The sequence below is a fragment of the Hypomesus transpacificus genome, chromosome 5 (assembly GCF_021917145.1).
Source record: "Hypomesus transpacificus isolate Combined female chromosome 5, fHypTra1, whole genome shotgun sequence".
NCBI classification, from domain to species: Eukaryota; Metazoa; Chordata; class Actinopteri; order Osmeriformes; family Osmeridae; genus Hypomesus; species Hypomesus transpacificus.
In genome coordinates this window covers 6775291-6847379 of record NC_061064.1, presented here as the reverse complement: position 1 = coordinate 6847379, position 72089 = coordinate 6775291, and the positions used below count along the sequence as shown (strand labels likewise).

The following is a 72089-nucleotide window of genomic DNA, read 5'->3' as shown; positions in this document are numbered from 1 at the left end:
ACTTGCTCTCAATAGTTGGTTTTGAAGTTAATAGTTTGTCCGGTGACTCTGGGGGGAACCAATGCTGAATGGATGATCAAAGAATAATACGATTCCATAACTCATCATTCATCAGCTGTCTTCCCCACTCTCAAACACAAACCGAGTTATTAAATCCAGCTTTGCATGTAACAGTAGGAGTGATACTGACAGTTGATACACACAAATGTATGTCTGCGTGTGTGTGTTGCAGGGTGTGTGTGTGGCACTGTGTGTTGCATCCACCTCCCCATGATGGATTGCACCCAGCTGAGAAGCTGCAGTCAAGTAGGCCATTAGACAAGCTTTATTAAGAATGTAAATAATGATCAGTAACCTTCTTCACAAGGTCCCCATGCATTACTCGCAAAGCGGAAAATGAGACTGTAACATGCTTTATGGTTAATGTATAGAATCTATTTCGTTTTTTGCGGCTCCACACCACTGTTTGTCGATGGCTGTAGGGCCACAGCTAGTTTGCATAGATTACAGTTGGCAAATTTAAATGAATTCAGATTAAAAAAAAAGAACAAATTCAGATTCTAGAACTGCTCAACTGTTGTTAGTAACTGTCAACTGTTAATTACATTTACATTTAGTCATTTCTAGCAAATGGGTAATTGAATTAATTTGTGCAAGTTCCAGCTACATAGGAACACATACGATTACACACGTTATCTGAATGGCTTTTAAAAACAAATCTTTCCAGAAATGCGCCGAAACAGGACCTGTTTCATTGTCCCAGTCCACATCGTTTGGAAACAGCAACCTGAATCGAGGATGCTTTTGCACTATTTGTGATGAGATACCATGTGACCGTTCCCCAGGTACTGTTGTGAGCGGACCGCTTGCTGATGCTCTGGTCTGGAACCTCAGGGCTGCTTCGTCCTTCCCCCTCAGCCTGGATCTGGCTCAGCCCAGGCGATCAGGCCCCCAAGTCATCGCCTAATGCAGTCCACATCTCATCACCTGTTCCTGGCCTTTGAGTCAGACCATCTATGTCAGGTCCCAAGGGGAAGATGCCATGCAGACTTTGAACTGTACTAACAATAAGCTAACTCTACAGAGTTAGGGGAACGTCCAATTATTTTGTATACTGGAGGTTGAGTTTAAGGGTACTTTACCTGTCGGCATTCAGAGGATGGCTCACATAGCTGGGTCACGCTTATTTTTTTTTTCAAGAAACGATGACAGTTTCTAATCAAAGTCGTGGCAGTCCATACTCTCAGGTCTGTCGACTGTGCAGTACTACGTATTTGAAATCGAACATTTCAATTCTCCAAGGACCTTAATCATGAACGAGCAGCATTTGTATACTTCATTAACTTGGTGGCCCCCAATTGTCCCGAAGAAAAAAGATCTATGTACAGCACAGACACATTCCCTTGAGAAACTATCCATCCTTGTAGATAGATCACACAGCAGGGTCAATTTCATTTCTATTCAAGCAGGTGAAATGGATATCATAAATATTCAATTTTGATGAGGTGAGGCCAGAGGAGAAATATGCATTGGTTTTGAACGAAGAGTTCAAGAAATAGGGCTTGGTAGCCTGGCCTCAACATCTTCCTTGTTCCATCTAAATGCATTGGTGCACTCTGATGAAGTTCTAGTCCCAGAAACAGTGAAATGATATGAATTCTGGATTAAACAAATAGTAAATAAAACACACAAATTTGTAAGAAAAGGACTATGATCTGAAACTGCAGATAACTTATCGAAACGTCATATTTCGCCTTGAGATTGAACAGAACAGAGGGTTTCCTGGAGTTACTGCACATGTGCGGTAGTGTGACCATCCAAACCTCAAAAGATCTAGATTCGGCAAAGCCTCGTGAATTGAAAGGGTTTAACCTTGGTATGATAACCCATTCCATAAATAATAAAAACATGGCATTGTCATTTCTCAGAATCAAGTTTAAGCTGGGAATTACATAAAGGTAATGTAATTCTAAGCGGTATTTGGGACAAATTTAACATTTGTCCCAAATACCATGTAATTGTTCTTCAGGATAAACAATACATTTCAAGTCACGCTAAAAGTCTAGTTTTTATTCCACTGACACGCAGAGAACTCAAGGTTGTGGTGGTTTGACTTTGATTTCTTTGTTTGGAGTATATTGAGGAAGGTACACAAGGTTGAGCATTTATACAACTCAAAACAAACCAATCACGCGATCCCTGACCTAAACCTTTGTATGGAACCACCTGGTTTTCATCATGGAGATTGAGTATTGTGTATCTTACATTTACATTACATTTACATGTACTCATTTAGCAGACGCTCTTATCCAGAGCAACTTACAGTAAGTACAGGGACATTCCCCCGAGGCAAGTAGGGTGAAGTGCCTTGACACAACATTATTTTGCACGGCTGGGAATCGAACCAGCAACCCTCTCATTTATAGCCCGATTCCCTAACCGCTCAGCCATCTGACCCCCCTTTTGTATGGTATGGTTTTAAATGTAATGTGCTGTTTGGAAATTTAGCAAATTGGACTGTTTTAATTGTTTATAGGGACAGCAGATCAGCTAGCTTTTGACAACACGCAACATGTTTTACTGTATCTCAAACGTGACTTTTCTCTTCAGGTTGTCCAGTTTTGTAATTTTCATTCTAACCCATCCCTAAACTCAACCATTATTCATGACTCAACCAACTGTTCTCTATAGAATTGGTAAATACCCTATTTTCAAATCCTAGCTAAACCCTAAACCTAACCATTGGGCGTTCATGGAAAAAATTTACATTTACATAACTTAAAGTATCCTGTACATTTGGTACTGAGAACATTAGCTTCACCTGGCCTTTTTGCTACTGTCTTTCATTTAGAGTATTGTTGATCTGCTCTAGAACAATAATGGGAGTGAATGTCAACCGGTTTCTGCAAATCTGCTGCTTCACAACATTAACAGGAAACATTGGACTGCAACTCAAACAGTGAACTGAACCTTTCAATCAACTGTTCCACTTCATTTTCAGACATGAGATTAGGATGAAGCAGAGACTCAAGTATCCTGTTGGATTGCACGTGTGTTTTCATTTTGATCTTTCTGAGAGGAAGCTAGCTTTGCCTCTGGGGCCCTTTCAATATTTCATGACTGTGCAATGTATCTTTTGACTCTGAGAAATACTGTAAATTAAACATGAGTGACTGCATAATCAAAGGGTTTTAATTCATGTAGATGGGTATGCATCTTTGCACTCGCCTTTAATTAAAGAATAAACATGACATGGATGAATTTAACGTGGGATTGATTTGCTGCAGATACTGCACAGGACAGTACTATAGGGCACCTCTCTTTGAAAGGTGACCCTTTGCTTTCACTTTCCAAATTATTCATAGATGTTTTTATTTACTTGTCTAACATACCCACTGTTGCTGGGAGATGTAGACAACAATGAAAAATAAAATGTGTTTTACAGTACTTAAATGTTTAGGGCACCTCAAAAAAACATTTATATCGTATGCTTCTATTTTGTGCTCCATTATGTATGCAGTCATGGCATACGAAGCAGTAAAATCCAACAGAAGTAAGGGTTAAGGTCGTTTACATCCTATTCATCTGCTCAGGAAAGGCATACCCATTTGTTGACACATCATCATTATAATATGATTTTCAGGTCTAAAATGTGCTAATATTTTCACTGTAATTACAAGAAAAACACAAACAACTTGACACTTCACTAGGTATAACAGGTATAACAAACTACAAGCAAATTCAGGTGAGCATGAACTGAATACCCCATCTTAGTGAGATGAAATAGGTCACCTCTTCATCAACTACCTTGTAAACCCTTTCTAACCCTCTATGTTGGGCATAGTACTTATGTAAAATGTCTGCAGTGCAGTGTACAAAGCTAGTATCTGCAACTGATTGAATATTACTATTCATTGCTAGGAGCAACAGACAAAGCACTAATATGGATGAAAGAGAAGTCCCGATGTGTCGTGTCTTCAGAGTGTGTGGTGGTGCTTTTTTCTTCAGAGAGGACACACTACAGATACCCATATGAACGATGCTGAATAATTCAACACCATTTTTAAAAAAACCCAAAAGCCTTTAAACACTTGAATGATTTTTAAAGACATCCCTCAGTCAAATGTATATATCTATATATATAGATATATATTTTGCCTATTTTCATATGAACAAATCTCCCAGGCCTCTCTCTCCCTCTGTTTCTAGTGTGAGCACGCGTTTCTCCGTTTGATGTGCACACTTGTGAAGACGAGAAGTCAGACACAGGAAAAGTGGCCCAAACGAAGAATATTGAATACAAAACATCAGCATATTGCTGTGCTATACAAAACCATGGACCACCTGTAAGATTAGGTCAATACTGTACACTGGCTGGTTAAACTCTGTCCCATTGAAGCTGTGTACAATCTTTACCGTGTCCTTTCATCTATAATTAAAATAGCAATCCTCTAATTACTTCTGAATCATGTCAGACAGTCGGGCAGGTTATGCAACCTCCGTTTATAATTAATGGCACCCAACATTTTAAGCAGGCTTTGCCTGCGCGATGCAGACTTGGTCTGAATTCCCAAGCAGCAGTTTTAAACACGAGGAGAAGTTGTATGACAGCTTTGCTAGTCTTGAAATGCCTATTCTAGTCATGTCTCAGATAAGAATAGGGTACTGCGTGACGTGGCTTCTGGAGTTTCCTCAGGCTAAAAAGTAATAATAGCGAGAGCCGTGATGAGGCAATCAAGGTCTCCTCCATTGCTCCACTGAGAAGTTGAAACTGGATATTGTTGAGGAGGAATTAATGAGCATTCTGGGAATGACAGCAATAAAGTTGTTATTATTTATCATCTGGTGTAGTGAAGGGATACTGTAGAGGAGTTGCATAAATAGACTCCTCTGAATTGTTTTGGAACCATGATGAAGGGCTCGACTGGAGCTTAATGGTGTGTAGCTCTGTTGCAGACTGGGACGATATGTGGGCACATGACTACAACTCTGGAACAGATTTTAATGGTCATTTCCTTCTCTCCTTCTCTCTCCCTCTCTGTTATTCTCTCTCTCTCTCTCTCTCTCTCTCTCTCTCTCTCTCTCTCTCTCTCTCTCTCTCTCTCTCTCTCTCTCTCTCTCTCTCTCTCTCTGTCTCTCTCTTTCCATCCCTTTAAGGAGAAGACATTTCCCTCTGGACCTGCTCTGCTCAAACACCCTCTTTCCTTAACGTTGCAGCGTGCAAATTGGATACACCAGTGATTCTACACAGTACTCAACCAACTGGGTGCTGAACCTTCAGGGTTTAAAACCCTCTTCATACTAAAGTAGGAAAACACCAAGGATCCACTACTTAGTGACCCACAGTATTCTACTGTACATTCTGTAGCATGGTATAGCCTAACATGATTTGAAAGCAAGACAACTCACCACATAACACTAATAGCGCATGTCTATTCTCAAAAATAGACTGCCCCATATTTTGCTTTCATTCTTTCAAACAATGCAGCACGGTAGAATTTCAAGCACTGGGCCCTAAGAATAAGGGAGACCTCCAGTGTAAAGCCATGTCAGGAAAGGCAATTTATCAGCTAATATTACCTCTGTGTAGACGGGGGTCCCCTGACTCTACCCTGGCAAGCGTAGGCTATTGGGTTTTACCCATGACACTGAGCTAGAAAAAGAAAAGAAGAGAGGGAGAGAGAGAGAGGGAGAGAGAGAGATCAGGGAGGTCTCTTAACTGATCTCTGGTCAGCGACCATCAATCTCACGGAGATTCCCAAAGCTCTCTGATTGACCAAGAACGCTCGCAAGAAAATTGAGGCCTCGCGCCTCACAACGTCAGGTGATCCTATGGAGTCGGGGCTCTTCCCAGTTGGAATAGGAGGCATGCTCTGAAAAGGCAGAAGCCACAAGCTGCGAGAAGCTGTTAACAAGCTGACGCTAAATACAGCCTCTCTTTCAAACAGCTTCACCGTATCCCCTGCTTGCCTCTGATGATGACTTCAGCTGTGCCAATGAAATCCAGGTGACCCTGTCATGTCAGATGCCTCACAGCTCCATGAGCTAAGAGGAAGTAACTGGTGCGTGAAGTGCTCTCATTGGGCGGCTGTGGAACAGATTCTTTGAATGTCACAGCATCGGACGTCGACTTGGACTCAGTCACAGCTTAATTGGTCCAATCTGTTGATAGCGGGTCTTTAATGGCTCTCTGTCTGAGGATACTGGACAGGTGCGTTAGACATTTTAATATGCCGTCTCGCAGTTCCTGTCTTGGCTGGTTTGTGTTTGTGTTCATTTGATTCCTCCGAACAGGAACCAAATTGCTCTCTCCGACATCTACCACATACTAGATCCATTAGATAACAGCTTTTTTGCTTTGATTCTTGCGGTATTAATATTGATGAATCTCTTTTGATGAATCTCTCTTTGGTGTAAATGTTATTAGCATTGCTTCATACTCGTGTCTTGAAAAACACAGCGGCCATATTTGGTCTCAGTTCACTTTCACAAGTTCTGCTGTGTCATCTAACCTCCTCGGTTTGGAGCTGACTGTCAGCAGGTCTCCTCAGGGAGGTTGCAATGCTAACTTCAAAGTCGCTGGCCCCACTAACTGACCGTCAGAACCTCATTATCCACACTTTTAATGGTCAGAATGGACAGGAAACGTAACAAGACCTTATTTTCCAGAGTTTGCACCCTCTGCTCAACAGACTGTCCAAGCCCATTAGACCGCAGTGACATATGAAAATGAGGTCACGTATCCTCCATGGGTTTTTCACATCTCTGGGTGTTTCGATGGTTTGAGAGAGAGGGGGCAGGAGAGGGACTTGTCCAGGTCCCAGTGTGGATCATTAAAAAGTGAAATCTCGGCCTTTCAGCCCTTTGCGTCATGACAAATGTTCCGGAAAAAAATAGATCCAAGGGAGCTTTTGTTCCTTTAAAAGATGATCAGTCTAAAACATAGTCTCCTGTCTTTTCCTTTATTGTGCAGAGAATTCCCTTTTGAGTGTAATTTACATTAGGGCCATTTGGTGTGAATTAAATGATTGAAATGAAATGTAACATCATCGAGAGAGATGACACGTTTGACTTTGGTCCTTGAGGCAATATCTGTTCGACAAGAGAACTGATTGATGATAGGGATGGGAGCCCGCCGTAAAGAATAGTTCTACTCGCGATGATGACTTGGCAGACAATAAGGACATGCAGTATTCCACCCATTTCTCTCTGGTCCAATACATCTTCCTTAAGTACAAAAAATGAAATATTACCTGCTGCTAAAAGAAATGTAGCAACTAACGTTTACAGGTAATCTGATTGTTTGCAAGAAACCTTGGACTTTGGAGCCTGAAGACACTCCAGACAATGTGTCTGTTCAAAGGGGATGAAGATGCTTTCAACTCGGTTAACCTCGTTCACTAATTCACAAGAGAATCGGAAGAACAGATTAGAACGTGTTAAAACTTCACCATGAAAAAAGCAGAAGATAATCAGGCTATGCTTCAGTGGCTCGAACTAACTGAAGCTCACAGGCATTGCCACGGTTACAATTTAAAATATAAGTTATGTGTGAAAAATCCATCTCACATAAATAACCATGAGTTTTAACCACTTTGCTTTTCTTGTGCTGTGCCTAGAAAGTAACTTTAACAGCAACTGATGACTAACAGCTTCTGATTCCTCGCTGGCGAGCAAGGTGAGTTACTTTAATTAATCAGTAATGTACTCAATGTACGTATAAGGAGCACTTAACAATGGCCAGGTCAAGAGGTAAGTGGCCCAGTGAGACTGGGAGCTGTGGAGCTCCCGTAATGTAGTGGTCTGGAGTGTCTGCTAGTGTTCTGACACTAAACAAGCTGTGATAACTATCACGCAGACTGTACCTCTGCCAGTGTGAGCAGCCAGTCTCAGAGGACAATGAGTCACAGCCAGTTTAGCACCACGCACTGGCTGTTAATGACTGAACATGCAGGGGTTAACGGTCTGGAGTTAATTACGCTGCCTGACCAAGACTGTCCGACAGACAACGTCTTTCTCTAGACACATGTAGACAAACACGAAACGATGCACAGATAAACATGCACATCCAAATACACACCCACATCGACACACACACACACACACACACACACAAACACATTCGCAAAGACATACACAAACTAGTGATCTCATTCTCTTCAGTAAGCAATTGAAAAAGGGAATTACCACAAAACACATTTCCCATCGGGAACACCTATTGCAAGACAACAGAGATGACCTACAATTGCATGTTTCCTCAGTGACACACAGACACAAAGACACACATACACACACCTTCACACACACACACACACACACACACACAAATGGCCTTCCCGTGGGAAACTACCCAACGATTTCTCCTCAACTCCTCAGACTAAAGACACGGCAGGGAGTCAATCCTCCCCACTGCTGTGTCAACCTGGACGCTTTGTCTGAAATAATTAGAGGCTTCATTAGCATCCAGGGGCACAGCACCATCCGTTACCTGCTTAGCCAAGGTTTCCCATAATTGGCGACTCTAGCATGAAAGCTCGCCTCCCCTGACACCGCTCCAGAGAGTCGCTGTCTTAGATGTCGCGGTTCTCAGGCCCTCCGACACGCCGTGTGGCAAACACACAGCCTTTATTTCCTCCCTGTCGCCCTCTCCGCTCCGTCCTTTCTCTCGATAATGTATTTGTCACAACAACGACAGGCCTCAACCGGACACCAGGCAGACGCCACGCTGTCTGTCTCAAACGCTGACGGAAAGCACACATCGCCACGGAGACTTTCTTCTTCTGCACACTGCTGCAGACAAGGACGTTTCAGAAACCTTTTTGTTTTGGTGTGAAGAAATGCATAAATGTTTTATTTTTTTTCGCTTAATGTGGTTGATTATGGGAGAATAGTTCTACATTCAAGAGGTTTATTTATATATTTGAAATGATGTATTGTTAGCTGAGCGTGATCTCGATTTAATGAATTCAGTCATCCTGACAAAAATAGAGATGGAATATACATTTGAAAGTAAGAGTAAGAGTGTTTCTTGATTATGCCTGTAACAGGGAATTAGAGAGCTGTTGAATAATGTATCATTTATGTAAAGTTGTGTTCTCCAAGAGCTTCACAGTTTCAGTGAAGAAAAAAGATAAGTTCCGATTGTGATGCATTAAATGTGGATGGTTTGAATATGTTCTGAAAGTGTGCTTGTGAGTATGTGTCCTATAAGTAAATACTTTTTTACAAGAGTTGCTAACAGTAAAAAAAATTATTGCTGTAAAATAAAACCAGTCAAACGTTTACTGAAAATAAACTGGGGTTTTTTTCCTATAACTAACTCTGTCAAGAAGCCCCTCATGGAGCTCCTCAAGGTTTATTCCTGCTGCCACTAGAGGCACTCTTGCTCAGCACACAGTCGCCTGAGTTCACCATCTCTAAAGCCACATGAGCCCAAGCACATTGGGAGGCCTGAGAACCAATGAAACATAGGCCACGGGCACCTCAAGAATATGAGGTCCTAGTTCATGCTGTATTTTCTGTTAGCCCTGAGACAATCCCACAGGGAAATAGTTTCAAAAATATGGCTCTGCATGATTCATGGTGAGTCGACGGGATATGGCCACCTTGAGACAGTGCCCCGGCTTAGTTTCAGTCTAAAATGACTGTACTGCTCCGAAAGCCCCTTTATATTCTACTCCATCACTCTTGCTGGCGGGGAATGCTCTCTTTTATGGCACGTTAGAAATCTCAGCATGATTCATAGAGCACGTTTTAGTGTGACGCAGGCAAAGCAGAACTCTTGCGCTATTGTGGTGTGCCCGAGCAGTCGGGGAAATGTTCCTGGTGTAATGGCAAGACGTCTGAGATCTCTGTGCGAGTCTTCGTGAGGGATAGCACTTCTGGAGTGTTGATCAAACTGCCATCGTTCATGGAGGAGGATTCGGTACTGGAGGCAAAGGGGGGAGGGACAGCAACTACATACCACCATCACAGTCATGATATAAACATTACAGCATCTTGCCGTGTTTTACCAGCGGGGGACACTGGTGCTGTCAGCCAAAATGTTCTATTCCGATTGGCTGGTGGAGCACTTGACTTGCATGAATGTTATTGCCGCTGAAAAGGACATCAGGGGACCCTTTACTTATTTGTGACATCATCTAATTTACATGAATTTTGCAAATCAACCATCTTAACTTTGATTCAAATTGTCTTGAGATTGCGTAATCACTGTTTGGGACTAAATTCTGCAACAGGACACTATTCAGTGTACATTTTTGACTGCATATGTCTGTGCTCGGATCCACATCAAGGCTTGTTGCAATGATTCGTGTGTTTGTCAGTAAACAGGCAGAGATTGCCCAGGATCTGCTTCCTTGTTTGACTGACGGGCCTTGATAGCTATTAGCCCCCTCTCAGAATGGTGCTTACTCTCTAGAGGGCAGCATCTCAGAGAGGGTCTGGTGGACAGATACCCATTAGCCAGTCAGACAGAGAGGACGATACCTACTTCAGAGCATGTTAATCTATTCTAGATTCTAGCTCTACACCCTGAATCCCTTTGTCTTCATGCCCCCCGGCACACTGTATAGGGTGTGGGATTAGATAGGTTTAACTAACATTCCTTCTGAATACATTCCTTCTCTGTTAGACTGGAGAGACACAGTGGCTTTTTAGGATCTTTGTCTAGTATGTGATGTGATTTATATGACACTCACAGCTAACAGTAGCCCATGGAGACTGGAGGACCTCATCTGAGTTAAATTGTCACCTCTACTTTTCACGTGGAAGCACAGACTCTTTCACCCTCATCCTGCTCATATCCTTATTGGATGTTCACAGGCCTTTTGTCGCAGAACACACTGTTCTGTATGCATGAGATATAGTGTATGAGTTCAGTTCACATTTGTGGCTTTGTCTAGTTTCCATCCCTAAAAAAATACAGATCATTATACAAGTTTCCACAAACTCTAGTTATTTCTTTTGTGGTAGTTAATTGTAGCCCCAAATTTAAAAATTGTAATCTGTTTTTCTAATATTGAGTATTAGACAGTTGTCAGTACACTGCTGTTTCTTAAATGGTGTCCCTGTCTGGTCCAGATGATGTTTCTCTGATGATGACAGCCAATTATGTAATAATAAAAGGCAAACTAGTCAAGGTAAGTTTATCCATTCACACAAGTGTACGTGGACTTTAATTATAAACATTGAATAAAAAGGATACAAAAAGGATTTGCTTTGGATCACTGAATTTTTGCACCCAGAAACTAAATATGTGCAAGCTCACATAAAGACCTTTAAAAGTAATGTCGGAGCCTTGTCGAGTTTTTCTTGGCAGAAAGTAAACCCCCTGAACCCAGAGGAATAGATTTTAAAGGACATTCCGACCATTGACTTAGCAGAAAGTATCCTCTTTTTCTTCTTTGCTATGTCACTCAGAAAAATACAATGCTGCACAACAAATGCAATAAACGTTTCTAAGCCCCAGTGAATAAACTGGCCTAGAGGCCAATCCTGTGTTCAATAGTGTCCCCTCTGTTGATATCAGATACGGCCCACAGTACTCGTGGAGAGTTGGAGCCCCCCCCCCCTCACTCTTATTAATTATTCAATGTTTATCTGATCCTTTCCCAAATCAATGGCCATTTGTGTAATATGAAAACAGTTCAATTATTTGGGCGTGTGGTTAGGGAATACAAGCCCTTTCTCGCTAACGGAACATGAGTTACAAGTCCATAGATCGGTTGAATCTGATAGAGAATTTCCATCGAATCAGAGTGGTTTTGCTCCATCCGGTGTAAAATGTACAAGCTGTTCATACACAGTACAGAATATCTGCTGCTATTATTTCAAGACGTGTATGAGAAGACATACTTATATAATTATTTGGTCTTTATTTTGAGAATTAATGAATAGTAAGGTGACAGTGATCAAAACAGACCCCAAAAAAATCCTTTATGCAAATGATAGAACTGAAGGATGAATATGGCCTGAAACATTTCATTTCAGCTATTGTTTATTTGGCACATCAAAATCCCCTAATCACATTTTGGGATGTCAAACTGTTACTTGTTATTGCATTTCCATCCATTTAATTAATTTTGCATTACATGCTCTATTAATGATATGACTCCACATGCAAATGAAGTTTCAGGGTTCTGAAAACAGTCTCCTCAGAGGCAACTTGAAAACTGGGGCACGTTACCCTTGTCTGTTGTGGTTTGGAGACGCTAAAAGTCAATTGCTTGTGATATTGAGACGCCATAGCTGAATGCACCGTTAGCTCCACCATTGATGTCCTGTTTGCTAACATGCCTGCCCTCTGGTCCAGGATAGATAAATAAGGCCATCTATCTTGGCCACGAGGAACTTTTAGCTAGGTCAGCAGTGGAAGCAGCCGGCAGCTCGTTAACGGGGCCCATCTTTGATCTCTGGGACGGGATTGAACTTCCCCTCTGTTCTTCCTGCCCGGCGGGTAAACCCACCTACCCATCTGTAGGGCGGAGCGCGGATCCCATCACTCCCACTGAAGACAGCCTTGCTTTGCTTCCACCCGGCTGTGGGCCAAGACTTGTGCATTCCACTGGTCCTTAGCCTGCTTTCGGTTTTGAAAGTGCTCAATGGAAGCACTTCAAATGCAGGCGTTGTGTAACATGCATGTCAAACGAAAAAGTGTACCTTTGGAGTCGATGTCATGAAGTGTGTGCAATGGGAAATGTACACTGGGTGTGGAGGACTGTGTAAGCATGCTCACGTTTGATATTGCCATGAAGCGTAAAACATTTTCGCCGTAGTAATGCTTGTAGTTGGAGGAAACCTAACCTACGTTATCACCATCCCTAAGCATACAAGTGTAGCACCAAACCGTAACCCTAAACACACAAGTATAACGCAGAACCCTAAGCATGCAAATGTAATTTTTGAATGTGTGTGCTTGCAGTACTGTAGTTACACCCTACAGTACCTCATGTCAGGCCAGTGTTCTCATGCTGAAACCCTTTTTGTACAAAAGAGGTATCAGAGAAGCAGTCTCTCTGAGGTGGTGAATAGTTCAGTACCAACACCCTGGGATGATGACAGTGTTGGCTTGTTGAATTTCCTTGGTGTTGTTCATGTTCATGATGTACAGAAAAGTGATGACGTTCCTAGCTTTGCCACCTACATAATAAAGCTGATTATGGTTAGAAATCCAGATTCAGGAAGCTTAGCCTTGTAACAGGATCCTTCATGTGGTCCACCGTCTATAAAACATTGTCCTTCTGTGTGAAAACCATCCAAACAGACATGCTTGAATGTTCTGGCAGAGCCCTTTTAAATGATTCCCTCACCCTCTTTGAGTTGGCAGAGTGAGACTTTTCCTGGAGAATTGTTATTCAGCACAACATGCAAAGGGGCCCGACTGCTCGGCGGCGAGGCATTTCAGAAGAAGAATCTATAAACAAGCATGTAGAGCCAATGAGATGTTTTGTTTCTCCTCGACTCGTATTAATAGCGGCCCCCTCTTCCTTCTTGGATCGTCAGAATCTGACGATGGCTGACCTTGGCTAATTATCATTCTTCTGGTTGCACATCTTTCCTCTGGGCATACGACACAGGCTGAATTATGAAGCGCTCTGCTGCTACCTAGCTCCCACGTATTAGCAGCTGGACGCCACTCTGACAGTCAAGCAAACAAATTAGTATTCAGATAGGCTAGCGTTATCCGCCGCTATCGGGGTCAGCTGACAGTCCCACAGGGTGACTAGCCCTAGCTACAAGGCTGAAGGTGAATACACCTTCCTATTTCACATCGCTTCTCTGAACTGCAGCCAAGGTATCAGACAGAGACACAGAATAAAACCAGATGTAACTAAATATAAAAAAGCAAAAGGGCTAAATGAGGACAATATATGTAGAACAGGTGAGGACTATATAATGAGAAGAACTGGAGAAGAACATGGATGAAAGATGGAGGGAAAATAGGTCTGAATCAATAATGCTGCCAGATGCTCAGTAGGCCTATGCTAGGCAGCCAACCTGCAGTAGCCTGAACACATTTAGTTAATCTTAGGCTTAATTAGGCATAAACCATATTGAAGACAAAGGTGATGTAGTGTGTATTTTTTTATTGCAGACCTTAGATTACTGAGATAACAAACTGAGTCAGTGTAGGTTAAACACCAACCTGGATGGTTCATCAGCTGCTGGAGAACGTCGCAAATCAATTAGAGGCAGCCATCTTAGTATTCACCACAGGGAGAGACCTTCACACTCACTTACACACAAACTTAATGGAGCATCTCATGTTGTTTGTTTTTCAAAGGAGTGAGAAAATAACTAAACAATTTAGTATTCCTCTCTGTCCCTATGTAACTGAATGCACATCATCAAAATAAAGTTCTGAAGAGGGAAGGAGAGAGAGAGAGAGAGCAAGACATAGAGAGAAGAAGGAGTCCATAGTTCTTTAATCACTGTCTGGCTTTCTTAGACATCAATCACGCTCCCACTGCAGACAGAGGCTTCTGGGATTTGTCTAAGGAAACAAAACCGGTCACCCATCTCCTTCTTCTCCCCATTCACCTTCTACTTAATAACTTCAAGGCTGGAATTGGGTAAAATGAGGAGGATCAAGTGCATCTTAACATTTACGCAACGGGCACGAATGGCTTAGATGCTAAGATTTGAAGGTTTAGAGAAAACAGGCATAGTTGTCTCTGTCTCAGAGCTGTTCTGTTCTGCTGAATATCCAAGAAATATTCTCGGATATTCTTCTCCACGACTATTGATAAAATGCTCAAATGTGCGGAGCCAGGGACACACTCATACAAGTGCATCCAGCCAAATGTCCTCACGATAACCCACCGGAAGAGAATACATCTACTAAGCTTTGAGCTGATCCTGTTTTGTCACGGAAGACAGAAAGGACAGCTGCAAAGATACGACCTTGCAGACTGCAAGAAACGTTAACATACTCAACAAAAAAAGGAGAGAACAAAAATCCATTCCTTTTAGACTCACAGAGAGAGGTTAAGTGGACCAGACAAAGGCGCGGGACAATGCGGAGAAGATTAAAATGTGCTCTTCACTCCTCGGTGTCTATCAGCCCGCACCCGAGGGCCAGGGGAAAGGCATGAGAAAGCAGCAGCACATGCTCATGGGAAGAAGAAAACAACGGAAGTAGAGGGAGAGAGAGAAAGAGAGCGTTAAAGAGAGCGAAATGAGATGGGGAAAGAATGTGAGGAATACGAGAGAGAGAAAGAGAGAGGGGGAGGGAGCGAGAGAGAGAGCGAGAGAGTGAGAGATAGTGAGAGAAGCACAGGCCAAGAGAGGGGGTGAGGGGTGAGAGAGTGAAAGAGGGGGAGAAACAGACAGAAAAAGAAGCACCTTAACGCTCCAGTAAGCTTTCCATCATAGTGGTGTCATGGCCAAGGTTCTTTCACCGCTCCCAAATAAGATCACAAACACAGTATATAGATCTCACTGCCCTTACCTCATGATGTCGAACAAGAAGATAAAGCAAGCAGACACACAAACTAGTAAACTAAGTAAGTCATGTTGGACCTGATATTGTGGTGCACTGCCAAAGGTTAATTACCTTTACGTTTATACCTGCATTTGCAGGTGGTACAAAGGGAATGGCATATGACCTTTCAAAAGGAAGGTTCACCTTTGAACTACTGTGCAGAAAGCCTTGTTTGTATATTACAATCCAAAAACATCAAGCTTACAATCTGTTGACTAAAATATGTAGTGTGTCAGTTGTGCTTTGCAATGCAAATTTGAGTTGCAAAAGGGTGTTGCTGTTGAGTTGTGAGTGACTAAACTGTGCATGAACAGCTGGCTCGCTAAAATTTCCATCACTCTCTTCTTCCACTGTGGTTTATGTCTGTGAAGAAGAAGAAACAACATTTTTTGTACCTTTATTTCATCGTTTGGGTGAAGGTTTACTTGTCTTGGCCTTTGTGAGTGGGTAGCCCATAAAAACAGATCTAAAGGTTCACGTCTGGAGGGGTAAAGGTGGCATCAAACATTTATACATCAAGCTGTATCATGTTGAATTACTATTACTTCCGTCCACTGTCGGGTGTCTGAGTACATCTGCATTAAACTCCACAGCCGTGCAGACATCCCTGAGCGTCAAGCAGCTGGAAGCAATCATTGGTCCGAATCAGACAGAGATGCAGTGTGAATGAGACAGCTGTGCAGATAGGTCAGGACACACAGCGTCAACCGCTTGGTTTTGTTTATGTGCTCCAGTCAATCCATCCCATTTCACTGGGACCATAAACAGAAAAAAGGCAGTGCTCCGATGCAAGTAACTGTGTTACGACGTCTCACAGTCAACTGTTTGAAATTGGCTTTGTTTCGTATATTTTGAAACTGGCAGTGGTTCATTTCTTTTTTTCGAGGTTGATGTTTGAAACGTACACTTCGAACATGGTTTGACATTCAGTGTAAAGTTATCAAGTGAAAACATGATGCAACTTTAGTTGCGTTTTGGTGTAATGCTTACATGTTTTCTGTAAGGACACTTCGAAGGTCGCTGTCTTTTCAGCTTGGATCATCAAGTGCCGAATCAAAGGAAATCAAATCAAAGGAGGATAAGGATGTCAACACAGGAGAGGAGAGAATCAATGTCAATGTCAACACAATGAAGGTTGATTCAATAAATATGAACCTCACATCATCGAGTGGGATGTTATTTGATCAGAAGTGACGTGAACAGAATACATGTGTCTTGACACCAATGACCTTTGGTCGATGGAATACATTTCTCTTTCGACATCCCTTAACGTCATTCCAATGATGTGTTCCTATGATTGAGCTCGACAATATCTAATGTTAATGGAAAATTAACATCCCCATCACTCATCTATGTTTACTGTTATACAATGGTTTTGCGTCATATCACTTGGGAGACACAACTCATGACCTGCTTAGCTTCCTTCGTGACAAAAAGCTCAGGTCACAGGCACACACACACAAATACATCCCTCCCTCACGCACACACGCACACACGCACACATGAATGCACCATACTGTGCGCACACATTTAATAAAGCAAGCTAATCATTACCTAGGAAAACAAAACAGTGACATCCAATCTGAAGTACTACTCACAGATTGTCTGTTTGTCTTCCAGGACTGAGCCAGTCTGGTATTTGCCCTGACAAAGACAGAGAAGGGGGATACATCTGGAAGAACGGGCTTGCATAAGTGCCAGCCAGCAGTCCCATCCTACCCCCACTGCTGTAAGAAACACTTAGTCACTTTCATTCTCCAGGAAACACAGAGGTTCAGGAACACAACCCACTGGAGCTACTGTGGACCGTTGCTTATATACTGTAGGTTTCAGGGAGTAAATGAGGTGAAAATTGATGTAGAGTACCAAAGAAAGATTTTTATTGGGTGCAGGAATATTGGTGTCACACACACATGCACCACACACGCACACACACACACACACACACACACAACACACGCACACACAGAAAGACCCCTCCCTTCCTCAGAGACCATTTACACCCTGCAGAAGTGACTCAGCTGTCAGCTGGATGACTCAGGGGGCCCAGGGCGTGTGTATATATATGTGTGACTATGTGTGTGTGTGCATGCATGTGTCTGTGAGTGTGTGGTGGTGGGGGTGAGGGTTGTGGACGGGCAGTGGAGGAGACACACAAGCACCCAACCATGGGCCCTATCCCCAGGGGAGAGTTTCAGCCCGGCACAACCAAACAGACTTGACGCTTGAGTGACAAGGCCTGTGGGGGCCTTCAGCGGTGCAGGTTAGCATCCAGGGCAGCGGCCAGAACTGTGGACAGCCGGCACATTTGAACAACGATGCTACTCCCTGGAGGACTGTCGCAGGAAACTCTGAGCGTTATGTCCGTACACTTTGGAGCCACGCCAAGTCCAGACCCCTCTGTTCGGAGGTACTGTAGCCCGACGCTGTGACAGGACTGGGGTGTGAGCAGCCTATTGGTCAGCTAGGAGTTCCACAACCAGGGTTTGGACCCGTTCACTCTGACTGACAGATTGGGGTGGTCACCAGCCCGAGGTGGGGTGTGGTAGGACAGAGTGTGGGTATGTGTGTAGTTGCTTGTGTGTTGTTTGTGTGTGCAAGATGGAAATGACAAAAAATTCTGGAATAGAGAAGAGTAAAGTATAATAGAGGACTGTATAGTGCACTCCCATGCAGTTATGTATAGTAGTGCAGTCAAATAGTACTTTATTAATCCTCGGGGGAAATTGCACCATAAACGAATATGTGGAATTTCTTCTGGTTTCTTGAATTATGAGTCACCCGCATTGAAGATGACCGTGCATTAAAGAGTTCTGTCATCCACTCAGATGAAATTTCCTTGGGTGAATTACTCATCCTGTGACACTGACCCATGTCTGGTATGTTTTATCTAAAACAAATGTCAATATTTGAAATAATAATTGCTTTCATGTGATCAACACCGTATATTATCAAATATAGTAGCATATAATATAGTAATATTATTGTACATAGTACTTGCCTCATTCAAATGGACAAATTGCTTGGCAAAAATGTAAACACTTCGGGGCACACTAGTTGATTTGAATCTCACAGTCTGTCTCCTCACCCTACACATTATGAGTTAGTGAAGGATCAAAGATAAAAGAGAGTGACGGTTGCTCGGAGTGAGGACAACCCAGTGGCTTCTCACCCTCAACCAATTCAACACCATCAAAGTACAGTATCACAAACCTTTCATCTTATTTACCTCAATGAATAAAACAAACATTTGCACGCTCGCATTTACGAATGTTTTGACATTCCAAGAAAAGCGAGAGACCCAATTTCACGGTGTTCAATTTCAAAATGACAACTTCTATACACCTTGTGACATTCAGAAGTTTGACTCGTGTCGGAAAACTCCATCTGTGACATTTTATAAGACGGTTATAATCCGTGCTGTCTATTTCTGTTCACAGGTTTATAAAACATAAATGAAGTTTATACTCTAGATGCCATCATTGTGTACAAAACATCATATCTATTGTTCCATACTATACTATCAGCTAAGAATAACTATCAAGTACATCTGTTGTTCGACCTGTGTTTGCTTTGTTTTCTACACAGTGCTTTTGATCATTTACCGTAGCTGCTTAGCATACAGTATACTTACTATGAGTGACTTTCCTATTGTATTGATCTGCTTATAATGACACTGGCAACACCAGGCCTAGAACCTTAAGAAAGCTTAGGATTCCCAGTGCATGGCTATGAGTACGCCATGGTATTGCCTGATGTCACACGCTGTCAATTTGATTTCCCTTTATGCTGCGTGGCCATGTCATGTCTGCCTTGCTTGAAGGTATAAAGTACTCTGTCAGTCCAGGCCTCACGCTTCATCAATCTTCCCAAAGCTCGTTGCTGCAGTTCCTCTGGAAGCCAAACCTGTGAATGGGTCGGTATTTGTGTCGGCTTACCTTATCAAACCTTGTGATTATCTTTAACAGTCATCCTAAGCCAAGCGTAAAATGATATCAGGGACCAGACCCTTGTTGTGAGATTCTGATTTCATAAGTAATAAATAACAGGAACACGAGTTGTCCCACGCAGACAGGAAAAGACCAGAGAGTGAGGCCCATGCCTGACTGTGTAGCACCAGGGAAGACGTACAGGCTGAGGCCCATGCCTGAGTGTGTAGCACCAGGGATGACATACAGGCTGAGGCCCATGCCTGACTGTGTAGCACCAGGGAAGATGTACAGGCTGAGGCCCATGCCTGAGTGTGTAGCACCAGGGAAGACATACAGGCTGAGGCCCATGCCTGAGTGTGTAGCACCAGGGAAGACGTACAGGCTGAGGCCCATGCCTGAGTGTGTAGCACCAGGGAAGACATACAGGCTGAGGCCCATGCCTGACTGTGTAGCACCAGGGAAGACGTACAGGCTGAGGTTCATGCCTGAGTGTGTAGCACCAGGGAAGACGTACAGGTTGGCTTTTTACAAGCTTCACTATACTCTCACCAACTCTGCCTGACCTCAAACTTGTCTTTTTAAAAATGTCATCGGTTTAGTCATGCTTTAGGAACATACAACAGTCTGTCTGAGAGATTAAATATGAAATCATTTGCATACCCGGGGCCATCCTTGCGGGGGTAGCATACTAATCACACGACAGATCAAATGCATCACAGCCACTCCACGTCAGGGGCGACGACAAGATCAGATTATCTGCCCTGAGGAAGTTCTGGCACCATCAGACTTTCAAAGGTAAACCATAACCTCTGAAACTACCCTTGTGAGAATGTGCCTTACTTACGGTTGTGCCATCTAATAATAGATAGCGCAACCCATGTCCTATATGGTTTCAGACATTGACTGGGTGTTTTTGGTTGTTATGTGACTTTAGATCCCACAGAGTTGAGAGAGACTTTGATCGTCAGCACAGCAGATGGACGAGCGATTGAAGCTCCAATGCGTCATAACAAGTCAACATTACAACAATTCTCTGAGCCCCACCTTGACTTATGTAATTATCCAAATGTTCACGTGTGGCATCCCAACTGCAAACCAAGCGAGGTGGAAAGTCTGCCTGCCTGCCTGCCCGCCTCTCAGGCTCTCCCCTGTGTCTCTCCATAACAAGCTACACCTGATGCTTGGTAGGCAGGGCTTTGGTTGACCTCTCCATGCGTTCAGTCTAAGGACAAAATCCTCATCAGTTGTTCCTGTTCAAATGACGAATGTCCCTCTTCCCAAAACAACGCACCAAACATTTGAAAGGCAGGCAGATCAACAGAAGTAGATTATGCCGACGCTGACAGCCAGCTCAATCGAGTCGTGCACATTTCTCACAGCTAAGTGCTAGCCATGTAATAGCCCAGATTTATCTCTTCTGACTCAAGGTGACTAACTCGAGATCAGGAAAATTATTCTGCCATGGGGGGAGGGACAGATAGTTTTAGCTGTCACCCTTTGAACAAACGTTGAGAAATAAGACTTGACTCCATGCCATCAATACCAACAAGATTGTTCCTGCGTCCTCTGTAGCAGATCATATATTGATGTTGCCAGGGAAACTACCGGACTGGTGAGAGCACTGGATACAGATTAAGCAGGACTTCACCAGACTATCAATCGAGGCTCTCCTTCTGCTGGCAGGGAAGAAGAGGGGGCTAATCTAGGTCAGAAGCAGAGGCAGTCATGTGGTATTTAAATCAGAGCGGAGCGTATGCAGCATTTCTTTAAAGCTGCTTTAAGGGCCATTAACACGTCAAATGTTGTCTGCATCCGCTTGCATCTCTATACTTTGTCTTTAACACAAGCTTGAGTGTAAAACCTATCCGATCGTTCTGAAGCGGTACCACACTCCCTGGACGAAGATCAATATGGATAAAGTACAGTGAAATTATTTAAAAATGAGTGGTGAAAGACATGTTAACAAGAACCCGTTCTGAAATAAGACGGTATTCACTGGGCACTGACAAGGTCAGAGAAGAGTGAGAAAGTGAATTCACCGAAACACCCAAAGGAACATACAAGATTTATTGAACCGTTGCAGGCCCATTGGGTGTTATGTTGAAGGCTGAGAACCGTATCTTGCTGGAGAGGTATAACATGAAGGCTGGACCATTAGAAGAGAATTCTACTGTGTGGATTTGGGTCAGACTAAAAATACATCAATGTTAAAAGCACTACAGATGTTGATGGCTCTGACGCTGTATGACACATCCCAGGTGCCCATCCCCCCACCACAAACATGCTCCACACACACACACACACACACACACATTGCATCCATAATGCGTGTTAGATAAGATCTCCCACCGAAGTCATCGTGGCGTATTGACTGCAAGTTGAGCTAGTGCACCGGCCTTATCTCCAACATCGACACATTTTGTTTTTCCTAAACCTGAAACTCGCCAGAGGTTCAATTAGGATCTGAAAAATGAAAGCCTTTTAAACTGGAGTGCACCACAGGGTTTCTCTTTGAACTCCCAAATTTGTTTGCTGACACAAAAATGCTAATTTAGGCGAAGAAACCGAAGGGGCATGTGGCGAGTGCTCCACGGTTTGCGATGTAAAGGTGGGGTGGATTCCTCAGAGAAGCAGAGGTCTGATCAAAACTTTGTCGCCAGAAGACAACTCCTCCGTGCATCACAGACTGACTAACTTTAACAGTGATGCATCACAGCAAGTCAACTGTGCGAGAATACCCATCCATCATCACCACATAGAAAACGTTTGATGTATGGATGTGTAATTTTGCCATTTATCAACTGGATCGTTAATCAGCCAAGAGAAATTAAAGCTTATACGAATGAAGGAGACTAAGTAAGGAGTAAGAGAAAAGCCTGATGCCAAATTCACAGCTTTTAATGGTGATCTCCAGAGGCTTTTAGTCCTGGCTAATTACTCAAGTCAAAACTTAAATCTCTCCTAAATTGACCTTGCCTCTCTTCAATCCCACTATTTGTTCACGCTGGCCTTTTGAAGGCTTGGAAATTAAAGGTCATTATGAGTTTTGGTTGATGTGTGTGTGTGTGCGATGGTTGGGGTGGTGTGGATGTGGAACATGAATGCATGAAAGATTCACTAAAGTAATACAGGAAAACTGAAGTAGTATGCTAAAGCTAAAGTAGAGCACTGATTAAAATGATAAAATGACCAAACATGTGCGTGTTCATGGATGTCGTGAGGGCTTGTGTGTGTGTGTGTGTGTGTGAGTAAGCCAGGAATTTAGTTGTGCTCTCCTTAGATATTGTAAACGATGAAAAACAATAAGATAAAAAGAGATTCTCTGTCATACAGTATGCTAGGCCACTTTTATTTTTGGGTTGGGACCAAATTCCTAATGGACAATTGGCTCAAGTATTACGTACTTGTATTCAAAGAGAGTTCTCCTACTCCCAACTCACTCACCTTATGTTGGATGCACATGACATGATTCCGACTGGAGTGATTTCTATGATAGTACTTGCGGAGTGCAGTTACAGCATAAACAGTAGGAGCTGGATGATGTATGAGGGGTCCTGAGACCGTGGCTCCATGGTCCTTTAGCAGAACAGAGGGTACGGCTACTTTAATGGCTCATTCATTGTGTAATAACCAGGGGATTGAGTGCCATCTCCAAGCAGCTGTGACTTCACCCAGGGGAGGGCCAGGTGCCAGGCCAGGGGTTCATGTCAGACAGCCCTGTTTTTTGGAACATATCAAACACTACCCTGTCCTCATCACTGACCAATCAACTACACCACACAGAGCGACCTCACATGACACACAATATGCTGTGTCATCTGTTGTTTGTTTGTCAAAGTTCTGGTAGACTTGGAGCAAACCCCAATTCAGATTTGGTTTCCAATCCAATCCCATCTCAAGTTAGTAGAAACCCTGTGTCGTATTTGGATGTAAAACTGCCTAATGCCTTATCTTGACATATGTACATCCCTTACAAACCACGAATACAAACCACGCACACTGATGAATGCAATCATTTTATTGTAAAATTCCACAGCTGTGTGCAATTCCCTCATGAAAAGGATATTTTTTCAGTACATATAGTATATTATGCAGACCCTAACAGTGTCCCTTTTGTACAATACTTAAGAAATATACATAGATGGCAAACAATTAACATTATAATGGAGTTCAGATTGGATGTATTTTTCTTTTGGATGCCTGTTACCCAGTACTGCAATGACGGTGTGATATATTGTCTTTTTTCTCCAGCCTGACAAAATATATAACAATAGAAATTATTTACATGTGCTCTTCACATAGTACTTATTTTGTATCTCTGTCCAAGTAAAATGATAAAATCTCAAACTGGATGAAGTGCACAAGATGCTGCTATGGGTAAAAGCAGGGACCAGGTAAAATTAAGACAAATCAAACCAAGACATTGGGATTACCAACACCATCTTAACATTCCAGAACTCTCTGTGAGCTCTAGGTTCTATCAGTAGGCCATCACGTATGACGTGTGTGTGACATGTGTGTCGTTTGACATGACATGTTTCAATTCTAGGGAATATACAATGTTTAGGTAAAGAGACATAAATAATGTGAATCTGATGTAAATCGAACACAATCAATAATACTGAATGGGCGTTCTAGCTTGGATGACTGGTTATTGTTGGGGCTTTATAAACCAAGTGAAAATTTAGTTTAATCACCATACTGTGCTCGACAAAACACATAATGATACTTAGATATGCCTATTCATTCTTCACTGGTTAAGGTAGTGACCCTGTGCTTTTATATTTATCTGTATGTTACATATTTTCAGATGATCTTATCAGTGTGATGACTGCTTGAATAGTTGGAGACTGTATGCTCTGTAATCACACAAAGTACCTTGCTCTATTAACTTCCATCACCACCCAAACAATAAATTAAAATAGAAATACATGAAGAACACCTAACTTGTCTCCACAAGGATATGCTGTAATCAAACGTGTGTTAAGTTTGGCACTTAAAGTTATTTTCCACACTGTACATTCTCCTACACTACTATACAGTAATGCAAACCAATAAACTATTGACCCATGTATTTCCCAAGGTTCTAGAAAAGAATAAATTAACAAATAAATAAATTAATACCTAAATTAATACAAAATAAATGAAATATAAATACATACACACTTAAGACAAAACTAGGTACCGAGCGACAGCTTTTCGACATAAGCCATAAATAGAATACAATTAAGAGTACAACTGAATACAACATAGGAAATGAGCTTTAGCTAAGGTACTGCAGCTCACAGAGCTAAGAGACCTGAATATGACTCACTGTCAACACTGACCATGGCCTGGCACATTTCAGGTTGCTGGCTTCACTCTTTCAACCCTATAAGAAACACCAGATGCATTGAGGATGGCAAATTCACTCAGATGAGCCGATCTTTTCAGTGTCTCGGGTACAGTTAGCTTAACATCACAGTAGGATCTCTGAAAGTAATGTGTCACTAAAGGCTTTGCAGGTACTTTCTGCTACCTACTTTTGTAGCCATTCATTCAATCAACGAGTTGAATAGGCCATAAGATACTACTGTATGTAGACCACAACATGGTAAACACAAGATTAACAAGATAAACACACTCACTACACGTAAAAACAAAAGTGTTCATCAGTTTGCTCACACAAGACATTCTCCATCTCTTGTTCTTAGGATCCTCCTAACCAGGGAAATACTTAATAGAAAAACAAACAGTATCCCACATGAAACTAGAAATTATAATTATTGACCAATATGTGTCTCAAACTATCATGAACCTGTACATGTACCTGCTGCTTATCATTTGTGATATGTACATAATATAGTCTTGGTGCATCTTACATCTCCTTAATTACGTTTTGAGTAGGAGGCTGTATTTTGGTCTGCACTGTACTTTACGTTGACATTCAAATTGTTGAAGATATAACTATATTGCAATGCTGCAGATCAAATGCAAAGGCAAGATTCCTAAACTTAGAGCCTGGACCCTTTTCCTTATCAGATCACTTCTGTTTCCACAGTGATTCTCTAAGAAGTAAGGCTTGTGCATCTGGTCTGGTTACGAGCAGATGCTTTCATCGCACTGACGAGGCCGAGTGCATCAATATTCCTGTTGTAGATGGATTACTAACGCGTGACAAAGGAAGTGTGTGAAAAGGTTCTTTTTTTGATGATGTAAAGATGACGGTCTAATTGATCCTCGGTTACATTTGACATCCATGAAAGCCTAAATGATATAGGCATCGATATAACGACTGGACTGTGTATCCTCTTCTACTGGGGGAAAATAGGTTAGGTGAGAGAAACAAGCAATTATTTTTACTAATCTATTTGATTAAAAAAAATCCCTTTGATCAAATTAAACAGGGAGGGGAATAGCTGTTACAAACAAACAAAAAACGATGTTGGTATTTTCCCCATGCCATCAGTACTAAAAATCTGAACATCTGTTGTGCCTTGTGGAGATGGTTGCCAATATAGCAAGATGGTTTTAAAAAAATCTGATGTTCTCAGTGCAGTCTATTAGATCACAATATTCATTCAAATGAAACTATGTAAAAGTGTGGGGACTATCATCTCACATACGTATGTAGAGATAATGCTCAATTTAATAACACAAAAGCTGAGAGCATTTGGATCATCTCGTTTTCTACTTTCCCTAAAAAATGTACAATTTAATCTGGAGTCATGACCAACAGTGCTCATTCTGTATCCATAGCCAACGGTAGAAGACTTTAACACATTGGTAAATTTTTGGCCTGAAAGGTGCATGCAATAAATGTAAACCACTACATAATAGTAAAATATATACAATGTTTGTACAGTTGACCATTAAACATAAACCAAACTTTCCATCTTTCTGACCACACATGAAATATAATTATTTTTAAGTGTGCTAATCATATAGTTGAAGCAAACTTAATGAGTAAACGTCAAAAATCATATTTACTGTTTAAAATATATCTGTTAAAGTGCATTCGATTTTTTGTCATGTTCTATCCTAGTATGTAATGGGTTAACATAATACAGCCATAAATTAGAATTGAGAGCAATAAATAGCACTGTAAAATATGGGAACAAAAGATAAAGAAAAATCCAGAAGTGACCATTTCTCATCCAATCAGCACACGCATCCTCAGAAAACACCTGTTTTTAAACTTTAGGAATGAAGTCACTTTCCATGCAAAAAAAATTATAAAAAACAAAAACCAAGCAATGAAGAGGTTCGAAGTGGACAAATTATAATATCTTGGTGAATTGAAGAAACCATGACAATGCATAAGGAATCTGGGAACTACAGTCATGCAGAAAAACTGAACTCAGAGTCTTGCTTACCCCAAGCAGAATTATGTTTTACACTATCAAACTCCAGAACCCATCATGCCTTGGTTGGTTTTGCTACAACTTTTGCTTCATCCCCAGGAACAGATAATTCAGTGAAAACATAGTAACTAAACGATGATATCAAAAATCAAAGAAAGAACGGACAAAAACTCAGTGGCCCCCCCCCCTTTTTCTCATGAACTGTCTTGCTGGAGCAAAGTGTATGTATGTATGGTATGTTCTAAGGCTGGCTACACACCTGGACCTAAAGATAGAGATAGGACACCCAGTATACCAGGTTGAAGAGACCGAACGCGGTGGGGAAGAAGATGCGTGCGTACGAGTCTATCTTGGCCACGCGGATGTGCAACCGCCCGTGTCGCCACGCCCCGGAACGGCAGTCCTCGAAACAGCAGAAGAAGCTGGTGCAGTCCTTGCCGTCCAGGCATTCGTAGCCGTACTCCTCGTCGCCCTCCTGCATGTGTGTGGCGTTGTTCATCTGGATGGCCGTGGCCGAGCGAGGACGGATGTCCACCGTCGGGGTCTGCTTTGGACAGAGAGAGAACGGTGATCCATCTCAGCCTACGACAGGGGACGTTCACTACCCCAGGGGGCCTACTCTTGCTTTGGGGCTTTTTTTTTCTTTCATTTTGGTTAGTCAGCAGGATATTGTAATTTGCACCTTAGCTCGCCAATGAAATGTCAGGAAGAAATAATACCCCAAACAAATAACGTGACACTGTTATTGGAATTAGTGCAGCTTATAACCTACACTGGTCGGACTTCTCTCTCCATATTAGTACATCATTATACTGAGGTATCAGGCATGAGAATGGTATGCAGCCTATTCAAATTCTCTGACCACACGGTTGAAGATAATGAATGAAGGAGATTTGAGGGACATATGTTCGGATGACTCAACTCCGTCTCACTCTGTTAAGTGTTTAAGCTAGGTATCCGTGTGAGCTGGTGTAACTTTGACCTAACTAATGTGTAATGACTCTCTGAAGTTCTGCCATTCTCATATCTGATATCTGAGCTTTATATACACACACCACATTCTTGATGCACATGACAGTGGTAAGTCCAGTTTCGGAGCAGAATTAGGAGTTAGTAGCTTCTTTTGCTTTCTTTAGCATTTCAATAATGCTAGTGCTGGGCAACCCATTTTCAACTCTGCTGCTTTGCGTCACAGGAACGCACTAGGAGTATCCCGACAGCCCCTGGCTGAACATCATCTCTTTAATGTGAATTACACACATTTATGACATCATTTGAGATGCCATTATGGTTTATGATGCACCTATTGCATGCTTTAGGATGATACATTCTTTGACAGGCCTATGTTTCTTATTTCTACTCTTCCTGTTATTCTAAATTTCCCTCCCTAGCCAGCACACCACTGGAGGGCACGGTCTTAAATTTAAAGCAACTTCTTGAAATAGGACAGTGACATCAGCAATGTCTTTTGCTCTGTCAGTCAAAGGAGAGACAATTAGTATTCAAATTGAGCATTTTCATGGGCTTTTATCTCAGAAAGCAGTGCCACCTTTGCATAAGTTGGAACTCCGGCTCTTTGAAAGATTAATTCTCACTCTGCTAACTTTTTGGTGTGAAAGTTTGGCTGACCTAGCAGACTTCAACAGAAACATTTAAAACGCTCATAATGCAGTACACTACACAAACTAAATGCCACTGTTGCTAGAGCTAGACAAGATACTTGTAGTGTTTATCTCAATAATATCACACACAGATTCATCCTGACCATAAGGAATGATTGCTCAGAGCATGTGTTCCTAAACAAGCTGTAAACGCTGATTGAACACTAATTCATTCCCGGCAGCACCATTTTGCCCAGCACTAGTACACAAGGGTGCTTGTCATCCCTTTGAAAACGATACATAACCACATGTAAAAGAAGGATGGGTTGGCTTTCACAATATAGTCCGATTGATTGACAGCAGCAAGGGGGATTAGCAAAGCAGGCCATGTGACTCTGTTCTCAGATTGCAGTGGAAGCGCGTGGCAGCTCAAGCAGAAGGAGCACACACAGATCCTGCTGCACAGTCGAGCTGGGGGGTTGGCATGACAACACAGTGGCAACGCAGCTTTAACCGGGTGAAAGTAGACAACCTTTCGACGTTTGGAAACACAGAGGATCCCATGGTGGATCCTGATGACCTCATCAAAACTGCACTTAGCTTTCCATTTAGATCGTCATAGCAGTGTTTCCATAAATAGCAGATGTATGTCACTAACCTAAAAGTAGATAGTCCAGTTGAAACTCAGTAAAAATGACCTTCTTGCCAAATTTGGCATTCCACATGGATGCAGCAAGGTGTTTGGAAGTGCAACATTCTCTTAACTACAGCAGTAATATAACTCATTTCTACCCCTTTGGATTGAGAGTAAAGATGACCCCATCTAAATCTGCTGAGAGGAGTCATAAAGACGTTCATTCGACTTAAACACAACGTTTGGTTGTCTATTTCAGTCTGTTAAGGCTCTGCTGACCCTATGGGGACTGTCAGGTTGAAAAGCCCCACAAACACACAGGTAGAGGTTACAGTGACAGAGGGAGGGAGAAGAAGCCACCACTGTAGTACTGGGTTCACAACAGCAGCAGTGAGACAGATAAAGGCTAAATAAAATGGAGGAGAAAAAATAATATATATATACTGTGGGCAGGTCTGTTCCTTTGCTCTGGACATGTGTGGGATGTTTATCTGAGAGCAGAAATTGCTATCGTTACACACAAGTACGTCTAGCTGCCTCCACGCTACGCAGCCCTTGGTTTTCTGATATGTGTGTGAAGAGATTCTGAGCGTTTGGTTTGAGAAAAGGGGGCAACCAGAACAGGCAGTTAGCAGTGATGTGCGCTAGGCCGGAGGCAAAATGCAACAGACACATGCAGTCAACAGTTGAAACGCAGACACAGGCGATATACCTTTGAGGAAAAGAGCCGAAGGAGCTTTTGTCCAAACAGGACATGGAATTGAAAGAGAATAAACAACAAAAAAGGAGCACATGTAAAAGAAACAAACACACAAAGAGAATGTCAAAACAACAGCAGTGCTGCTGAACTGAAAGTGGCGAGAGAATATCATACTTTGATACACGCACAACAGTAGATTTATCAGACGGTAGTCTACGCGCTGTGCACAACATACATGATACAAACTTGAAATCCATTACTGAAAGGTGATTTTTATACTAGACGTGTTGTTGTTGGTCAATTATAATACTGTACTAATGCAAGACAAAGGGACTTTTTGCTAATGTGAAAACATTTTCACAGTACATGATGTTGGCAACTTTAGGTCATTTGTGGCAGTAAAAAGAGAGAACAATTTAAAAACATACTGCAGGAAGATACACACATACTCTTAAGAAAAAGGGAAAATATATAGAAAGATACATTTTTGACCACATATCTTTTTTTGTGGATAGTTTTTTGCGAGACCTGTTTAGGATTTATTAAATTGTGTATTTCTTTTCATGATGTTGTTTATGAAGCAATTAGTCCAAATGGAATGCTTTATAAGTTCCAGTATGCATACATTTACCAGAAAGATCATAAATAAACAGTTGTGTTCATGCATAATACAAATCTCTGAACTCCACATCAAAATAGGGTGCTACTGTTTGCTATGGTGGACATTTTTTACTGGACAAACCTAAAAGAAATGACAGGAGAATACTTTGGCAACTCTTAATGTAGATCAAAAGGACCTGCGTCAAGGCATCTGCATCTTGGCAGACCATGTAAATCAACCTCATCTAGAACATTCCCTTCGAGATGGAAATTAGGCATCAGAGTCCCACAGTTATTCAGTAATCTTTCATTGATTTACATCACAAAGCAAATGTAAAGTTATGGACTAGTGCAGTTCCCATCTTAGTGAATAGTAGTGGCTACTTGTAATACTACCAGTAGTAATTGGGTCAGACTGTTTTTATTTACTTAAGATTAGGGGTGAGAAGTCAGTTTTATTGATTCAAGTTCAGTTTCCGAAAAAACTTCAGAGTAAGTTAAGATAATCCTAGATTTTTGCTTGTGGGGAAACCTACCATTGCTTTTGAACATCACAAGCTAGACGCTATTATGGTGAGGGGACTGTTGACCGCACAAGACATTCCCAGGTCATGTAAAAGGGTCTAAATACCAGCCGTAACAGATGTGGTGTGGATTAAGCACAGCCTCGGGCCAACTGCATCTGCATGGCCGCCTAAAGAGTGTTCTGTTGTATCTGCCTCAGAGAAAATATCACCTCACCAAGCTGCCTGACAGCCTGCATTACGCTGGCTTATCATCGTGCAATACAATCAGTAAAAGGTGGAGCTTGGGTCAACACACATGGTGGGACTTCCATGGGAGAGATATTGATGTAATGTATCTCTGCGGTCGAAGACAGATGTTAAGGCTGTTGAAAGTTGCTTCTCTAAAATTGGGTCAGAATACTTTAGGAAAATATATTGCGCATGGCAGATCAAACATAGATCAAACATAGGAATTCTTCTTTAGTGCATATCTGTCAAAATGTCACATTGGGATATCAGAATGTTTTCTATGTGGGCACCATCATTATTTTTCCTAAGTTTCACTGCTTGTGTGCTTTTCCAGACAGTAAACGTAGTTAAAGGCAGACTAGTGGTTTCCAGTTTAGGCCTGGTAGGTTCTGGAAAAGTCACTCACCGGGTTTTTCTTCTTCTTGTCCTTGTTTTTGCTGGGCTTCCTGTTGCTCACAAAGTAGTGCAGCGTGCCGTACTCTATCAGGGCGGCGAAGACAAAGATGAAACACACGGAGACAAAGAGATCCATGGCGGTTACGTAGGACACCTTCGGCAGGGACTTCCTGGCAATGGTACTGAGGGTGGTCATAGTCAGCACCGTGGTGATGCCTGTCAGTGACACAGAGGAAACAGATGGTCCCCAAAGTCACACGAGGTGGGGGCAAAGGTGACACCAGATGCAGTGAATATATTCTCGTTTCGAATTCAAGGGACTTGATGTAGCGTAGGACTTTGAACAGCATTGGGGTGCAGGAGAATGTACTGGAAAGGGCCATGAATGTCCTTTGTTATTCTGTACTCTATGCACATACTGCTCTGTTCAGTACCTGCCTAACTACTCCTAGTTTCATACAGATGTGGGAGGGAGCCAGCAAAACCCCCCGACAGTTCCCCGCTACGTAAACATATTCTTTCCTGTGATTATTCACCAAGAGGATTTTCAGACCGGCTGACCTGAATAAGAATGGAATTATAAACAGTACAGTACACAAATGGCTGAATAGTTTTACATTTAGATGAGAGCCACCGTCGCGCGCTCACCGCTTTTCAATACTAAATGTATTCTGACCGGGAAAAAACTTGTGGGAAACTTGGAAGGACGCTCCCTATGGTGAATAGCATATGTATAATCCATGAAGGGCACAATTTCTCACCTCATAGAAGGATGCCAAGGAAACAGGCCATGTCAGTCACAATAACAGATTCATTTTCCATGAAGGCGCAGAGAGTGTTTAAGTGCTGGATTACACAAACCAGAGGCTTATGAAATACAGAGTCGGGTTAATTGCCAACACTTGACGCAATGTGACGTACGGTTTCCCCGCGAGGAACAGCGGCCAACTGTTGTGCGCTCGCCATTATCCAGTCTTGTCAATAGTCTACCCATCAACCATCTGCTGTGCTCTTTGTCACCATTGCAGAGGAAGAGGATAAGGGGGAGGCACAAGGCCATGAAAACCTTTGTGGAAACGTACACTGACAGTGCTGACTGTAGCCAGCGAATAGATATAAAACCAACACATCTTATCAACATGGGGGTCTTTGTAATAAATCTCGAGGGAGCTAATCACATAACAATTTGTTTGTAATTTATTTTATTTTTTTCACTTGACATGAGAGTCATCTTCCTGGCCCCAGATTAATGTTGCACCATTCCCAACAGGGGGTGGTTGTGGAGTGATTGTGATATTTTGCTGGATGGCGCTGAAGGATTAAGAATGATGTCACAGCCTTTAATCCCCAGCAATGTCTACCTTTCTGCTATCTTCCATGAGGAAAGTCAAATATTTGAACATGTGTGCAGTTTGTTGCAGATCACAATGACAGCGACCATGTTCGGTCACATGTATATTGTCATGACGACATTTTGCCGCAGTACATAGACAAATGTGATGAGAGTAACTCTGAATATGTTACGACACGGTTGCTTTACATTCAGCAGTGCTTGTAAGGTCAAGACTGAGATCATCCTAGGCTTTCATGAAGCTGACTAAGGAACTGCGTTGTGATTGGTCGAGAAAATTCTCTCCGGCCACCTTCCACTTTAGAGACCAAGCAGGGGTTAAAATGCCAACAAACTCCATTCAAATTGTCTCAACCACTTGCTTTTACCTGAAGCAAAGCTGGCACCTGCAAAAAAAAGAGCCAAGCCGGCATCTTTCTTGCTGTGATATTTAATTTAACACTCATTAAGACATGCATAAAAGACATATGTGCCGGGAAGGCCTCATAAAATGAAGACAGACTACGTTCTGAAGCAGCTGCACTCTCTGAGAGGAGAGAGGCTGGTCTGATTCACCACAGGTCTTATGTACTGTAGTGATGAGAGAGGGATTAATTAGGGGCAAGATTGCTAATGAACACCACTGTGATCCTGCAACGTATGTTTGGGTTTTGGCTGGGTTGGATGGGATTAGGGAAATGAATGCCTTGGCAGAACCCCCACTGATTAAATGTAAAACAGATAATAATAGTACCCATCATTATTTGTTCTCTGTTTGTGTGTATTTCTGCAAAAACATACCCATCGTGTGTTTGCTCAAGGCAAACCCTTTACTTAACAACTACAGACATGAGGCGCGTCGAAACAGCTGCAGAGCCTCATACATATTTACCATGACTTACAGGAAACCATGCGGAAAGGACGCCGTCTCAACCGCCACAGTCATTGGAGGTATTAAAGGGATGTTCCCTCACCTAAGGAAGTCCTAGCGGGCACGGCGTCCTTGTTGATCCAGAAGGAGACCCAGGAGAGGACAACAATGAGGGTGCAGGGGATGTAGGTCTGGATGGTGAAGTAGCCCATCCTCCTGCTCAGGTCAAAGAATACCGTCAGCACCACGTAGTCTCCTACCAGAGAGAAGAGACAAGCGCAGGGAAACATTAACCACGGTTAACAACGCAGTGCAGGTGAAAGCTCGATTCCCAAAGAGAGGCAAACTGTTAGGACAAATGTGCATTTGAAAGGCATGCATATGGAACGATTAGAAACAGTAGAAACATGTAGAACGCGTGGGGAAAACAAAGGATTCGGAAAAGACACAAAATACTAGGGCAAACATGCATTCGAAACGAGTGTTGCGTTTCCAACCCAAACAACGTCAGCAGCCGCCAAATACACATGCGTCGTGAGCAGTAATTGCTCCCTAATTTCACGGTGGACAAGGAAGACTGACTCAACCCTCCTCATCAATCAAACACCTCTATCCACTCCATCCTGTCAACAATCCCCCAAAGCAGCTCCTCACCCTGCTGACCCAGCCAGATGGCAAGTATTAGGAGGTGGATGATCCTCTGGCCAAGACCTGACACGTCTTCCCAGGTTCCCCTGGGTCTACCTCTGTTCAAACACATCGGAGTCTCCTTGTACAACATCCAGACCACTACTAGTAAAACAAGAACGCAACCTCTTTCCTATAGAACCTATATTTATGGCCAGCCTGACAGATCGAAGTCTCTCTCTCTGCCTGCTTGATTCGTTCCTGTGGGCCTGTGCTGGTTTACAGTGTTCCACACTAGCATGCAGCGACCGTACAGCCAAAGCGCTGTTTCACACCATGTCGAGAGTAGCTGCGTTGAATCCCCCGTCCATCACTGTTTGAGACTGGTAGCCTGGAAGGTACACAGCTTGTGTGTACCTTCTCCATTCTGCCAATGTGAAGAACAGTTTAGCTGAGAGTGGAACAGCTGGGGTGTGTTCATGAAGTACTAAGCTATTTGGCAACCTGGTTGTTTACTTCGCAACAATCCCAAATTGTCCACCACTGGCGTGCGTGTGTGCGTGTCTGCACACAGTTGGGTTGTTGTCGAGATAGCGGGTCTGAGAGAGGGATCTCACGCTGATTCTCTGATCGCCTCACCACTAAGAGCATCCTGAAATAACAAACTCCGAGCAAGAGTGAACAACGTTCCTGTGTCTGCTCTGTTCTGCTGACGAGGCAGGCTGGCTCAGTAATAGGTGTAGGACACACATTAAGTTCGCTTCTCAAGGGTCTGTGGTCGAATATTTGTTTTTATTAACATTACATTAGCCAAGACCTGAAACTTGCCCAGAGGCAGCGGAGAAACAGCCAGTTAATACACTTATTTCAGCATGGTCAGCATGGCAATTGCTACATACCATTACCTCGTTCTATTAATGATGATGGGTTGTTGCCATAGGGCCTTGTATAGGCTGCAAGACACCTACGCTGCCTGTCTCTGTCAGTTTGTCTGTGAGAGTCATTACAGGGAACATTGCTCTCTAGATAGAGACCTCCCCAACACATACAAACGCGGACCCCCTTTTTTCACCTCCTGGAGTAATGAGCTGTTTCAGCTTTAATAACGATTTGCAGTACAGCAGTAGACTGAGCTTTACTTCTTTCTTGTTGTTTGGCTAGCCTGTTGACCATACCTGCTGACCAAAACAAGGTATTAGTCCTCATAATATACAACATGTTCACAGGATAACCCTTAATTCCATATCATTCCAAACTTCAGTTGTTCAGTAGATAGATGCAGGTTAGTGCAAAAGCAAAGTCAAAAATATGTTCACGTATAAGGTGTCAATTCCACATTATTCTCAAGGACTCATACACAGAATAGATGTGATGCCATTGAGAAGCACAGAGCCACCTTAACATCGTGTCGTTCTCATTCGTCCCGAGTGAATTTGCAAATGCATTTCACAACAATGAACCGCAACCAAAACGACCTTCAGAACCCGGCACTTAACACTCCCTCGATGGAAGCGGCAGTGCACAGCAGCCTGCTCGCTCCGGCAGCTCCCTGTGCATCTCTCTCCAGGCTGGAGGACATCAAAGGGTCCTGCGCCTGATGCCTGGTGCTTGGTTCCTCCTAATGAGAGCCCAGCATACGTAGGCCTCAAAGCTGCCTAGCTCTGCTGCGCTCTGCCAGGAGTTCTCATCTGTCAGCCCAGACAGATAATGGAACAAATGGCGTAGGTGTGAACAAGCCTGGGTTCCTTTTATCTTTCCACCATGGGAATGAGCTCATGACTTGCTTCTCTACTGGGGGAGCGCTTGGGGGGTGGGTTACCATTTCTCTTGATATATTTATATATCTATTTCTCTTTGACAGAAAGTACAAAGCTCTCCGTCGTCAGAGAGAATATGAAAGGTGGTCAAATATGGGCTCTCCAGCTCAGGCTTAAGCTAAGCTTGAAAGCAGTCGGGTTGTTAATGACGCCTGTTTCCCAAGTATTTTTTCCGGTGATTTTTCTAATTTGTTTTCATGTTGCGCAGGTGTGTCTAGCTTTGATGTTTGTACAACAAGACGACATATGAGAGTGACTTGCCGTTGCATGGCAAATACAGTGCGGCGTGGAATGGGAAATATGCCGTGCAACCTAAAACAGAAAATTGAAGCCATTGTTTATGTTGAGATATTATTCCCAGTATTTTTATTAGTATTCCACATTTTCCGGGTGCAGGCAATTTAGTAAACACCTTACAGATGTAATCTCGTCTCTCTCTCCATAGAGTTCTGGAATGCAATAATAACTTGGTAGGGGAAGATCATTCATCAGAGCACACCATTGAGGCCTCAGAGACTGCCGAACCGAATTACACACATGAAACAGACCCGTGCTCATTCCAACCCACCAAAACAAGATTACAGGAGTAAATAAGTCTTTCCATTTTTCCATTTTTAAATGAAAAAAGGAGGGTTTATAGGGTGGGGCTGGAACTGCTGAAACATCATTCCCAGGAATGTTGCTGCATATCGCCAAGGGCTGAGTTTGTTAAAGGAAATATGGTAATGGTGGTTTAGGCTGCTGACCAAGAGGAAAGCTCCACAGCACCTCTGGCAGAAGAAAAACGCCATCTCAGGCTCCGTAAATTGGTGTGATGGAGACAGGCGGGCTGGGATGTGGAGGCACATGCTGGCCATCCAATGGTCAGGGTGGATGTGCTGACAGGCTGACAGACCGGCTCTGCCCCGACCTGTCAGGGGTCATTTGTGACTCAGTCTAATGGTAGATTTTGAGTAACGGTTCTGGACAAAGCTGGTATTCCCATTTTAAGGACATCCTTGGCAATAGTGACAATCATTGGGGCAATCAGAGTGTCCTGGTCACTCTAACCTATTACTTGGCTCGTCAACACCGATTGCATGTCCAGTCCATGTTTAATACTCCTCCTTATTTGGGTATCTTCCCTCGTGCCTTTGAAGTGGTTTAGGAAAGACTCATATTTCCAGAGCAATCCGAGCAATGATGTACACACTCTAATCTTGGATGTGCCTGGGACAAAAATATTAAAATGATCTGCAATTCAAAAACGACACGATCTAATTAGCGTAGGCAAACCGTAGGCCTGCAGCTTCAACAGTGAAGACATTTTCATGTTCTGTAGAGTAAGCGTGGAACAGAAGAGAGTCGGCCTGTTCAACTACACTCTGCAATCGTGCCACAAGCTACAACAGCTACAACAGCTAGATAGATGCCGTAAACAGACAGGCAGGTAAACAGTTAGACCGACAGGAAGGATGTGTTAATATGCCACATTCTCATACTATTATCGCTGGGGATTGGCCCACACGTTCAGTGATGACAGGCAAGGGCTGTTCGATAAAGTAGCCTAACCTCGCAGCACCCAAACCTTGCTGTAGCCACGCCAGAAACAAACTACTGTCACGCTCATGTCTATGTATAAATGGGCTTATTTCCATCTTGCGCTCAATGTATTCCTGTGTCCTAGTTTACGTTTCTCACACAATCCTGTGGCAGGGCTTCTGCAGCTGTAGTCGTTAGGATGACTCGGAGAATCATAGGAGACTCAGCGATGTTTTCTTTCTCTGAAAATAGACTCGCATACTCTTAACTCAAACCTAGCTGGGGATTCAAGGCCATAAAAGCGGGGACGATCACACAACCCCTTTTTTTCTTCTGGTCCTCTCCCTTCCTCTTCTTCTCCTTACATCTTTTCTTCATTTTTCATTCATCCTCTCTTGGTTTCTGTATTTCTCTTCCTTCCTTCCTTCCTCCCTCCCTTTCACGCCCAAGGAGAGCTCCTAATATGCAGGTGGTAGTCAGCGGAGAGGAAAACAAGAGCCTATTTTCCCAGAGCAATCTCTTCTCTTTTTTTTTTTACCGCTTATCAGCTTTGTCAGTGTCCAGGTGTTAATTACAGCCTTATTAGTCTGTCACAGGAAGGATGTGGAAGGGTGGAGCGGGGGATAGAGGGAGCTGAGGGGAGTCTGGCTGACTCAGAGTTTTCCCTCCCACTCCTGACCATCTTCACCGTCGGCCCGGAGGAGAAGGAGGAGGGGACCAGAGAAGGGCTCTGTTATTACAGGAGTATACTTGCATCGGGGCTAATTGGGGCACCGTAACCCTGTTCACACACGACTTCAAGAAGCTCACTTGACTGACAAATGGAGGGGAATTACTGACAACAGTGCAATGTCATACCTTCTGAATCACTGTGTTTTATACAGTAAATGGAGTTGTCCACATTGTCATCCCACGAGGGCAGTCTTGTGGGTACTTAAACATTAGAAATGTGTATGTCATATGTGCATTGTGTTTTATATGTTTTGTGATATTGTTTCATTGTTGTGAACAGAATCACTCTGTTCTTTCACCCAACAGTTCTTTATCAAGCCTGTACTGCTTTTATGACAGGTTGACAGAAAGACTTTGAGCCGGCCCCTCTTCTCGGTCACCCTGTGGGTCTGTCTCACGGTGCTTCCCTTAATGTGCTTTTGATTACTTCTATCAAACCTGCTCACTGGCCTTTATCACAGTGCTGCAGGGGAAATCTCCCATTCCTTCCAGCTACACGGTCACAACATTGCCTTTCCCCTAAGTGGTTTCTCCAGGACAAACACCCTCGTTAGTATCACAGCTCCAAGAGACACACGTGGAGGTTGCCAAAGCCTTTCATCTCTCCAACGGAAAAAAAATGGCAAAGCGACCCTCGCAAAGATAAGTCAACAAACGCAACGTCCACGAATCCCTGGCCCACGTCATTCATCATCCCATTTGTTCGTCGTCGCACTCCCAAGGAACTGTCAGGGATGGTCTCAGAGTAGCTGTGGTGGTGGTGGGGATCTCGGATCTTGGGGCCTTCGCACCCAGCTCCAAGGGGCTCCAGAAGACAGAACGAGCACTTGCTCCAGCTCCCACTTTCTACGGGGACGTCAACGAATGCATGTGACGCTCGCTCGCTCGCTGGGCCCAGTGCCTTTCCCCCCACAAATGCCGGCAGATTCCCTCTGTCGACGAGTCATCTGCAGACAGAGAAGCTCCATAATGGGGAGAGGGACGCTGATGTGGCCCGGGGCTTTCTCGACTCTGACTGAATCACACAGACCAGAGCACACAGACAACAGGGCTGTACGCCGCGGCATCTAGAAGGTCACTCTAAGAATAACCCCTCACTACAAAAACCGAGACACGCCTATACACAAACACGCATACACATGCCTACACTGGCAAAGACCCAGGCGCAAACACACACACACACACACGTCCATATTCTCTACCGCGAGCTGTGATTCATCTTAAAGCGAGGGGATGGGGAGTCTGGCAAATACAAATGTGGCAAACGCGAATGATTCCTCTTACGGTTGAGAGGATAGTCTGTGCTCCTCTAGATTATTCTTTATTAAATCATTAATAACGCTGATGTGCTCAGATGGAGGGTCATGAAATTGGGGAGGTCCTTCAAAAATTAACCTGGCCGCTCATAAAACTCTTGCTGTATATGACAAGGAAACCAAAGTGTACCGTACCTCTCTCTCTCTCTCTGTCACTATCTGTATCTTTCTGTCTCTATTTCTTTCTCTATTTAAATCTCTCTCTCTTATCCTCTCTCTCATTCTCTCTCTCATCCTCTCTCTCATTCTCTCTCTCTCATTTTCTCTCTCTTTCCGTTATCTCCAAGCACCCAGATGGGAGCACAGCGCTTGGCTCCGTACTGTACGTCCAGCTTAACCCCTGTCACAACGGGGTTAACTTGCATTCATGTAACCCAAGGACAAAGGACCAACGTCTCCTGACCTGTGTGTGACGGACTCGCCTGTTTCCCTCCCCCTTTGTCCTCTTTTCTTTGTTTCCTTTCCCCTGGCTTGTCCTTGTCAGGCTGCCTGGATGTGATCAGCAGGGAGTCAGGGCTGGACCAGGACTTTCAGAGGGACACGAGGTCTGTTCAGGTAGGCTCTGGCAGAAGCTCTCTAAGGACCCTGATGTGAAGTGACATAGTGAGGAACTAATCTTGTTCACGTTGACAGAGGAGGAACATCCAATCCAATGCGCTCTCTGCAAAAAGCGGCATTACTACGACAAAACAGATGGCGCAGCATCATTCTTTTACTCCATTTTTTTTCTTCTTTCAGTCACTATTCATCGGCCCAATTCAGTCCAATTTAGAAGAGACCACAAAGTGAACCGGTGTAATGCATAGTACATTTAAATAGAATATGTCAGGACCCACTAAGTACAGTATGCAGGCTAACCATTCCAAGTCAGACTCCTCAGAAGTTTTTCCCTCGATACGAGTTTTTCCGCACGTAATACACAACCACGTAAAATGCCAATTTGTAGCAGTCCAAAGACAAAAGAGAAGTATCACTTGCTTTGTTTTTTTTGTTTCTGTGACACCACACTGTAGTCCAGTCCCGTCCCGTTTCCTATCTTTATGTGGAGGGTTATCACTATTCTGTGTGTCATGTTGTTCAATCTTAACCCGGTTGGGCTCCACTAACTTCAAATCTGTGCTAACCATTGGGATCTGAGGCTAGTGTGTGAGCAGTAATAACCAAACAGATGTTGGAGCAGTGGTGCGTGCAAGAGCGATCCAGCTCTAGTTTGTTAACTGGCTACCAAAATAAACAGTGTCATGCTGTCAGTATTTGAAATCAAGCAAAAAGAACACATGTAAAAAAAAAAAGGCAAATCAAAGACTCTTTTGGTATGACTGTATGCCTTTAGTGACATGACAGATTTCAGACCAGCTTAGTGCGTTCAAACGATACCATGAAATAGCTCTACTCTGATGTGGAGAAAAATAAAAGAATATTGGCTTAAATCTGTTCTGCTTTGGAGATGTACTGTATATAAGATCTATGTATATGTATTATCAACATGCATGGAGTAGTGTTATATAAAATCAATTAATTTTTGCAAGCTACAGCAGTGAGACATTATACCAAGGTAAAAAAAAGAAGAAAAACCTATTTATGGGGGAATTTTTACATTGCAATGTGAACAATGCTTTTCTTTGCAAGATAGTGTTACGTTAAAATAATGTTTTTGTGAATAAAATACTGGTAATACATTAATTGACCCACTACAGCATGTCTCCTAAAATTACCTATGTGTCTTTACACTGGATGAATCTGCTAAGTGCCTGGGATTTATCCAAGATCCTTTCTCTTCGATCAATATCTGTTTAACTGAGTAATGAAAATGAATCGGATATCTCTATAAAATCTATTAAATGTTCTCCTTCTCTTTTCGGGAGCCAAAGAGAACATTGCCATATTGATGATGATGGCAAAGTTGAGTGTTTTCTCTAATAAGCACTTATCCACTGACGCTGTCAATTCAAATACAGTACTAGCATACTAAATGTTTAATGTATTTTAAAAACCATGAAGTAAGATTTATGGCACAACCTTTACATTTTCAAGGATTCATTTTGATTTGATTGAATATTTTTACCACACACCTGGCAAAGGCAACATCTTAAATGAAACGGTATCTTATTTTGGCCAAAAACAAAACTTACTGACAAACCCCCAAAAAACTAAAACAAACATATATTCCTCTTCACCATGCGTTTTCATGCCACCACACATTTACACTACTTCAGACACAGTTGATGTTTAATGTTCAACCGTGTTAAACAAGCGAAGCAGTTTCGTAAGGAGCTTAGTTCCTCCCCTGCTTTACTCAATGGTACTGTGGACACCATACAGTACTCTCATGCATTTGTATTGTGTTTCTGCAATTGATTTGCCACAATTATTTAAATTCACCAGGGTGTATTCAATCCACGAAAAGACACTACAATGACACATCATTGAATTTCTATATATCAATATAATGTGGTATTACAATACACATTATACTTGGTATAAAACCACAGCGGACTAATCTAATATGTAGTTACTGTATCAGCTGGTGGAGGTGGTGCATCAAAAAAGACTTTTTGATGAGCGAACGAGTGGAGCAAGCCTACCTGACACAGTCCTCACGACCTCAGATGTGTTCCTCAGGCCGACGAAGGAGAACTGGTAGAGCCTCCAGGAGCGGATGTCCCCGACCTCCACAGAGCTCCTCTTCCACTTGTAGATGATCTCCTCCTTGGGATAGCCGTCTGCAGAGGGAGAGGGTCACAGGTGGAGATCAGATCGAGGAAGGGGATGGAGGACGAGTCCAAACTCGGAGAGAGTGTTCTTTTGGTCAACCGTTTTGTTCTCCCACTAAATCTGCCGGGAATGTCGTGAAACATCTATACGTTGCTCTCATTTGTGGGCTTCAATCCACTATTCATCCAGTGTTTGAATGATGACTATCTACAAAGTATCTATGCTGTTCTGCCACAAATACCCTTCCTTTTTGAAGCCTTATGATAATAAGGTGTCCTACAGGTGATGTGTAATATTTGCATTTCATGATCACTCAAATGTCAATGGATTAGGGCAAGTGAAGTTTGAGTGGACTGGAATATGCAGGGAGATTGGAAGCTTGATATAATGGTAATAATGAACAACACTGAGTCCAGTCTCTCTTGATTTGTGTCCAGAGAAGAGCTCAGCTGTGCATGGGTGTTAGGTGGAGAGTCTGATGTGCTTGAACTTTCCTCAACACTGTCTACTGTAACTTGAATATTATTTTTTATTGAATATAATTGAGACATTTGGCAAATCCTAACTGCCTGAAGCACATTGGGTGGAAGGTTCTTGTCTTTATATATTGTACACATTAAGGCCGGCTGTTTCTTATGCTGGTTATAATATCAGAAAACATAGTTGATTCAGATTTCCAGTGTCAGAGGGAAATGTTGGTAGTCTTGCATTTCAAATTGATTTCAGACCTTCCATCTGCTAGTGTTGTGCTTCTATCAGATCTAGGGCATGTGAGTTCAGTTTTCTAATTAGAAGTGTTAAATGTCACAGAACCAGTCAGATTCCAGTTACGTAGAAAATCCTCATTAAGGATGTTCAAAAATAGTAATTTTTCTTTACTGACGAGATACATTTATTTGGCCTTTGGCTTGTTTTCTCACACTCATCCTCGCAATGGATTAAATATTAGATTTTGTGAATCTGACTGTTATCAGACAAAGTGATTCAATGAATGGACATTGCATGTGTAGATTTTGCAACCATTGCAAAATAATTGCTCAGAAATGCTCTGCATGTGCTGAGAAATCTGCCACGTCATCAGCTCCTACTTAGGGAAGCATCCCTCCGAATCCAGCATCTTCCGATCGCTGGAAGCATCTGTGGCTTTCATCAATATTAAATGTGTTTATTTTTTGGGTTCCTTTTGTTTTAGACCTTTAGAAACCTCTTTCTTTCTTTTATTGTTTCTCGGGAGCTATTTAGGAACTTTTCTTGGGAGAATATCCCATGATACATCTGTGAGCTCTCTGTTAGCACTCATTAGCATAAAGCTCTCCCCCTATTGGCCTATTGATTTCTCCGGCTGTGGTCTGTTCTGTGGGTCGCTTGAGAAAAAAAGAACCATTATGTTATTCTAACTGTCGTTTTGCCTGTCGTAATTAGGACTGGAGGAGAAGCAGAGGGGACAGCGTGCATGCTTTGCACGCTGTCTTTATCGCCATGTGGTGCTTGTTCTCGATGGAAGCAGTTATGGCGGAGCAAAGAGCGAAATCGGAGCCTGTGTGTGTGTGCGCGCGTGTGAGCGTGTGTAGGTGTGAAAGCATGCGGTTGTGTGAGAGTGTGACAGACAGAATGATAGAGACGGTGGGGTAGGGAGAGCATATGGCTAGACTTACAGCTTGAAAACTCCAGGGGACAGGAGTGCTCATCCATTGGAAAGTTATTCAGTTTAAGCTGGCACTCGGCATCAATAGTCAACCTGCAGAAAGAAAACCACCCCCCCGCCCGTTTACATCTACTGTGCTCGTCACCGTGGATCAAAACCCGTGTGGCTTCATTTTCAGTGGTCTTATCTGAACCGTTCAGTGGATTTAAAGTCAAAATCATTAAACATCGTTAATTAACGGCAAACGGAGTACAATAACATTACCCATCCATGCTCCTCCTATTGTCATGTATCGTTCCATTTAGCATCGCAATGCCGCAATTAGCCCTGGGTTTGGTTGGAGTTTCTCATTGAATTAATGAAGTGTAGCAGCATTCTGGGAGAACATCAATCAATGTTTGATTGAGTCCAGCAGAGTTCAACCTCTCATTAGACAAGAAGAGCAAGAGCTAACTAGTGCTCATCCTTGATGTCCCGCTGTGGTATAGACCACCACGTCATCCTGCCTGACTAAAACTCCTAACCAAGGGGAAAAGAAAGGCTAATTAACAAGTTAAACCCAGCTGTATTTCATAAGTGAGTTCAGGTCAGGACACATTTATAGAGTCCGTCGATATGTATCAGTATCTTATCACCATTGAACGTCCTCGTTCAATAACCGGTCAACCGAGACGTTCAACGACTGCCCTTTTCCTCGCTGGTTTCTAAGGAAGAATTCGAGTGGCACTGTGTAGATCTGAATAGTCAAGGGATATGGTTTTAATACAATTTATTTAGACTATACAATTACATAAACAAAGCTTTGTTGATCAGTCTCAGCGAAGGAGGTGCCATCCACACAGGTCGTTCGCAGGAGTGATACCAATCATCACACATGCACTGCCTTATATAAACTTAAGATCAAATGGCATTCTATAAGGTCAATCAATCAATGTAGCAAACTCTGTGATTGGCTAATTCAACTTAGTGACAGTTTGAAACAATACATCTCCGGTGTGTCCCAAAGTTCTTTGATGTCACAGCTCTCTCCAGAGCAGTAGATAATAAAGCCACAGGGGTTGACCAGTCAAATGGTCAACTGTCCTTTGTGTGACCATCTTCAAACAATACTTTTAATTAACACAAACAATGAAACAGGACACAGTCCTTCTAGCCAAAGTTCAGAGCAACTGTCTCATTGACCCCTTACAGTAACCAGAGGACAGAAGGCCATATAAGATGCTTCACCCATCCCCCAGGGCAAGCTGCCCACAGAGCCATCAGCACCTCACATTCCTTTGAACTCAACTTAATTATCTTCCCTTCCTGTCTCTTACCAATGAACATAGAAGATTATAGATTTCATACACATACATCTATGCATATGACCAAAATTTCCATTACACTGGTCTTACCTCAGTGTGTATAATATCCGTCCATCATTCCAGATGCGCAGCATGCGGTTGGGTGTGGTGATCCAGTGTGCGTCTGCTTTCTTGGAATTGCGGAAGAACGTGTCTGGGATCCAGATCTTGCCCACCATGTTGCTGTTGAGGCGCAGCACCTTCATGGTGCTGTTGAACTTCAACCTCCGGTCATACCAGGTCTGCGCAAAGAAGATGTCAATGGTGTACTCCTGCAGAAAGAGAGAAAAGGCTTTGTGTTGACAACGTGATCAATGTCGATCACGTGATTTGGTCGAAAGGTGGGCCCAGGTCTGAAGCCGTGTCACCAAAGCGCCACTGTTCTGACAGAGCGGAAAAGGTTTTCCATGTCTGGAAAGCATACATTTGAACTCAGGCAGGGGACGTCCATGTGCTATGCTAATCTCCCCAGTCGCTTCCGACATGCATGGAAATCTAACGACGCGAAACACTAACACAGAGTAGCCTTAATCAAATCTTAGTGCCCTGAAACTGTTGAAACTTAAAAGATTGGGCTTCAGAGCCATGAATATAAATCACTCTGGAGGTTTTATAGAAACTCTTTGTTCGGAGTGCAGTTTTATTGCTATGCTGAAACAAAATGCTGGGTATGTTGGCAAAGCACTTCCTCAAAGCAAAGTGGACGTCTCCCAGGCTGTGAATCCATGAAATAGCCCCGTGGAACTAGACAATATTGAGGCCCTCAACCTAAAAATGGTGTTTAGCAGAAGCATTATCTGACCTCTTAACCTCACATGCTGGGGCCTCATCATCACTCTTAACAAAAGCCCACTATCCACTACTCCTGATCCATCAGACAGGATGAGGAACACCCAGGTGAAAGAAGGCCTATGCAGGAGAGGACTGGGAGGAGAGAGGGACCACTGCGATCCAAAGCGAGGCTGCGTTGCAGTATGGGGGAGTTTGAAAAAGAAAGGAGAGACAGATGGCGAAGAGCGAGAAAAAACAGACAGAACGAACAAAAACGGGAAGAGAGATATCGAAAGACAAGCAGATGAGTAGGACAGCAAAAGAAGAGAGGTGTTTTGTGATTTGAGCTTGACTTTATATATTTTGTTCTGCTTTCCGGAGCCACGAGACCCTGAGGTTGATTGTGAAGTAAGGGAAAAGAGAAATCTGGGGATTTGTGTGTGAGAGGGCACTGAGGCATTAACTTTTCGACAAAGCTTAGCCCTACAATGAAGCCCAAATCCGTACTTAAGAGTCATAAGCGAGATAAAACAACAACACTGCTATCCAGCACATTTATGCCAATTCAACGGGCACGTTTCCCTTGGGCAGCCAAACAAATTAGCACCCATGACTTTTCCTCTCAGGGAGCCTTACCAAATCAAATGTCCAATTCAACTTGTGTACCTCTTTAATCTCTCTTTTTCTCTCTCTGTTCTTTTCACAGAAAGCTTATGAATGAAGCTTACCTTACTTTACCGATACTGACATGAATGGCAAAATACCCATATCATTGCAGTACCTCCAGAAACACTTTACTATGAATATTTAATGACATGTTATTGTGTACTGTTTGACAGTGCATCTTTTAGCATAACTTCATGTCAACTTAATAACAGTATAGTAAGAGAGCTGTCCATGTCTAAGATCTTAAAGCAAATGTATGATACTATGATCTTATTGATGTTAGAATATTAATACTAAAATAGACTAGATCACTATTCACAACGGTGTGTACTTTGCCCCCATATCACTAGTCCATTCCCATAATCCTCTTGTCTGATACCCTTCATGAGCGACTCTAGTTCAGGCAGGGCAATAGGGCAGGGCGCGTCATCCGCTCATTACCACACCTGTGTTAGCAGCACAAGCCCATTGGGCCACGTCGGATAAGACAGCATTAAAAGGTTGTTGTATGATCAGTACTGTTGTATGATCCACCATTCCCTTCTCCCCCATGCTGTCTGTATGTTCTATCCATCAGGGGGACTATATCTCTATTGCTCCCTGCCTCGTATGTCATGTATGTATGTGTCGCATCGAGGAGGCAGGGAGCGCTTCCCTTAGATCATCCACTCCGCCAAAGTAAATCTATTTTCCATGTCATGGTTATCCATAAATGCTCAAATCTAATACATGATTGTCTTGACTGAACTACACAACAGACATGTACTGTGATTTATCTTCAAATAACACAATACTTTATACACAGCACTGATAACATTTGAATGAAAGCAATCAATAAACCCCTACACATTCATACAAACAAACACCCATGCACGCACACACACACGTAAATACAGATCAGTGCTGGTTGCCATGGAAGCCCAAGGTAATTATTCCCAAGCAGATCAAAATACTGGCTGTCTCTTCCCCCCGCGATGACAGACACAGAGTTGATACTTTGACTCTCTCTGTGCTCTGGTGTCTTCCCATGATGGAGATGCAGATTGTTGGACTGAATTACCGTGGCATTGGAACCTCAGCAGGGATTGTAGCAGTAGTACAATGTGGCACAGTGGCTGCAGGCTCTTTAAGCAATGCAGTCCACTAATCTCACTCTACCCATCCTGTCCTATTTTTACAGCCTGTGCAGCTTAACTCCTGTACTCTGTCTACAAATAGAAACAACCATCTTCGAATGGCTTATTCAGTCTGTATAGTCCTTGATTGCATCACAGTACAATCTGGAGGCTTGTCCTACAACAGAAGCCATGAAGCAAAAAGCATGATTTAGCCTTTAAGGACACTAAGGATTAAATTATTTTTGAAAATTGTACGATTTCCTCAAAAATCTAGTCTTTGAGAGAGCTAATGTGATTTTGTCATGCATTGCATCGAGTCATTTATCAATAATGCACGTGTCATTTGTAATGAAGCCGATCATCCACTTTGGGTAGTAGTGTTTCACACCATTAGACTTTAAATGTCTGGAAGAAAATATTCTGACAGTCGGGTGACTGATGATAACAAAGGAAAAGTTCATTTATTTCAACTTGTTGCAACTGGAGAAATGAAATAAGGATTGTGATGGACAATATGATACTTACCATGTTGATGGCATTTACAGGCCCAATGCTGTTCACAAACATGTCTGTGTGGATCACTGTTGGTTTGACTGGAGAAAAAAAGATAAAAAAACATAACAGTGTCATGACACATGTTTGGTGTGGTATAACCAAATTTACTTTTAATTGAACTGTAATTAAACGTGAACCATGACATTCAAACTCATTTGTTGGCATATTCGTTCATCACATGATGCCTATTACTGTGAGTCATGTTCACTAATCCAATTGGAGTTGGAGTCAAATGCGTTTCCGGACTTCGGTTGTTTTCGAATAGCCTTTTGCTAATTAATCATGTGGTGTAGCCAGAGGTCTTTCTGAGAGCAAGACAACTTGATACCAGTCAGGTAATAAAAAAGAAATCCCCTCAGACTGAAGATACTTGAGCATGGAGCAAAAGGGCTCCTGGGAAACGTAGTCTAGCCATCTATTCATGTCCCACACTAGGCCAGTCCTCTTGAGCAGCCCTGTGATGATGGGGGTGGATGTCAGGAGAAATATGGCCTGGAAGGTAGACAGCTTGGTGTCAGAGGGAGAACGGCACACTCTGTCACGTCCTTTCAGTCACGCGAGTTCAGTGTCAAAGTCCAGAGTTCGGTGTGGTTCTGGGCTGTGTGCTGTATGTGTTACAGTGTGCCTACAGACAGGTTGGGACCTCACAGAGATGATCCGGTCTCTGTCTATGCAGGATGTCAAGGGTGAATGGGTTTACATCCTCTTTGCATGTCATTGCAAACAGATACACAACAGTCCAACTGGCTTATGCTTGATCTCTCATCACAAAATTCTCTCAATAAAAGCCCTTTTTTCCTAGAGAGGATCACATGACACAGCATTAAATGCATAAACTATATGAGTCCATGAATAATATATCCTGAAGCATAGACAAAAAGATAACACATTAAATAAAATATCAAAATGTGTGACACATCACCAAATCACAACACATCAGGATACATCACCAAATTCACAATTTCTTTTATTCAATCTTGGCATTCCAAAAACATCTACTTAGAGTGAGGCCATTGCTATAATGCCAGATGGTAAAATCATTTTTATATGAAATAAAATACATTCATAAAACGTTTCTACAGAAACTGTCCAAATTGGGGGGGAGCGTTCATAATACAGTTACATAAAACATTATCTATTACTATGATAAAAACACTTATCAAAGATGCAATGACTTGTAAACCATGAAAGAAAATCGGACAGAATATTCATTGATTCCTTCATCTCACTTCACTTTCTATTCTGCATCTCATCCACACTTGCAAAGAAGAACACCACTCCCTTATACCTACATGACAACAGAACAAATACACAGCCTTGGTTTTTGTGTTTCCATAAATCAAAGAAAGGCAATGTCTTTCCCTTGTGAGTGCTCCCTCACTTACTCTAGACTGCAGCTGCATTAAAGTTGAATGAGCTGCACAACGGACTTCAAATGAAATGTGTCGAAATATCTGTGCCAGAACCTACTTTCAGTACTTGGAGGGAAACTTCCCAGTTTCAACCACTACTAGTTAGTTACTACACCCAGCTAAATGTAAACTTTCCGTATCTATGTGACTTGGCAACCACTGGGAAGACGGCAAGGGTGCAACATCAAGGCTTGTTTTTTGGTCAGAAGAAGGCAGCTTTTCTAAGTGCTAAGGTAAAGAGAGACACACTGTGTTCTACCCCCCCAAAGAACCGAACCTGAACCATTCCAAGTCCAATCTGATCTGAGACCAATATCAATATGGCAACTTGATCCTCTCCTCCTCTGCAGATCTACAGCCCTGGTGGTAGATCTACCAGCTTTCCCGGCTCCTACTGTCATCATGACTGTGGGTGCCCAACCCAGCTGCCAGTCAATGTGGAGAGAGGAAGCTGCTCTGCTAGATGTATACTTGGCTCACAGCAGCACTCTGACGGACAGGGCAAATAGACCCATGATGGATTACCAGCCTCGTCCAGGTTTCATTGCTGTTCCCACAGTACTACTGTTACTGCCCGGCTACAACAATGGCAAGATGGAGTTTCGTTTGGCCCCTACACATAAATGAGGCAAGCTCGTTTCAGTATTCCAGTCTGTTTGAAATGACGGTGTTCGGAGGTGAGCCTGTTTCGCATTTTGACATTGATTGCCAATGGGTGAGAGTCGGGGGTGACACCTACCGCCTATGTCTGGTCGCAGTTTGTTGTCGTAGCCGTCCAGTAGGCTGTTTAGGATGTGGGTGACGTCACTCTCGTACACTTTAGGAGTCAACACCCACGTTTTGTTCGCCACCTCGTCGTCATCGTTTTCGGTTTGGAAGGAGCTGTGAGAACGAGATGCAAAAACAAACTGAGGACATTTGAACCCTCTGAGCCTGACTTTGCGGATCACAAATATAGAAGATATGGAGTAAAGACATCCAGCCCATTCTAGGTAAACCAAGTGACACATTTGGCTCCATTCTTAACGCAGGTTGCCTGCTGTTAGAAATCAAAGAGAAAGAGAGGAACTGAATAAAGGGCAGACCTCCAGCTGGGAGGGACCGATTTCTATGTGAAGCCCTGAACAGAGATGACATTTGGGACATTATCACCGTCTAACACCGGGGCAACACCTAGCAAAAAGGATTTACCCTCTTAAACCCAGATTGGGAAAATAACATTGGGCTCGACCATTATGATATGCCAATGAGGAGATCATAACGGCAGCTCGAGGTAGACCTGGTCTGTAATGGATTTTGGAGAACTGGGTCTCCATTAACTGTCTGACAGTACCAAAGGGAAATGTTTAGACGCATTAGGAGCATCTTACAGCGACATATATCTTTACCACAACTCCAAAGCAATACAAGTCAATAACACTCAAATACAAAATTGTATATATTTTCCTGCAATGGGACTGGGAGGCAGGACTCCTCAGTAGTGGGGCATTTCTGTATGTGGGGATCTTTATGTGAAAAGGGCTGGTGGCAACAAAACAAACCATGTAAGGATATAAACAATATAAGAGCATATTCCGTGTCAACCATGCTGTGAAAGGCCAGAGGAAATAGAATGCTGCACGAATGACTGTGTCTCAACTCACACGCTCCCTGTTTGGGAGCCTGCAGAGTTCAGTAACCATGGAACCAGAAACATGGATAAAAGCGCAACCTTGAGAGGAGCCAGCTATTGGAACATCTTTTCAACAGAGATAGAATGAAAGACAGAGAGGGGGAGAGAGAGAGAGAGAGAGAGAGAGAGAGAGAGAGAGAGAGAGAGAGAGAGAGAGAGAGAGAGAGAGAGAGAGAGAGAAAGAGAGAGTATACAAATTGAGTGGGTAAAGAGAGAGATATATGTCTATGGTGCAAAAACAAAAGACAACAGCCTGAGCCTTCCTAATGGGTTTTCCATGCACTTAGGTATGGTGCAGGACACTGTGTTTGGACCATCCGTTTTTCCTCAGGCTGTGCAGTAAGTGCTCTAGGCTGCAATGCTTCACATTACCACCCACCCCCACATTAAAACTTTAGCATACAATTCAGGTGGATCTCTTCAGGATCTCTACGATGCCTTGAAACAGTATGTGTGGACCCTCTGATGTAGTTTACCGATTGGAGAACCTTTAAAGGGTGTTGCATTTAGGGGCGCTTCTTCTCCCAGTACTGCACATGTTTTTTTTCTGAGTGGATACATTCTCTTAACCATTGTGTTCTCTTCGGGTCATTGTGACCCCCCCCACGTTTTGCGACAACTTTACCTCATACAAAAATAAACTGAAGCATTTTCTCAACTGTCGGGCTGTGTCACACCCCCTACAGCGCGAAGGTTAAAAGAAAATGCTTTTTATTTGGTTTTGTATCGGGCAGAGTTGTCGCAGCACAACGATGGGGTCGTTGTGAACCTTCGGTCATTGTGACCCGAAGGCAGCACAAGTGTTAAGAGTAATATGAGGCTGACCTAGCTGAGGTTTCAGCTGCTGATTGAGTCTGAGTAGGGCCTGTGGAGAGAGTCCATGCTGGAGTCTGATGCTGGAGAGCAGTGAAGAGCAGGAGCATGGTCACGTCTCCATTGAGGAGATACTCCAACTGGAAGGTCTCACGAAACCACAAGTGGATCGGACCGGTATTATGTATCGATGGCGCTGTCGTTTAAACCGTCACTGTGAACCTTGTACACTGTGTTTAGTTAGTCTTCTCAATCCGGCTCAAAACGATGACCATACCATTTTACATATTCCCCTAACTGGTTCTTTACTGAGGATAATGACTGTGGAGATTTGATTGATTGTGTTCTTCCAGTAATCATGTCACGTTCCCACGAGCTATCCTTTCCCTGTGTTTGCAGTTCTGGATAATGAAAACCCAGTCCTCCAACCTCCCCTTTCATACTCCTACATATGCAGGGCCCTTGTAATACAAATATGAACACATCTCACAAGGCATTCATCTGGACAATCCCAACACCCAGGGAATGTTCATGGGGGTTTGTGCGCATGGCGTGCCTCATACCTTTCACCTGTTACCATAGAAATGAGACTAAACTCCACTGGAGATGGCCTCACTGTTTGTGCTGCCTCCTATAGAGAGAGCAGGGTCGCTGACGTTTTGTGAAATGGCTGCCTCCTTCTCCACATCACTAAGCCTCAGGCTGAACGATTAGTGATAGATCACCTGACCTGTGTTGGTGTGTGTTCTTAATTAGTCCATTCTTGTTAGCAGCTGAAGAAACAGCTCTATTTAGGAAGTGTTGAGGCTTAAGGTGTTAAATAGGATATGGCCTGATGGAACCAGATCTAAAAATAAAGTACCATTCTGCCAATGGTTAACAAGCACCGACAGCTAATTTGCACAATGCGGGATAATACATAATGGAAACATACCTGTAACTGGTGAGGAAGTGAAGTAATACTCGACAAAACAACAAAGCTCTTTACTTCATCTGAGGTCTTTAGGCAAGGCAATGGGAATCTGATATGTATCCTCAGTTCACCTGAACATGATGGTGAGCTGGCCTTAAAAAAAAGGTCTTGCTGTTTGAATATAGGAAACCCTTGAGGCCCTTATATAGCAAGTGAATCTGTCAGGATGAACATGTTACCTACAGGCTAACACAGGCATAGCTATACTGAGATGTCTGATAGCAAGTATCTTATGCCCTGTGGACGTGGAATGTAATATCATGATGTATGCCAATCCCTGAGGTCCAACTTCAGGATTATTGTAAAACGAACTTGGGGGTCCATGTAACATGCCTTATCAGGCCTATTCGTTTAGCCCTGTCCCAGTGGTAGTCCTCTCCCAGACCTAGGAGTGTTTTGGATGCCTTTGGGTCATAAACATGACAGTATGAAAATTACTCAGGAGGAAAACATTCCCAACTGGCATTGTGTAAATAACTCATGTTGGCTTGTATCATTAAAATGGCCATAGTCTAACAGGAGACTGACCAGACACACAAGCTGAGACATAGAAGCACCGTACATGATTCTCAGTATAACTCTTAACAAACAAGCTGTACGCAGCTATGAAGACTGACACTTGTATGAATGCAGCAGCAAAGTACCATGCAGATATTTCAATGTAGGCCAGAGCACTCCTTGGCTGTGTTCTATACGATGCTGATTGAATGAATTCTGATTTATCAGCCTCCATTTTTCACCCTTAGGCAGCACAAGACGGAAGCGACGGGAGCCCTTAAACCATCCGCTTCCTTCTCAAGTATTCATATTTTCTTGGTGCAATGGCTGCCTTTTCGTGACAAGCGTATTATTGAAAATGTTCTCTCCACAAATTTGAGTAGCTAGAAAATCAAGCATCGGTTTGATTAGCTCAAACGATGTAGATGATTCACCATGGGTATTCTTGAGAACGTGTCCATGTGTTACCTTATTGTGTGTTTTTTTTTTGGTGACAATTGAAATGTTTCTGTGTGACTACATTTCGGTGTCTGCCATTTTGAAACATTGTGCTTCACATTGGCTATCGGGATGAAAATGTCTTAAACCAACTATAATGGGTTTAAGGATGGCTTGATAAAGATAAACCTTTATCGTTTCAATTCTACATGATGTAGTCCTACACCAACATCCAACACTCGCAAACCGTTAGGTAGCCTAAGAGGCTTTGTATCGAAGAAAAGCCTTCGCTTGTCGGATAACGCATGCACATAGTAAACTTCATTACAAAACCCGTATGGGCTTCAGCTACCATAAACACACATTTCATTGAAACTAGACAACTAGAATTAGAAAACGAATTCCCTTTTCCAGCCGTGTAATTAGCGATGCTATAACCTAACCATTAGCCATCTGAACGTCATCTTTAGCTGCAAGGGATCCACTGCTTTCTGTGATACTCTTACAAAATATAAATGAAAAGAGATATGCGGAGTCATAATCAGCAAAACAGACATGGAGATTAAGACAGCATCACATATTCAACCTGTCAACTGATAGATGTGTGAAATGCATTCCATTACATGTAGCCAAATCGAGACTCGGTTCTGTTACGCGCCAACCGAACAAGCAGATTTGTTTTAACTCAAAGACTAACGAGTACAAACAGGACAATTATTATTATTAACATTGTACCTATATGTACAAATGTATTTACAAAATTGCCTGTTTCCTTTGAAATAGCAAGTGTGCCAAAACACTGGATTTTGGCAATGTAGTGACGGGAATAAAATATATCTTGAACAATTTCCACTTACCTTGTAGGGAGATTGGCGAGTAAAATCACCCAAAGAAAGAGTTTAACAGGGAACGAAGGCTTCGCCATCACTGTCGAGCATATATATGCTAAATTTAGAGAAGCAGTGATCACCATCTTCTTTTCTTCTTTATTGCAGACCGACGTGTCTCTCTATTTACTCTGTATCCTCCCTACGATACGCACATAGCATAGCGGGTCCCGTTAGCATTCGCTTTGGAAAATGTAGACCTGCGGTGGTACTGAGGAAAATGACACAATATCGCTATTACTGACAAAAACGACTTTCAGATTTTATCATCCAATTAAACTAAATGGGCACTGAAGCCCCCGAATAATATAAAATCCAGCAATTGACAAATACATTGGTGCCCAGTCTGAATGCAGATTAACTCTGGGGTCAAAGAGGAACTGATGCACGTTGCTGCAGCACGGAGCAACACATGCGTGGTTTCACCAAGCAGAAGCATAGCTAAGGAATCATGTAAACTTCAGGTTTATGTTTATTTTAATTTTTTTATAAAATCACTCAAAAGTGAGTGTCATATGTGATTTCCTGACTGAGAGTAATAGATAAGATGTGTGCCAAGGTCCTATGGGGTTTATAGGCTACTGATTTAGTTGCACTCTAACTGGTTTTAATTTTTTGACAGGCTTGTAGCCTATTGCACATGATAGGGGGCAAATGTAATTTTTACTCAAATGAGTGATGCGGCAGAGCGTAGGCTACTCGTCAGCACCACGGACAGCACCCACAATGTAGCACGTCTGTTCAGCACACAGGACAGCTCCCCCAGATTTTTCGCCTGTTGTAACGGTGGTTTCGTCAGGAACTGCGTCGGAGGCTTCCGTATGACGAAAATGTGTTCATGTCAAAAATGGACGCTGGTTCACGCATAGTTTACGTTTAATCTCAGTCATCAGACGGTTATAAAGCAAACTATCACAAAAAATAATCTTTTAAACACCTAGTTAAGTTTGTTGTCTTCTGGCACCGCAGTTACTGTTTTCTATTGTTTCCTTAAGATCTTCACAAGTGTTCTTGAATTCCTCGCAAGTCTACTTGTTATTGATGCTGCACATTTAGGTAATTTACGGGCAAGTGTGTTTTACATGGTTTACCATCTAAGTAATTCCTAACTGGGACGCATACATACATAAAAAGGCAAATCCCAGAGAAAAAAACACACACACTAAAGGATATGCATGTTCGTGATGTCATCAGGGTGTCACGTGCCCCCAACTTCACTGATTTCTACAATACTTTGAAGGATGTGATGAATGCTTTGCTATCCCTTGGGGTTTGGTTTACTCTCTAATGTCTTGCTGCTTATACGTTGAACTGAGAGGTATTTGTCCCACATTTATGTGTAGTTATAAGGAACTTGATCAAATTTAGCTACAAACAGCTTAAATGTTGTGAGGTTTTTCCCCAATAAGGTTGAGAGAGATGTGGGTATCAAGCTTTTACCAAATATGAAACCTGCTGAATTAAAAGTAACTAACATAAAGGCAATATCAAGAACCTTTCCACCCTTAAACACACGTCTACACACCAGCAGACTCCCAGAATGCAGGTCCTCTGAGGACAGCTGTAGCCATGGGGACCTCTGCATGGATGTCAATCCACTGCATTTATACTCAAAATGTCAATTTTGTGTCATTAATCTGCTGTTACTTCAGACGTTATCATCGCTGGCAACCATCTGCATGCCAGCCATGTCAGTTCATTTTTAGTATTTGTCCAGAGTAAATACAATGGGATGTCCTGTCCAAAGCTGTCAGCCCTGCATTCATGAAAGATTGAGTGCTTTTGTTTGTCAACAATATTAGAACTAATGATGCTGAAAGGTGTACAACCACTCCAGAAAAATGAAAGATTATGCAGTAACTATTGGGGCATGAAATATCATTTCCGGGAAGCCCCTTAGATTAAATCAGTCTTTTTAAAAATTATTTTGGTCCAAAAATGGTTTGAACAAAATATCCCTGTATTGCCTTAGGCACTGTCCACAATGTAATTTCCACTAAGTACGCAACATGTGAGATGTTGAAGAGTTTTAGGTTATGTTTCAGCGGTCTGACATCCATACGGATGTCTAGTGGCTACGTTCAGGTTAATCATAACAACAACATCACACTGTGTGTATATGTAGAAACAAAACTTTTACTAGATCACTGACCTGGAAAATCATTGGAATTTCATCACTAAATTCAAAAATAGTTTCAGGCAATGCTTGTCGTCAAATCAGATTGCACTTTACAGTAATTCATTTTTCATGCACACACAGTATATATTTTCTATATTTGTACATGCATGCAAATAATTGTATGATACCGATTATGCCAGTAGGTATGACTCAGATTGTTTCACAAGGTCAGTAAGAGTAGTCACTTCTAAATCACACACAATATATAATATCAAATAAATTGTCCCTTTCCAACTATGATGGCAAGGTTAGGGTATGCAGATTTTATTGTTGTCAATGTCAAAAATGAAATCAGGTACTGTGGTAGAAATGTTGGTCATTTTCTTTCACAGGACTTAGATAATACAATTGAAATCAAACTATGTACGATAGTGTTCTATTTGAATTGTGTAAGAACCATTCCTTGTAGGCTTGCCACTTCAGTTCAAGACAGATTGCAAATCCATTTGATGGTTTTATCAGTTTCTTTGGAGATCAAAGATTGGGATTTTGACCATTACCTCAACCATACATTAACTACTCATTTTGTCCTGGTAGATTGACATGAGGAACATAGAGCTTTGAGAGAAACAGAAAGTCAGCAGTTATGACAGGGACATCATTTTTCAGTCAAACTCCATAGAACAGACTTGCTTCCAAAAGCATTTTCATTGTCCATGCAACCAAACAGCCTATTATAGGGTAACCCATTACTGTCATCATTAACGTATAGATCAGTTCTCGATATGCAGGTTAACATTATGCTGACTGAGTGCTCACAATTTGGAGTTTTTATTTAATACTTTTATTTCAGATTTCTATTTGGATTCTGTGTGTGAGGTCCCAAAAGATTTCAGATTAAATATTGTACAGTAAATATTCTACAGAGGCTGTGTAGGTCACCTGTACAAATTCGACACAACATGCATGTTGTCATTACCAGTGCCAGAAAAGAATACACTAAGATTAGTAAAGTAAAATAGTGTACAGGAAAATACACTATTTTCAGAAAACAGAAACAAATATAATATTATAATGAATAAAGTATTTAAATGAATGTAATGAGAACAAATGTCCCCCAAGCCACTCAATCACATAAAGCAACAACAAAAACAAGGGAGGTTTGGAACGTGTGTGTCGCATGCTGTCAGAGTGGTTTCATCAGGACGTGGCTGTAAACTGTTCCCTCGGAGGGTGTGCACCTGTGCTCTCCTCACACATGCACCTGCTGCTCTGCCTCGCCACAGATTCCTCCACAGCAGCTGATACGACACTCACTCACTCTGCCTGCCAAGTACTGCACATCTCCCATTCCAGTTTGGGATTTATCGCCCGCTGGTCCTTTGACAAGTGAATGACGTTACGTGTATAATCCGGAAATGATGGTTGTCACCTGAAACGCAGATAAATGTCTTTAGTTACTCAGTTTGAAGAGGGACATATAAGGGGCGGTGTGCCATAACCCATATTTTCTCCCTGCAGGTACCAAGGGGTGGGGGACGCCCAGTGTACTCAGTGAAGGCCTCGATAATGAAATGTCCACATAAACAAGTAAGCATCCCCAGTTCTTCTTCCTGTACATGGGTCTGTGGTCCAAGAGTCATTGGACCATGTTCAATCTGTCAGCCATGGTTTACCTCAAAGCAAGAAGAAAACCGTACACCAGTGTGGAAATAGAACTTGTCATCAAGCCACTGGACAATAAGGCCATGAGCCGGTAAACGTTGATACAATAAAAGTCAATGAACAACCTCACAGTGTATACCCGCTTCTGACTGTGCCAATGTTATTGCTTCAGCCTGTCTGTTTCTGCCAAGCTTGCAACTTTCTCCTATGCTTTGTGAGTGAGCAATGGGGGTGTTCCTCTGCTCCTAACCTCTCACTTGTGATTATGGAAGACGTCAGTAGGCTGATTTCATTGCTGCTCTCATACAGTGTTTGGGCTGCTTAATGTTAAGCAGGTATAATCTCCCTTCCCAAAGGTAGATCACGGGGAATTTCTCCTTTCAGCTTAGATATTCTTCCAAGGCCTCATATGCCCTCAGTAGGGAGTGTGTTATTCAAATGGACATCAGAACAGCTGGCCAGGATTTCTCCGTACCACAAAGAAAGTTGTGAATGGTGAATAAAGCACATGATACCCGATGTACTTAAATGAATACATTTTATTATAAACATCATTTACAAAAGTATTTACATTATATGGTAAATTGCAAGAGTGAAAGTTGTTTTGCTAATGTGAAGGTTAGGGCTTTGTTCATAACATGCTGCATTGTGAGTAATGTAATATTGATTTGGAACGCGTGAATGACAATGAATGAATGATTATGGCATGTAAACATATTGATATGACTATTATTGGTAATTGTACAAACTGTGCATTCCATACATCGTCTGTAGGAAATAGTAACGGCCCCATGAATTGCAACCGTTAAATACAGTTCAATAGCAAGCCTTAGCAATGTCTTAACCATCAGCTGGACCATAAGAATATCACACTTGAGCCATTTCTTTAAACAGTGAGAATTAACTATATCAAGTGTTAAACAGCACCAGTTCCACTGGGGTAGCCGCTAACGTGTGTATGTGTCATGCTTGGTAAATATGCTCTGGCACTTTCCCACCGTGTGCACAGGAGCTGGGGGAAAAGGTTAGGCTTCGCTCCCACACTCAGCGGCCTTCAAAGACCCCCGCCAGAGATCCAGCCGAAGGAGGCTTGTCGAGGGGCAGCATCCCCTGGGCTCCACACAGCCTGCCAGCTGGGCCAACACTGTTGCGGGGCTGCAGTGCTGGGGTGAAGACAGCCACACCTAGGTAAAGGCTCCGAGTCGGCACCTCCACGAACAGTCCTGTCACCTGCAGGGAGACCAGAGTCACCGTGAAGGCGGTTATTATACCGTATTCAGCCCTAATGACAAGACAGCCAGCAAAAAACGGTCACTATGTCTACTGAATGGCCTCACATCAAAAGGTTGATGACAAACTGTGTTATGTTGTGCAAGACACGACTGACTGTTTTGGCAAATCCACTCTGGTCTAGAGTCTAATTCAGTCGTTAGCTCAGCATGAGGCATGCCTACAGATTCAGACTTCATGGACCCAAGTTACTTATACCATTCAACGTGAGAACATGCCTTTTAACAAACAAATTGCAGATAATGTTGCTCCAGTGTTTTATGACTGTGGTTCTGTAACCGTTTCATAAACCACATCATGTCTGAGAGAGAAAGGAAAATTGTTCATTAAGGGATTTTTTCGATTACACATCGCTCCTTCGCTAGCATGTAGAGGTCAATTTCACCATAGTACAGAAGCTTGAGTAATATTTCAGGAAATGTACAGTCATTTTTCACACTTGGGTCGAATGAGAAATAAAGCAGGCAGGTTGCAATGTATATTAGATTGTGATTTGTCTGTCAGAGTTGATCAAATATGCATTAGGTCCAATTTACTATGTCTCTGTCTGGCTAAAAAGTGTGGCTGGTTGTGGAAGATGTAGCTTTCCCTCCACATTAGATACCCCCCCCCCCCCCCCCCCCCCCCCATAATTGATCCACGCCTTAGCCTAAGTCTTCCTCTCAACCACTTTCCATCTCAGACAGGTAGGGTGGCTGTTTATCTTACGTGAGAACAATTACCTGCTCCTTTTATTCAATTGGGGCGGAAAGCTAACCGTCTCCATAAAGCATAATAGATTTAGGTAAGAACTTTCTAATGTCTTTTCTGGACAGCGTTCAAAGCCATATTGGATTACTCCACCTCTCCCCACCCACGAGGGAGTGAGGGGTGAGTGTACGCCTCTCAGTAGGCCGGTCAGGGCCAGGCAGAGAGTCAGAGTTGGCGGTGAAGGAGCCAGGAGATAGCAATGCCCCTCGCCTTCCCCGTCAGCCCCCTTATCTGATCTGCTGTCAATCACAGGTCAACCTGCCGTAGCCTTAGCCCCAACAGACCCAGAGCCTGAGTACACACTCTAACTGTATCCCAATATACACAAAGGAACAGAATACAGAAGAAGAAATAGAATAGAATAGTCCCTTTCCCTTTGGCTGAAGTCTTTGACCTTATTCGCTATACTGTGCCGGTGCTAAAGGCAGGGTCCGAAACGGCTATTGTGGAAATTGTTTTCTTTCACTCACACAATTGAGCTTTTCCTCAATTCCTACTAGCCATTGCAGCATGGAAGAAAAAAAACGTAGTTTGTGGGGTTAGTGTGGGTTATGTTAACAAATAACTAACATGGCACCAAAATGGAGGTAACGCATTTGAGCCAAATTAAGTATTAAAAAACATGATGAACGTTAATAATGTTGCACAGAGACAAGGTCAAGGCAAGAGTCCTTTTAGGTAGTCCACAAATATGTCCCTGGTCAACCACATTGTTGATGTACAGCATGATCGTTCTATGCTGAGAGGCTTTAACACAGCAGTCCCAATGAGTAATAGTTGACTCCCTTGGTGCATGGCAACCAGGCGCCTGTTAATAATTTAACAGAAAATAAGACTTCATATCACCTCACAATAACCTCTCTCCCAGACATGATTCGTTTTTCATGATTCTGAAAAAAAGGAACATTTGTTTTTCATTACTGAATACAGTATTTATTTGTCAAATATTTCTTTCAAACCTAAGGGTTTCATTGTGCTTTTTTTTACATATGAATATCCAGTTTCAAAAGCAAATTTCAGACCCCCATAGCCAGAACCAAAGTACAACCCTCAATTCAGGCATACCCTGGAGAATCCAGGCAGCAAGAAGCAACAAAATGTCAGGCAGTCCCAGAGAAGGAGGCATTTCAAGCGGCTGAACAGCTATATCTGTGTCCAATCCCATACAGTGAAGGGGGAGGGGGTGCAGGCAGAGGCAGAGACTAAGGTAGAGGCAGAAACAGAAGCTTTGTTCGTCCACCACCTTGGGAGTTCACATGCTTTGCAGTCTTTTGCCATCCTCTGCTGCCCTGGCTGGTCTGAGAGTATTAGCTGGTGTGTGTACCTTCTGTGTGGTATGTGTGCAGCACAGCCAAACATTGCAACATCTCCCCCTGTTGGACTCTGCAGTGAGATGAGCTGATGAATTATGGAAAGGATGCTGAGATTCTCCTTTTTGTTCAACTTGTCCCTTCTTCTCTCTTAAGTTGGCTCCCTCCTCTCTCTCTTCTCTCTCCCTCTCTCAACCACTTCCTTTTCTATCCCTTTTTCGCTTCCCCAAAATGTGTTGTTTTACCAGTTTGTCCATTGTTGTCTTCACCATGTCTATATCTATTTTTCAATTCCTTTCATATTTTATGATGTTATATACAGCAGTTGAGACAGCGCTTGAGAGTGTGTTTTTTTCTACTTTAAGTTAATAGTCTTTTTCACTCGCACCCTAAATCGCCTTTATTTTGGAAGTAGAGTGCGCCTATCCTTACATATACAGCAGTTTACAAGTGCTTCCACTAACGTTTTTGAGATAGGCATGTGCCGAGAGGACCGGAGGAAGTTCAGAACAACAGCAGGAGTGATTTAATCTGCATCCAGATCAGATCATCAGCTGACCTCATGCTGCCACAGACTGATGTCTGCGCTCTCTGTTTCTCACCAGGCGATCGTTCCATGTTCATCTGCCGTCAAATGGGCAGCGACTCATCGTACTTGCTTGGAAAAAGGATATGCTTTTCCTGTGTGATACTTTACCTGAAGAGAAAAACGAAACAAATGATGACACAAGTCTGCCACCAAATGATCACCAGGTTATGCTTTTGCTCTCTTTGTATTGGCTGGTACGCTAAGAAGTTGGAATGTGCGATGATGATTGCTAATTGAAATACCATGACTCAACCCGATATGCTCTGATACAATGCAAATTTGAGATTGGATCTTACAGTCATTTAGAGCAATTGAACTACAATGTATTCCCATTACTATATGTCAGCATAATATAATACTACGTAATATAGTATACAAAACATAGGATTGTTCCAGCTGAAAGGCAGATGTGTTCTTGTTGTTGTAATACATAACTGAGGGTCAAACAGAGGGGGAATGCTATGCTCTGATGATCACATTACAGATTTTGCCTTAACAAGCTGCTTTTTCTCAACATAGAAGACTTCATAGAGAAGCTTAGTTAAAATAAAATGCCATCATTCTGTGGGCATTGAGATATGTGGGTAAGCAGAAGGGAGCATTTTCACAGCCCTAAATTTGACGATCCAGAGAGTCCAAAAGGCTGAACGTGAATTAAACCTGGAAAAGCCCTGGTGGGAGTGATGTATTGTTTATATGTTAAAAACCTTGTGAGAGGTAATAAGCCAGGTGAGGGGAAGGTTAGACCGCAGTGCTTGGAGCTTAGCATGGTGATTTACAGCACAGCGATAGATACACAGCCTTAAGCTGTGCTGGGACTGTGCACTGGCCAGGGTGAAGCCAAGTTAACCATGCCAGACTCTGGGTTGGACCACTGCCCGGGTGTTGGTCGCTTTGTCCACTGTTGAACCCTGTCTGAAGCGGGGGCCGCTCTCAAGGTTTCTCCCCTGAGGGTAAACTTCTCCAGGGACTAAGACAGTCAGGTATGTACCCAATTAAGGCACACATCTGCAATTTGTAATTATGTTGCACAATGCTGTCTGTTGAACTGTAAATAGTGCCACTCCATCCCTAAACAACACTACAAAAAAAAGGAGCTGCAATTACTGAACAAAATGAAGGGTTTTGTAAACGGAAGAAAACATGTTTCTTCCCCTTGATAAGGCCTCACTCCCAATTTAAAAGAAGGGGGTGTTTCTATGATGTAAACTAAAAATACATTCCTCACCATGCTGATAGTCATGCAATAAAAGAGGCTTAAGACGTCTGAATTGAGACTCACAGTTGGCAACAGAAAAGTAAATATATTTATTGCAAGGTTCGAAAATAGCAACTTTTAATTATGTTACATAAGTCTGTTATATAAGCCAGCTAGCAAAAAAGGTGTAGGTGTTGCTCATTAAAGTTGCTTTATGTACGATGACAGCAGGGTATTTAATTAATTCAATGAAATGTATATATCAGAGAGAGAGAGAGAGAGAGAGAGAGAGAGAGAGAGAGAGAGAGAGAGAGAGAGAGAGAGAGAGAGAGAGAGAGAGAGAGGGAGAGAGGGAGAGGCACAGAGAGAGAGAGAGAGAGAGAGAGAAAGAGAGAGAGAGAGAGAGAGAGAGAGAGAGAGAGGAGGGAGAGAGAGAGAGAGAGAGAGAGAGAGAGAGAGAGAGAGAGAGAGAGAGAGAGAGAGAGAGAGAGAGAGAGAGAGAGAGAGAGAGGGGAGAGAGAGAGAGAGAGAGAGAGAGAGAGAGAGAGGGAGAGAGAAAGAGAGGGAGAGAGAGAGATAAAGGTAGAACAAGAGACAGGAAAAACTAGAAAGAGAGTGAGAGAAAGAGATAAGAAAGCCAGAGGAGATATAAAACGGGGATTGATAAGGACCCGTCTCTAATCACAGAAGTGCGTTCGTGTTCCTCCTCCGCTGTGATGTGTCATATGGTCTCCTGGGAACAGACGCCTGGAAGATCTGCTGTAGACCCAAAGGAGATGGAAGCAGCACCAGAGTGAAGGTCCCCCACCACCAGTTTATCCCTCTCAGTGTGCTCCTGTACTCACGACAGCCAAATCACTCGTCGCCATTCTCACCCTACCTATTTACAAAGGCACAAAGGCAAAGGCTTATAAAAATGGCGATATCTCTGCCAGCACGATCCCACACAAAAGGAGGGACAACAAAACAACTGACGATGATTAGCAACACACACACACAATACAGGGAAAACATGATCTATTCTCGTTCTCTCTCCAACACTCACATGCGTGTTGTCGTGGAGACACATGTAATCTATATACATTTTCAACCACAGAAGGTTGAACCGAGGTCAAAGATCAGACCCATGGGACTCATCCATGTTTTACCAAGGACATCAAGTGCTTCTCACTAAGCCTTTCTTGGCTCCTTATCCCTTCTCCCCCCCCACCCCCACCCCTACCGTAGCCCAGCCCTTCTCTCCAGGGAAGCAAAAGTCAATGGCTAACGCCATAACCGCCAGAGATCAATGGTTCACTGACTGGACGAACTTAAGTGGGATCTTCAGAGAGCAAATCTGTGGCCAAGTAGGAAGCGAGCCAGCAAACAGGAGGGTGACAGAGAGAAAGATGCAAAGACAGGCCTGTAGTGTGCCGTAATGAGAAGCATCAAGGACAGGCAACTTGCTGATGATATCATTCCGGCCTCGCGGTTTTCTCCACCCCTCTTCCGTTCACTGAGGAGTCCCGCTGTCGGCATCTTTTACCCTCATTAGATGATTTTGATTCCATGGAAAGTTCAAGAATGTTGTGGGAAGTCCATTTGGAGAAGCATGTCACTATGTGTCTCCCAAGGAGTATGACTAACGTTATCTCGGATGCTGGTCATGGAAAACAACCTGCGGGCTAAGCTCTTTTGCCTGCGGCATCCTGTTTACGTCCGCTATGCAAATCAGTGAAATTCTTAACATTGCAGACACTAATGATACTGTGACCTGAGGGCTTGTCTCACTACTCAGAAAACCCACTGCATCCACACATCCTCCAGGGCCTGTCCCACAGTAGGTGAGCCTGTCCACAACAATCACATTCAGGCTTTAGCTGGCAGCAGCTACACATCGTGGAAGTAAAGAAGATCGAGGATGATGGAAGAGTTTCTCCGCACCTCTCCATCCGAGGCAGAAAAGCAATCCTCTCCCTTTCCCACTCAAAAGATGGAGAAACTTGGAACGAGTGGATGAGCAGAGACGGGTCGACCAGTGAAGCGTGGCGTCTACCCTGAGGAACTGGTCTCCCGACCCTACTGCAGGACCCTTCTGACCCTGGGGGCAGAGCGGCCAGATCAAGGCTCATTCAGGAGGGTCACCCCAAGTGTTGACAGCTTGTCTCCCACCAAGGGGCTTATGTGAAAGGCGGCTTTCAAGTTTCTTCACCAGCAGGATAAGTGAAAAGCCTTGTAACTTGGTGGATAATGTCAAGGCCGCGAAGACCTGGACGCCCAGGATATGGCTATTGTCCATCTGCACACAGATTGGACACCTCAATGAGCCCTTGAAGTACATCCATTCAAGCCTTGCAAAAAAACACCCAAGACGGCAGATTGAAGGGAGGATTCCGTCTGCGTTCAATATCCCCCTCTTCATCAGCATGTTCCAGGTTAGCCTTTGGAAAGTCCATATTAATCCCAAACCCGGTCCCCCATGTTTTATACGTCTCTTTTTTTGGTATTTCTCCCTGATTCCTTTGAACTCGTTGAGGAGAGACGGTTTTTCACAGAACAATCACTGATGAGCACACTTGTCGCAGATGTGCAAATTTAAAAAGACAAGATCAAGCGGTAGACAGCTTCAACATTGAAGACATTTGCTGAAAGACAAACAGGGCAATTAGTGGTTTCCGATGCCCTGAAATAGATGACAGGAGGCCCTCTCTCCCATACTCACATTATAATAATCTGACCAATTATGGATATACATGTAGATAGATGCGATAATTCAGAAAAAATACAAAGAATGAGGAAAGTTACTGGGGAGAAGTCAGGGTAGGGTCCCATGCAGCATTCAAGACTTTGTTCTACTTGTGCCAGGGATGAACAACTCTCAACACTTTCTCAAAATATCTGTGCCTGTGCTGAAAGTATTCCTGTCCTCTAGTTTATGTCTCTGACACAAAGCCGTGAGACTGGGAGAATTAGGAGACGGGGAGATTTCTCCTTTCTGAATGTATCGTATTTTGATCTAGCTGTCATCCCCATCTTCTCTGAGAATTCTCTTTCTTTCTTTCTTTTTCACACAAGGACAGCTCTTAGTATGCAGGTGTTAGCCAGTGGAGAGGAAAACAAGCCCCTGTTTTCCCAAAGCAATCTCTTTTTTTTAAACCGTTTATCAGGTTTGTCAGTGTCCAGGTGTTAATTACAGCCTTATTAGTCTGTCACAGGAAGGATGTGGAAGGGTGGAGCGGGGGATAGAGGGAGCTGAGGGGAGTCTGGCTGACTCAGAGTTTTCCCTCCCACTCCTGACCATCTTTACCGTCGGCCCGGAGGAGAAGGAGGAGGGGACCAGAGAAGGGCTCTGTTATTACAGGTTGAGGCCGGCATCAGGGCTAATCGACCACATCCGGACATCATAACCCAGCTCAAACAAGATGCTCCATCTAGGAACAGATGGGGGCTGAATCACAGAAAGGAGTGTTTCTAGTACATACAGCTGGTGCTGCATGCAGACTCTGGGCACACATGTTTAATGGGTACATAATACCGTGGAACTTGCACTGTTTCACATTCTGTCATATTCTGTTAATTACTGTGAAGATTATCACTCTCTCTATCCCTAAACTATGAGGCTTTTATCACATCGAAACCCATCTCCTCGGTAATCCTGTGGAACTGTCTCTTTTATGTGCTTTTGATGACTTCCAAGCCTGCTCGCTGGCCTTTCTCCCAGTACTAGAGAGGAAATCTCCCGATCCAGGAGTCACAGTAACAGTCGCGCCTTGTCTACCGATTATAATGAAGCTCCTGGACAATTATCTTAGTTCCTATTATTAGTTCTCAGTTCTCGACACATTTGTATGCAACTCTAAAGGCTCTAAGGGGAGTGGACAACCGTGTTCCAGCTTCCACTTTCTAGGGGGAAGTCAACACAGAGATCCTACATCGCTGATGTGTCCCAAGGCATTCTCCACTCCAACTGAATACTGTAACACGGCACACAGTCAATACGGTCGTGGAAACCACAGCATGAAGAAGGTCACTAAGTATAGCACTAATTCCCCCCCAAAAAGACAAGACACTTGGTGTCTAAACCAACTCATTTTCATCTTAAAGAGATGGTAAAGGGAGACTAAAGCAGGAACCAATGTGGCAAAAGCTAATGATTTCCCTCAGATTGAGAGACTAGCCTGTTCTCCTCTAAAAGTGCTCTGTCTCAACCCATTTATTCTGCTAATGTGTTTGCACAGAGAGTAATGCAGATGGGGAGGTCCTTTAACGAAAATGCTGGTGATTAAGCAAACTGCTCATGTACCTCTTGCGGTCTCTGCCCAGTCGTTTCTACTGTAAAAAACCTATATATCTTTCCCTGTCTTCTTTTAGCCTCTCTTTCCAGTGTCTCTTCACTACCCCCCCCCCCCCTCCACTCCCCACAATCATCCTTTCTCGCCCTTTGTCTCTCTCTCCACGATCTCCAAGCACCCAGATGGGAGCACAGCACTTGGCTCCGTACTGTACGTCCAGCTTAACTTGCATTAACTTGCATTCATGTAACCCAAGGACAAAGGACCAACGTCCCCTGACCTGTGTGTGACGGACTCGCCTGTTTCCCTCCCCTTTTCTCCCCTTTTCTTTGTTTCCTTTCCCCTGGCTTGTCCTTGTCAGGCTGCCTGGATGTGATCAGCAGGGAGTCAGGGCTGGACCAGGACTTTCAGAGGGACACGAGGTCTGTTCAGGTAGGCTCTGGCAGAAGCTCTCTAAGGACCCTGATGTGAAGTGACATAGTGAGGGAACCATGTTCCTTTGCCAGAAGAGGCAGACCTAACAAAGGATGAAGTCACATCGCCGCAAAAACAGCAGATGGGGATGCCTTATATTTGCGGGTCTTTTTCAGAAAGTCACTATTCTACATCATCACCAATTCATTTGATTCCTATATACGTGACAAAGGGAATGGATGGCTTGTAAAATACATGTTCATGATACTGGTTTGTTGCACTTATCTAAAGTCACAGAGAAGATCATGCACTTGTCTCTGTCCTTCTGCCATCTCTGACCTACTAAAAGGTAGAATAACTAATGTAATGCTCGTCACATGCATATTTGACCAATGCACTGCATGTAACTCATCTATCCAAATATGCAGCTTTCTACTAAAACAGAACTAATGGATATTGTCAATCATAGCTCTGTGGATGTAATGTCCATGGTTTTGAGGCGTAACTGGTTCACCACAGCATGTCCAAAACAATGACTCCTGTTTCTTCAGACAGAATGGACCTTCTACGCTAAATAGTTGGGATTTATCCAAGATCCTTTCTTCTCAATCAATATCTTTTTAACTGAAAAATCAAAACAAATAATCTCTATGTATCCTCCGTGAATGAGCTACTCAAATGTGTTCCAGAAGACAGACTTTTTAGAACAAGCCACATTGATGGCCTAAGCTTATGTGTCAAGCATATCTCTGAACATGAATCTTGTTTTGGCCAATATAAAACTTCACGCAATTCCAGAAAAGAACACTAGCGCTTCCATTTTACCTCATCCACTACACCACCACCACATTTATACTACTCAGAACATATGTCCAGGTAGTGTTAAGAAATGCAAGGTAACCATTTTCCTCATTTCCAATAAATAACCTGCTATGGTACAGTGGAAGTCAAAACATGCATGAATTTATGGTTTGCTATTTATTTGGTACATGGTCTATTAATTCAGCAGAGTGCCACCTAAATGTGTTATGACGCAGGGTACAAAAGAAAGAACAAAATATGAATAGATTAGACTAAAATGAACTGGGATAGAATATATCAAAAACTCCATCTAAATATGATCCTGTCCTTGGTTTCACCTCTAAGATATTGCAGGATTACACTACACATTGTTCACGGAGTAAAACAACAACAGCAGAGTCATTACATATGCAGTTAAACAGCAGGAGGAAGCAGATCTACTGAATAAACAGCAGCATGTGTAGCTGAGAGTAGTTGGTGGAGTAAGTCTGATATTGGCCTGGCTACATCAGAGGTTTTCCTTAGGCCAATGAAGTGGAGATTTCCAGGAGAAATGTAGATATGGTGATCCAGTCAGTTCAAATGATTTTGTGCTTAAATTAGACCCAGCGGTTTGCTATTTTCAGTGCACAAAAAATCCATCTCATACCCAATTGCAAAAACACATCTTTTGGATTGCAGCAATGCAAGCCATGACCAACTGTATTAATAGGCTGTCATAGAGGTCGTATATCATATTTAGCACTCCATATCACTCAATGATACTCAATGGAGTAGGTCAAGTAAGTGAACTTGAAAATGCAGGGACACTCATCATGGCTTGATATTAAGCTAATAATGAATGACACTGAGTCTAGTCTCTCTTGATGCGTGTCCAGAAAATAGCTCAGCTGTTTGCATTTGGAGAGAGAGTCTAAGATGCTTGAACTTTACCCAGCACTATCTAACTTTGATGGTCTTTTTAATGGAACAGCCCAGAGATGTCCAGCTAATGTGGACACTCTGAGGCACATTAGATGGAAAATGTCAGTCTTCATGCATGTCTAAATGCACTATTGAGGCCATTCCTACCTTCAGTCAGTGGGAATCAGAGAGGCATGACTCTAATTACTACTTAAAACTACAACTACTACTACTTAAAATGACTACTGAAAACACATTACATTACACAATTGTATCTTGTATATTTGTATTTTTTTTTTTTAATATTGTAAGTGGTTACTTATATTTTGTTTTATGACAATTGTTTTATATTTTATTGTACATTTTATTTAATTCTAATTCCACTTAGTACTGCTAGTTTATGTACCCTATGTACCCTTAGTATAGATGGTCCACATATTTAAATTTTAGGTTCCTATATGTTTATTGTACGCACCTTCCTGCCAAAGTAAATTCCTTGTTTGTGCAAACTTTCATAGTGAATAAATCCCCATTCTGATTATGATTCTGGGGATATTAGGTGATCCATTGTCTTGCTTTAAAATGTTTTTGTGACGCAGCATTCGGCCATTACTGTGCTGCATTTAGAATTGGAGCTTGCAAACTTGTGGCCTTTTCATAACATTTTTGTTAATTGCTGTCACAGAACCTACACATACAGTAGCGAGGTATTGTAAATATGAAGGCATTTCAATATGATAATATAAAGATTTTTGTTTTTTCTGTCTCAGAGAACAACAGTTTGAGTTTCAGATTTTTGAGATCAGACTGGTGTGACCCTATAAAACACGGAGAAGAGGTCTGAAGAACCAGTGCAAAATTAGCTTCTCTGAAACTGTGCCACTCTGTACAGTAGTACAGTCGGCCTTCTCGTGTGCTGAGTAATCTGCTGCATCATGTGCTGCTGCCAAGGGAAGCTCAAGCACATCAACCAATTTTAGAGTGCTGAAAACATCCGTGGCCTTCATACATTTTTTATGCATTTCACTGTTCTGTATTTTTCCATACAACTCCGATTTTTACTTTCTTGTTCCTCCGAAGCTCCTGGGGGATCTCTGAAGAACATCCCCGTGGTACACCTGTGAGCACCTGGCAACGCTCATTTGCATTAAGCTTTCCCCTATTGACTCCTTACATGGAAGACTGATTTCTCTGGCTGTGGTCTCTTCCTGGCAGCAATACAGTCACAAGGTGACACCTGAAAACGCTTGACGCTTGAAACGGTGACGCTGGAGAAAAACGAACTTTTCTTAGACTGCTTCTGACACTTACTATGACAATGTCAACTGGCATGAATAATTTCAAGATCCTTGTAGTAGCACCTCTAGTAATATCATTTCTAACAATAATGTAGATACACTTAAAACTACAGTACACCTATTGTAACTACTAAATTACAGGGGTTTACAATTTACTGATATATGTTATTAAATGGACACTGTAAGTAATGTATCTATGAACATGGTTATTATTCTTAATACATACTGATATATACTGACATTATGATACAATAAATATGTCACAACAATGCATATGCTCAGATGCACACACCGACATGATTACTCTGATACCATA

At 42.7% G+C, this 72089-nt stretch overlaps 1 protein-coding gene across 1 annotated transcript; it reads right to left on the bottom strand.

Annotated features, from left to right (window-relative positions):
- Nucleotides 1–26911: 26911 nt before the first annotated feature.
- On the bottom strand, nucleotides 26912–55581 carry gabrg2 (gamma-aminobutyric acid type A receptor subunit gamma2). The gene is made up of 9 exons (XM_047020855.1): nucleotides 55136–55581; nucleotides 50624–50766; nucleotides 48443–48510; nucleotides 45414–45634; nucleotides 44030–44112; nucleotides 42245–42382; nucleotides 33750–33902; nucleotides 31456–31661; nucleotides 26912–27303 (listed from the first exon to the last, which is right to left on the bottom strand). The coding sequence occupies exons 1-9, from the start codon at nucleotides 55249–55251 to the stop codon at nucleotides 27025–27027; spliced, it is 1407 nt and encodes a 468-aa protein (XP_046876811.1). The 5' UTR covers nucleotides 55252–55581; the 3' UTR covers nucleotides 26912–27024.
- Between the last annotated feature and the right edge of the window lie 16508 nt (nucleotides 55582–72089).

What these genes read in the sequence shown, in the direction of transcription:
- gabrg2 (XM_047020855.1), bottom strand. Translation starts at nt 55,251, where the DNA reads ATGGTGATCACTGCTTCTCTAAATTTAGCATATATATGCTCGACAGTG. An exon ending in CTGTAAATGCCATCAACATG is followed by an intron (nt 45,635 to 48,442) that starts GTAAGTATCATA and finishes CTCTTTCTGCAG; the next exon opens with GAGTACACCATTGACATCTT. An exon ending in ACAAGAAGAAGAAAAACCCG is followed by an intron (nt 27,304 to 31,455) that starts GTGAGTGACTTT and finishes TGTCCAAAGCAG; the next exon opens with ACCCCGACGGTGGACATCCG.